The sequence below is a fragment of the Embiotoca jacksoni genome, unplaced genomic scaffold, assembly GCF_022577435.1.
Source record: "Embiotoca jacksoni isolate LCO1_2020_lvr unplaced genomic scaffold, fEmbJac1.0.p SCAF_59, whole genome shotgun sequence".
Taxonomy (NCBI): domain Eukaryota; kingdom Metazoa; phylum Chordata; class Actinopteri; family Embiotocidae; genus Embiotoca; species Embiotoca jacksoni.
Window position 1 is genome coordinate 451,529 of NW_027185413.1, and position 65,000 is coordinate 516,528.

Below are 65,000 nucleotides of genomic sequence, written 5' to 3' on the forward strand. Positions count from 1 at the left end.
TATATATATATATATATATATTTACATAAAATACATTAATTATGTAAAAGCAATGTAAGATTTAAAAAAAAAAAAGGATTTATGTACAAATTAGAAATAATCAAATAAAAAATTAAAAGACTTTACAATTACAAGACTGAAAGTTACAGTAAAATGTAAAAATTAGTAATAATTTGTTTGAACAAAATGCAGCGGAGCAGATTTAAAAAAAAAAAAAAAAAAACAGTGTTCGAGCACAACTGAAGTTCTCAGTTTGTTCCAGATATCTGAAGCATCAAACCTGAATGCTTCTTCTCCATGTTTAGTTTTGATCTTTGACCTTTGACCTTCACCTATTTAAATGTAAATCTTTACGTCTGCTCCACTGTTGGGTTTACTGGGTTTTTGTGTTGTGTCACTAAGAATCATCCGTGAGCACGAACAATGACAAGTCTGTTGAACCTACATCAACTTTGCAAAGTGCTTTATGATAAAAGACAACATGATGAACACAGTAATGTCGCATTTTCAGGGGTTTTGGACTCAAGTGCACGACAAACAAAAAGTAATGTTTTGACTACTTTACTGGTTTCCACAAATTAAACTGCAAAAGTTCACAAATATTAAGTCCTTGATCCCAAAAACAGTGAAAGGAAAACAGTCCAGAAAGGGAAAAAACTTGGGTCAAACATCAAAACTTACAAAACACTAGGAAGAGCACCTCGGACGTAACCATGACAACGATCTGACAAAGGAGGCGGGAAGCACACAGACTTTATACTCAGGAGGAGTTAATTACACACAGCTGGAAACTATCAGGGCGGGAAGACAATCAAATACAGCTGGAAAGACTAGAGGACAGGAAGTTAAAGGAGAGTTACCAAAATAAAACAGGAAGTTAACATGAAACCCTCAAAGGAAAGACAGACATAACCGAATGAAAGGAAGACACAGAGAGACAAATAAACAACGAGAACAGACTACAGCGACAGAAGGAATATGAATATGATAAAACTAAACCACCAGGATTCACTGTGACAAGTGATGAATTAAAACATACTTATGAACAAGTCTGTGATGGATTTTAAAGATTTCTTTAAGGAGCTAATTTTCCACACAGCTGATCTAGACATATGAAGCCAGGGGCTTTAAGTTGTACACAACTATAAATGCTCATTTTGTGGGTCTTTTTATCTTTTATTTCTGTACGAAAAGTAATACACAAATATTGAAAAATTAATACAAAAATAGTCGGCACAAATAACACAAAAATAGGTAACAAATATGGCACGCATACGTGTCACCAATACGGCCGTGGCACCTCTACTGCTGTACAACACTTGTGCTAAGTATTAAACTCAAAGGCTATTTCATCTAAAATAGGAAGCAAATTGTGTCCACAAGGCAAAATACATTGGCCAAGTTAAATATAAACTATTATACTACAAGTGTCTTAAGCTGCAATACCAGCGAGTGCCACTAGAGGTCGGCTCCAAAAAGCCTCCGGCTCCATAGACTCCCATTCAACTTCTCTCATCAAATCCAAAGTGAATACAATGTGTCCATCAGTTATCTCGGTGTTGTTAGCTAAAGTCACTCCTTCTTATTAGTTTTCTGGAGGTCCATCTGAAAATAATCCCTCATTCATTAGAAAAGAAGATTCAAGAAGACCTGTTTTTGGGGGCGTGTCTGTTTGATTGACAGGCCTGCGGTGCAGTCAGGTTACAGCTATCGGTGGGCGGGACGTAGTATCGTCAGGTTTCCAATCAGATCGGTCAGATCCACCGCTGGCTCCTCCCCCAGCTCGTCCAAATATGGTCACTTCCTGCTCCAAACCGCTCCGAACTCGCAAGATGGTGACGGACAGAATCTGAACTGGAGGATTCATAACGTTCACAAACCAACGATGACGTCACTGATGGTTGCTGATTGGTCAAAACATCGTGTAGCAGTCTTTGCTCTGGTTTCACAGACAGATACTTATCTTCCCATGTGACTTTGGATCCTGAACGTTGAGTGTTTCTGTGTTCCTCCTGTCATGTTGCTCTGAAGTTAAACGCAGTGTTTCTATCTGCTGCAGGTATGACAGCAGCAGCCTCCCTCATCTCTCTGGCCTGGGCCCTCGCCTCCTACCACAAGGCCCTGCGAGAGTCTCGGGACGACAAGAAGCCCATCAGCTATCTGGCCGTCATCATCCAGTTCTGCTGGCACTTCTTCACAATAGCAGCCCGAGTCATCACCTTCGCGCTGTTCGCCTCCGTGTTCCAGCTCTACTTTGGTATCTTCATCGTGCTGCACTGGTGCATCATGACTTTCTGGATTGTCCACTGTGAAACAGACTTCTGCATCAGCAAGTGGGAGGAGATTGTGTTCGACATGGTGGTGGGCATAATCTACATATTTTCCTGGTTCAACGTCAAGGAGGGACGGACAAGGTGAAAACACACAACTCCACTCCGTGTAACGCACACCTGAAGAGAAACAGCTGAGCTTCAGGGACTGAACTTTCTTTAATTCAGGGGTTTCGAAAACTTTTCAAGCCATTTAACAAGACAACAAATGTCCCACGTCACACTTCCCACAGCAGAAACTAACACTTTTTTTTTTTAAATTATAAAATTAAATTCACTGATTTAACCACCCAAAATACTCAGAAAAGCAAAATATCAGCGATATAAAGCTACTGCTTCAAAATCAAACAATACATTAAATATTCAGACTGGATGGATAGACACAAGCCTATTTTTACTGGTGATTTAAATTTGTCATAGGTATTTTATTTAATTGTAGGTTAATTTGGGTTAATTGACCCTTTAAATAACTAAATAACGGGGTAGTAATAGTAATAATAGTAGTAGTAGTAGTAGTAGTAGTAATATTAATAGTAGTAGTAGTAGTAGTAGTAGTAATAGTAATATTAGTAGTGGTGGTAGTAGTAGTAGTAGTAGTAATAGTAGTAATAGTAGTAGTAGTAGTAATATTAATAGTGGTAGTAGTAGTAGTAATAGTAATATTAATAGTGGTAAAAGTAGTAATAGTAGTAGTCGTAATAGTAATAGTAATAGTGGTAGTAGTAGTAGTAGTAGTAGTAGTATTAATAGTGGTAGAAGTAGTAGTAGTAATAGTAATAGTAATAGTGGTAGTAATAGTAGTAATAATAGTAATAGTAGTAGTAGTAGTAACATTAATAGTGGTCGTAGTAGTATTAGTAATAGTAATATTAATAGTGGTAGTAGTAGTAGTAGTAGTAGTAGCAGTAGTAATATTAATAGTGGTAGTAGTAGTAGTAGTAGTAATAGTGGCAGTAATAGTGGTAGTAGTAGTAGTAGTAGTAATATTAATAGTGGTAGTAGTAGTAATAGTAGTAGTAATATTAATAGTGGTGGTAGTAGTAGTAGTAGTAGTAATAGTGGTAGTAATAATGGTAGTAGTAGTAGTAGTAGTAATAGTGGTAATAGTAGTAGTACACCAGCTTGTCAACAAAATACTGTGTTTTTGCATGATATTGTCAAACAGTACATGTGATCCATGTCTCTTGTGTCCTCTCAGGTGTCGTCTGTTCATCTACTACCTGGTGATCCTGGTGGAGAACGCTGCTCTCAGTGCGCTGTGGTATCTCTACCGGTCGCCTCACACCACCGACGCCTTCGCAGTGCCGGCACTCTGCGTCATCTTCAGCAGCTTCTTCACCGGCGTGGTGTTCATGCTCATGTACTATGCCTTTTTCCATCCCAACGGGCCCCGCTTTGGCCGCTCTCCGAGCGGCCAGGGCCTCGACCTGGACCCCACGGCTCAGTTCTCCACGCTACCGTCCGACGGTGCCACCAACTCGCTGCGCTCCAACCGAGGTGCCACCGCGACTCTGGAGCGCGACACGGGAAAGTATTCGGACCGGGACGGCTGCATGCCCGTGTTTCAGGTCCGATCCACAGTGCCATCCACGCCATCGTCACGCGCTCCACGCCTAGAAGAGACCGTCATCAAGATCGACCTCTGCAGGAACCGCTACCCGGCGTGGGAGCGTCACGTCCTCGACCGCAGCATACGCAAAGCCATCCTGGCCGTAGACTGCTCCGTGACTCCTCCCCGGCTGCAGTACAAGGACGACGCTCTGGTGCAGGAGCGGCTGGAATATGAAACCACGTTATAGTTCCAGCCGGCTCTCAGAACACACGCAGGGCTGCAGCGTTCGAAGGTCATCACGTAAAACAGCAACACGGACAGTGGCAATAAGAATTTGTTACTACGAACAACTTAACTCTCCATCTCCCACTCCCCCTTTTCCTTTTCTAGTCCCCAGCATCACCTGGGAGCGTTCAGGACTGTCGGCAGCGATCGGAGGAGCGACGTGGGACCAGTTCCGCTGATGTCACTGGATGTGTTTGGGTTGTTTGTAGGACTGTTGCTGTTATTTTTACTTCGACTCATCAGGGAAATCCTGTCTGGTGTGGACTGAATACGAACAGCAGTGATCTTCGACACTCTGCTCGAGCCCGACGAGAGGACGATGCAGTGCGTAGTTGAAGTTGGAAGAGTTGAGGGTGAAATAAGAATATGTCCATCAAGACTAGTGTAAGTCACTGGGTATTCCACTTTAACCTAAATAACACCAGAATTACACACAAATGGCTCTAATGTGACGAGGTGAGGAAATAAGCACTCATTCAGCTTTAGTAAAAACTTGAAACTGTCTGTCTTAACGTGTTGGTGTCCCTGTTTGGAAGTTCTGATGTTGTGATCCCATCGCAGCCACAACCGGAAGAGACGTCCATCAACATCTCCATGATAATACGCATCGCTCCCATTTTCTTAGTGCCAAAATAAAGTTCCTTGGAAATGTCCTCGAGCTTCTGAAGAACAACTTGGAGATGGCTGGGTCGTCCAAAAACGTCCTCCTCTGACCGGGGCCTTTCGTCCCTCTTGGACGGTTCTGTTGGACGCCGACAGACAGGAAGTAAACTACAAGGAGACAGTGGTCAACGTAGCATCTACACTCAGTCACTGTTCTGTTCGGATGACATCAATCACACCTGGCTGGATGGAAACAAAGGGAGCAGGGAAGGAGGAGGTCGAAGTTGGACAGACACAAGCTCACCATCTTTCTCCTGGAAGGAAATAAGTCACGCTCACACCATGCCAAGAAAAAATATCTTCCTGGCAGCTCAAATCAACTATTTGCGGTTTAGCCTCACACACTTGGCTGAGCATGCAAACGATGCCAATCGTTGCCTGTCTGTGGAGGAGAGTATGGAGCAAAAGAAACGAAGAGAGGAGAGGACGACGCAGGAAAGGAGAAGAGAAAACACAGACAAGCAGCCATCAGCCAAACTAACCAAGCACCAGGATGTACAGTACTCTGACACTACATGCAGCATTTTTTACTTTAGAGATAAAGTAGAAGGTACTGAAGTAATTGTGAGTTTTTTGTGGTTAAGTATGCATGTGCTGGCAATACGTTGTGTGTGTGTGTGTGTGTGTGTGTGTGTGTGTGTGTGTGTGTGTGTGTGTGTGTGTGTGTGTGTGTGTGTGTGTGTGTGTGTGGTGTCTGAACGAGAGAAGCAGCTCAGGAGGACTCGTTGTAGGATGCTTGAATTGGGTCTTTGCCGTCGCTGATCAGTGAAAGCACATGTGACACACATCACCATCTAAAGATGTTCCTCGTCATCCAGCTGATTCAGCATTTTCACATTTAACAGCACATTTAAACAAGCGAGCAACACAACACAACTGGTGTCCACGGGCTTCAGTGAGGAAGTGCCACGATGAAAGCCCGAATCAGGATGACGTGAATATTAGTTTGCAAGATTCTTTAAGTTAAACATGTTTTGAGGGGACATTTATGATGGCAAGGCGGTATTAAATATGGAGTCTGCAATTCTGTGCATGTGTTGAAAGAAAATCCCACATGTTGCGTTCAAATGTCGTATTCACCTTGTACACGAGAAGAGTCCACATGAACGGCACCCTCTTGTGGTATTCACGACATCAGAACTCTACATTTTCTAAAAGCCTCGAGTTGTGATGTGTTTGCTTGCGTTTACAGAAAGGTCAGAGGTCGTGGAAGTTCATGTTTGGTTGGACGTTCAGCTGATATGTTGTAGTTTTAGTCAAGTAGAGTTTGTCTTCATAACTTAGATAACAGCCTACATCTGAGGGAAATGTGGATCTTCCCAACGGCCTGCGCTTCACTTGCGTAAACAGTCCACAGCGAGCTTAATATAGAATAATATGGTTACTCAAGACCTGGTGAAGGTGGGATGTGATGAGGCATCAGCGGAAAACCAGGTGAGGTCCGGTGGTCACAGAGCGGGACGGTTCAAGGCAGCAGAGGAGTCACGCAGCGGTCCGGTCCGTACAGCTGAAGTCCTCTCAGAGAAGCATGAAACTGGTCCAGGATGTTCTGCTAGTCCCCAACTTTCAATCTATAAGACCTGATATCAGTAGATCAGACCGGCCGTTCGTCATCCAGGGTGGGCTCTCATGACCACGCCCCTTTCTGGGGGGAAACAAACCCTCATCAACAACAACAGAGAATCGGAGGAAGTTGAGACTTTTCTCCAAACTTCTGCTTTAAACTAACCAGTTTAAATAATAACGCCATGATGAAGAGTTGCTGTGTGGTTAGTTGCACCGACAATGACGTGAGAAACTCGTATTTGTTTCCCTGTCATGTCCTAAAAAAGATCCTGGTTGAAGGCTCTGTGGCTCCACTCTATACAAGGGAAGACTGAAGTGGCTAAGGAGGCTTCAAATTCAACTTTTCCATCTATCCAGCGTGTTCTCTGGAAGGTAGAGTGGACATATAACTCCTAGACATGGTGCCACCGTGCCGTTTTTAAAGTCATTTTGATCCGGTGGTTTACAACAGATCGGTTTTCAAACGCAATTTTACACTGAAGTTTACAGAGTCGTTAGTTTTCCCCCAAAAGGGGGCGGCGACGTTTCTGAAAGCCAAAGTTCCCGGATGTGCCGGTCTGATCTCTGCAGCCAGCACCCACTTAAATAAGTCATTTGTAATAACTACGGTTGCAGTTTATAAAACACAAAGAGGGCGTTTACCTTTACAAACTTCCTACAGGTCCGAACATTTGGACATAACAGTCCGTCATCTCCAGTAAGGACACTTTAGAAGATGCCTCTGCAGACAGTTCTTCCCTCTACCGACGGCTCCACCTGGCTGACGTCACGTCTCTCAGAGACCCGCCTCCTTTACGTCCTGATTGGTTGTTACAAGTCATCCACCAATAGTTTATTAGATTTCACTGCATCAGGTCACTGAGTTACACTGTATTTGAAACCATGAACAACAGATTTCATATCAGCCTTACAGCCACATTATGTTCTTTCTCAAAGAAGGAAAAAAGACATTTATCAACCTTATTATTTGCTGAATTAAATCCACACTGACTACATAAGTATGGTTAACTTCAATCGAAACAACGAACTCTTACTAGTTTGAACGTCCACACCCTGTGGGGCTGGAAGTCCAGTTGTTAGTGTTGTTGCCTCGGCAACGCGCGTCTATGAATTTGGGGAGCCGAGCGTCTACATTTATTCTATTTATTTGGTTGTTGAGTTTAAATATCCACAATTATCTTTCTCCAGAATCGCAGACTCCACCGTAGCAAAGGAGGTGACGACTAGTCCTCTAACAGCAGAAGGATATTCAGATCACAGGATGCAGGAGGAACAGTCATCATGGTCAGTCTTCGTGGGTCCCACTGATATCACTATTATTATTAACATATGCAGATGTGCAGATGTAATCCCAACCCTCAAAAATCCCTGGGGATCTGCCGGTCCAATCCACCGTGTTGAGGATTTTCCTCTCTGGCAGTGTGTTCACAGTCAGTCTGCACAAAAAGAAACGTGCAGGTTCTCTTTTGTGTTTCGTTACATCACGAGTGAAATGTCTTTTGTCTCTTTTGGCACGAGGAGAGAAACGCACAAAAGCCTGGACAGGACGATCAGGAGCCTCCGGGCGTCGAGCTGCTCCGACCTCGCCTCCTCTTTTCTGTCTCTGTTTGAAACGTTTCATACCACAGAGACCCGTGAGGGTGTTTTTCCACGATCCACCAACCTGGCAGATTCTAGGATATTCCCACTCCCTCTGTGGTTTCTATTAGATTCATCTTTAAATACATTTTTTTCCAATAATTATGTTTTGTCAGTGGTGACAAATCAGAAATGTCAAATGTGAACTGCAGTATGTGTCTGTGAGTAGAAACAGACCTGCTGTATTTTGTCGAACACACTTGTGGTTTTGCATGTTGATTGCAAACCATGTTGCTGAATTTTCCAATTTCCAATTTACTTTATCTTCTCTTCCACGAGGAAGATTGTTTTCCAGCAGTTACAATCTCGGATAAAAGTTGTTTCTTCAGTTGTGTTATTGTTAAAATTACACTTGTTGTAAAGTAATTCAGTGCTGACTTCTTAAACTGTAACACTTAAAGCTTCATGTCATTCAGACATGAATGGAAACCAGCGGAGGCTGTGATGCATCGGTCAAATGCACCCAAAACTCTGAACACTGAAAATGGTTGCAGAAATGTAAACTGAACATAATGTGCAGTTGAAATGTGCGAACACGGTGTCAAGGTTTTTTAAGTATACTTTAACATCAGCTGCTCTTTTTCTCCCAGTTTTGAATGTGGTTCATCAAACAATAGAACAATATCTCACCTCATTTACATACATAGTTTTAAGATGAATTCACCTGTTTTGTTGCCACGACACAACTATGTGTGTGTGTGTGTGTGTGTGTGTGTGTGTGTGTGTGTGTGTGTGTGTGTGTGTGTGTGTGTGTGTGTGTGTGTGTTCTCGTGTGTGCAGTGTGTTACTGTACTGAGGAATTTAAGGAGGAATTCATTGTTTTGCTGCTTCAGCAATTCTGCCTTTAGCTTTTATTTCATTTTGTTCTATTTCTTTGCCTTTTACTTAATATTGAGATTTTGGTGTTCTTAAAAGGGAACTTTTATTTGAGAAGATCATATTCATAAAGCCTTTTTATGGCTTCAGAGCTGTGTAACTCTGGATAAATGTCCTGAAGTGATGTCATTTGAGTCAGAGACTCAAAGACTGAAAGTTTAAAAAAATGACAAGATGGAGGGAAATTGACAGAAGTGATTTTTCCAGACCTCGGTAGCCTGTTCATCTCCGCTGCAGGCTACGTTAGCCACTATCAGCATAACACCTGAAGTTCCCGCTGAACTGTTGGTGGTTAGTTTCACTGTGCGTAATGTAGACGGCAGGAGTTGTTGTTGCTTGTCAGGTTTGTTTGTTTGTTTGGTTGCGTTCGAGCAGAAGAAGCACAGGTTTCAGGACGGCACAATACTGTTAGTTAGAGTTTGGCACACACTGTACGAGTCTGCATTCACACAATCTGCAGGATGCAAGAATCCAACAAACCAAGTTTACACCTGAAAACAAATCTACTCATTCTCACTCACGCCCAGTAAACTATTTAATTCATGTTGTCAGGATTATCTGGTAAGGACAGCTGAAAGTTTTAAGGTCAGAGGTGTCACACTGGACGAGACTTTCCTTTGGAGGAATACCTAAAGCACATCGTTATTCTCTGCCCACACTTGCTTTTGTGAAACTAAACATTCAAAAATATCCTCAAATCTGGCAAGAAATTCAAGAAATAAGGTAGAAGGGCACTCGGAGAGCGCAGACCTCTGTACAACATGCTAAATGCAACAATGCAACCACTGTATATGTCTTGATAAGGTCAAAATACATTCAAGTTTGACAGCGTGAATCCCAGAACATTTCTGGTCTGTAATGTGGATCATGATGTTATTGACATAACGACCAACTACTGTACTATAAGGAAAGAAAACAATGATAGATTCACTGAAAGATTTCTGCTAAATTGCTCACTCTTCTACCAGATTCATGAAAATCAGGCTGGTAGCTTCAGCAAATACACAAACCGCACTGAAAATATAACCAGTAATACAAGCATCGTTATTATTTTATACAATACTTGACTTATATGTATTAACTCAGATCAGTCTGTATATCAATGAATGCACAAATGTATATCAGGATTTTAATATTCATAACTTTCTCCTCAAAACTAGTTTTTACTGCACACAACAAATATTCACCATTGTATGTAAATGTAAACAAATCCAAATTATGAAAATGTATTTCTGATGCATAAACAAACATCTATTGGTTTAATTCGATGCAATTCAATTAAATGTTCTTTATATAGGGAGTCATCTCAGGGCACTTTACATTTTAAGGTCATGGCAGTATGATGAAGAGAAACCCAAGAAATCCTCCTAAAGAAAGCACACGGTGACGGTGAGAAGGGAAAACTAAGAGGCCACATCAGGAACATGAAGTTCGAGAGCTGATATCTGCAGTAGTTTACAAGGAGAAAGGACAGAGAGGAAAAACAAATGAAAGATGTGTGCATCAGAAATTATATTTATGAACCATGTTATTTTTGTGAATTTTTTTTTACCTATTTCTACAATGATAACTATTTTTGTGTCTATTAAAAACATTGTTTTAGAAGGAGTAATTGACATTTAAATCCCATAACACATTAGTGAATTTGTCTGTGTGCATTCATTGATATCGATATCTGACTCCATACATTTGACCCATTCGTTGCTGAATTGTGTGACTGGATGTCGACCGCTGACTAAGAAAACGATTTGTTGTGTGACGCCTCCTCTGAGTAAATGCAGTCTTATAATGTTTAAGATCCAGCAAAGCATTTTCTATGAGTTTATTTTCAGTGTCTGTGAAATCCAGTGTAGCCTTTGTTTCCTCATCACCATCCCATGAAATACACATATATGATACATGAGATATGATGTATGCTAAGGTGTACTGAGCATAAAGCTACCTCAGTTTGTTTTATGAACAGATACCCTCCATCTTTTCACTGACAATATCTATTAAAATCAGGAAACTGTAACACTTATGCCATATCACGATATTGTAATATTCAAAATGTGGGACAATAACTAATCTGATATCATTAAGATTGATATAATATCAGTATATTAATGATGAATTATGATACCGGTCATTCATTTCCATTTTGGCAGTTATTTTTAAACTCGTAGAAAAAAAACATGGATTTCTTTGTTGTGATATGTCACACATCGTGCACAAGGCAGCAGTGGACTACCACACAGTTTCATTGCTTTCGGTCTTTGGAGTTAATATTTGATGAACTCAACTTTATTGATTTTTAATGTCACTGATGAGGTTCTGTCTCAAAAGGAGATCCTCCATTGATTTGCAACAGGTGCTGTAGTTCTCTAATGTCAGACTGGTGGTGGGTTTCCCTCTCGCTGGAGAAGGTGAATCAGAAATAGGATATGACACTTCAACAGACCTCCCTCGCTCTGGTCATAACTTTTATAAGCTGCTTTCAGTGTTTTGTTTGCCTTAAACTGAATATATTTCTATTTTTGTCTTTATTTGAACCTCATCACCTTGGACATCGTTTGAGGCTGTACTGAAATCACAGCTTGGTTCCCTGGTTAACCTGATGTGTGTGTGTGTGTGTGTGTGTGTGTGTGTGTGTGTGTGTGTGTGTGTGTGTGTGTGTGTGTGTTGTTTTTACACTATTCAATAGCATTATGAATCTATAGCTGTTACTGTGCTTATACTAGGAGTAGGTCCAACAGGGAGGTTGTATCAACTCAGTCGTGTGTTTTCTGATCCGGATGAGAAGCTGTAGAAATCATTGTTAATTGAGAGACTGTGGTTTTAACACAAGAGGCTTTTCGTCAATTTAGGCGCGGCACAAACGCAGGTCTAGATTCTGTAGATCTGTGGTTAACCCGAGCTGCCTTTATTATTATATGACTGATATTAGCTAATGTGTTGTGAAGTGTGCCAACAATACGCAAGAGTCAGTTTAATGTTTTATATAGTCAACCGAATCAGAAGGTTGCATTCAAAAAAATCGTATTTGATTATTTATGTAAGTGGGATAAAATCCATAAGTATAAATTCACATAAAAAATGACACCAAAATTTTACTGCATGAGAGCATCTTGACCGACACCCCCCCAGCCGACGCGGTATCACGGCAAAGCGTGAAATAGACACGCCGATCCACTACTGCAAAACGTGACAGCCACGCTTCGGCCTGCGTGAAAGTTACACGTTTTGAAAGCCTTAAACTTACACGCACCTAAATGTCATGTGATGCGGGATCATGTGACCAAGGTCCCACAATACAGCAACAAAGGGCATTAGGTGTTAGGAGGCTGGAGGGGGGTTTGGTGGCATTAGTCACAGACTGTAACAACGTTTGTGTGGAGTTGTTTTTTGTTTCCTAACATATACCATCTTTTTATTTTTTCCCAAACCATGTTTTTTTCCCCGTAACCTCATCCATGTTCTTTCTACTAACCCTGTGTAATAAGTTCATTTTCTTCTAAATCACATGACTACGTGTGCAGTAGGTTTAGTTTTCGTCCACTACAGGAAAGCGTGTAACTGTCACGCATAGACATAGACATATGACATATGACATAGACACGTTTTGCCATGATACCGGGTCGCCCCATCTCAGCGTAGCTGGGTTCATGATTAGCCATGAAAACAGCAACAAGAGACAAGCACAGAAAAAAGCCCCTTGCGCTGTACCAAATTGTATATTTCGTGCCAGCTTTGCGCTGTTATGAAAATAGGACTCAAGGTGGTGCGTTTTATATTGCAGAGAGAAAAAAAGCAATGTAGAGAATCACAAAGTACAAAAAAAACTGCATTTACAGTTGTGTTGCCTTTGTTTCGCAGTCGCAGTTCTCATTGACCCTCAGCTTGTTTTTGCTGCACTTCTTCATGTCTCTGATATTAATTAGTCTCCAAACTGAGCTGTTACTGTATGAACAAGACCGTCACAGTAAAGATTTTTCACTAAGTCATTAATTCCTTCATTGTTTTGGGGCTGTTTAATTCCTGTAGTGAGACACACATAAACACCATCTACAAACATCAGGGATATAAAAATACATGTTTGATATCATATTTTAAAAATCATTGATTGATTGATTAGTGTTGTAAGCCACACTCAATAGCTGCTGTGAAAAACAATACAGAAAAACACATGTTTAGAATGTGTTACATCCAACAAAACTGCACAGCGCCCGTGTTTGGTGGTGGGAAGCCAGTGAGGGATCATGACCTCTCTTCACGGGTCAGTGGAGTCGCCCATCTGAGGAGGGGGGGAGGGGGGGCCTACAGGTATAGTGTTAACGAAGAAGTGGAAGTGGTTTCTTCAAACGTGCACAATCTGTCCTCCACCAAATAGTTGTAGTTTCCTAAATGTATCCAAAGTTGATCAGAAAACTGTTTTATGTGTCGTTTAAAAAGCTCTGAACTCCGCCTACTCTGTCGTTTAGTTCGAAATGACTTGTTGGAGGCGGCACGCGTCCGTCTACACCTTACACAGGACACCGGAAGGAGCTAGCAGGGCAAAACATTCAAACTATTGCTCAGAAAGCCAGCACACAGCTGGAGCATATCGGGTTTCTATGTAGCTCTCAGATGTGAGAACGATGAGTTTCTTGTGAGTATCTTAGCCCTCGAGCTGTAAAGAATAAAAGCTCTGCTACTGGACACACCCGACAGACACAGCAGAGAAGTTGACTTTTTAAAATCTTAGATGTCCTAATGGTTTGGATGGTCAGGAGCAGGTGTGTGCAGCATTAGGTTCATCCAGCATTAGTACAAGCACAGTAACCAGCAGGTGAATCGCAGGATTCCAGTCCCACTTGTATGATTCTGTACAGATGTCTGTTTAGAGAGTCGGTTGAACATGGAGTTACCACAGATAGTGAACTGATCAACTTAAATGCTTATCTGTAAATAAATGTATGCAAAGTGTACATGTTAAAAAGAACATTCCTCTCTTTGAGTTCTGACTGTGAAGGGTGTCTTTAGAGGTTCGATGCCACCGTGATGGCTGTAACTATGACAATATACTACAGAGAAAAAAAGATAAATGTGGTGTATGTGGTGTATTTAAAAAAAAAAGATACAAATGTATAAGACAAAAAAATATTGGTCTTTTCATTAAGTTGCATTGTGTGATGAAAGTTTGAAGTGCTAAAAATGCGTTCAATGGGGAAAAAGTACATTTTATTGTAAAAAATAAATCGAGTGATAAAAATGATCAAAATGACTTTTTGTATATATGGGATTTTTGTAAATTTTTATTTGAATCTAATGCAACACAAACTACCAAAATTCATTTAATAAAGTACACTGTGGTCATTTTTCGGGCCTCGAGTTTGTTCATTTCGTCTTTCATCTACAACTCTGTTTCCAAAAAAGTTGGGACACTGAAAAATGTAAATAAAAACACAATGTGATGATTTGCAAAACATGTAAACCCAATCTGAGAAATGCATTTGTTTTATGAAAAATATCTGCTCAGCAACAGGTTTCAAAAAAGTTGGGACAGGGTCAACAAAAGACTGAAAAAGTTGTGGAAAGATAAAAAATAAAAAAAAACACCTGGTGGAACATCTGACAACTAATTATCAGTAACAGATCAACAACATGATTCGGTATAAAACAGCATCCCAGACAAGCAGAGTCTCTCAGCAGTGAAGATGGGGAGAAAACCAATATTGGATGGTGGTGATCTTTGGGCCCTCAGGCAGCACTGCTTTAAAAACAGACACGAATCTGTGGTGGAAATCATTGTCTGGGCTCAGGAACACTTGTGAAAAGCATCGTCTGTGAACACGGTTCATCGCTGCGTCCACAAATGCAGGTTAAAACTCTAACGTGTGTAACCCTTGTTGTTGTGGCCCGACTATCTGTTTAATATCAATATCTAAGGTTCTTCAAACAGTTCACGAGATTCTGTAACGAGATCGGTGGTAGCAACTCTACGTAAGAGCAATAAGACCTCCAGCCCACAAAGCACATACAACCAATGACTTAGGAGAAGTTAACAAAGAAATATATTTACAAACATTCACAAAGACACCGATGAACAGCAGCCCGGTCTGAAGCTACTTCACCCGGATCAGGGAAACCGGGGAACTCTCCCGGAGCCAGACCCAGGAGGGGAGCTCGCCGGCGAGCATCTGGTGGCCAAGCCTTCGCCCATGGGACAAGCATCGGGTCAGGTGCATTGCATACCGGGCGACAGGCCGGGCCGGGGGCCCGGGCGAACCGGTCGCAGGCAGCACAGACTAGCTCCAGGGACGTGGAACGTCACCTCGCTAGCGGGGAAAGTGTAGGAGCTCTGGTGCAGGAGCTGGTGCAGGAGCTCTGGTGCAGGAGCTCTGGTGCAGGAGCTGGTGCAGGAGCTCTGGTGCAGGAGCTCTGGTGCAGGAGCTGGTGCAGGAGCTCTGGTGCAGGAGCTCTGGTGCAGGAGCTCTGGTGCAGGAGCTGGTGCAGGAGCTCTGGTGCAGGAGCTATGGTGCAGGAGCTCTGGTGCAGGAGCTGGAGCGGTACCAGCTAGATATAGTTGGGCTCAACTCCACACACAGCACCAGATGTGGAACCAAGCTCCTGGAGAGGGGCTGGACTTTATCCTTTTCTGGAGTTGCCCAAGGTGAGAGGCGCCGGGCGGGAGTGAGGAGACTCACGAGCCCCCAGCTGAGCGCCGATGTGTTGGAGTTCTCCCCAGAGAACGAGAGGGTCGCCTCCATGCACCTCCGGGTTGCAGGGAGGGAGACTCTGACTGTTGTTTGTGCTTATGCACCGAACGGCAGCTCAGACTATCCGGCCTTCTTGGAGGTGGTGGGGGGAGTCCTAGAAAGGGCGCCGCCTGCTGACTCCATAGTTCTCCTGGGGGACTTCAACACTCAGGGAAACCTGGCGGGGTGATTGGGAGGAACGGCCTGCCCGATCTGAACCCGAGCGGTGTTTTGTTACTGGACTTCTGTGCTAGTCACGGTTTGGACATAACAAACACAAGTGTGCAGAACAGTCATTATATAATCAGTTTTCCTTTTTTTTCCTTCCATCATATTAGATTTACACAAAACGTTAACAACTTTAAAATACTTCTAACTAAATTATCTAATTTTGCCTCAATTTCAAACAATACATTTGACATTCAAAGTCATTTTACCACACAGTAATTTTAACAAAAATTCAACACACTTCAGCTCTTTCCTCGCACTCCGTCAGCAGCTTCATGGCTGCAGTTGAGCTGACAGGTGGGTGTTTTAAACAAACTTTATTAACAAACATGAGGTTTAATAACAAACAAGTTACAGTAAAATAAAAAAAAAATTATACATGCCAGGGTCATAATTAAGAAATTAAATATGTAATTTTTAAAATTCTAAAACGCTTTGTTTTTTTTTCAAATTCTAGTAGGTTTCCCAGGATGATTAATAGTTGCACAATATCGTTCACATTATCTAAATCATGAAATACAAAATACATCACATCAAATCCATCAATCTGTACGTTTGTATTGTTTGTAGTTCAGCACTAATCATGCTACAATACCGTACTACAGACATCATCTGATAAAACCTCTGTGCTGTCTTTAAACAGCAGTGATTAGTTTCACTTGAGTAAAAACCTGCTATGTAGAATTCATTCCTTCCAGCTACGATCAACTTTCCACCAAAGTCTGAATGTTTTTCTTTTCATCTTGTGCGAAGGCATTAAATGTATTTATGTTAAAAGGAAGTAGCCTGTCTCGATATGTTTTTAATTTCACTGCAAGATTACCCTCCAAACACCGAGCCTGTGTGGACTGTGTTGAAGAACGTAACGTTAAAGACAGACCAAGACCAGATGAGAGAGCTGATGTCAGTCAGAGACACATTTTCACATTCATTTGATTTTAATTGAATTTCAACCTTCATTTTTTGTCACTTTTGGGTGACCCCCCCTGTTTGAACTGTTGTTCCCCCCGCACCTCCCCACCTGAACATAATCTGGATCTGCCACGGTATAACCCCAGTGACACACTGCACGCTCTCACCGTGATGCTCAGGCTTTGTACTTGGCAGCGTCTTACTTTGTTGCATGAGCAGAGCATGTGTAGTCTTATTTGAGCATCCTGTGGATTATTGAAGTGAAGACCAATCAGCAGCCATCAGTGATGTCATCAATCATCAGTGACGTCATCAACCAGCAGTGATGTCATCGTTGGTTTGTGAACGTTATGAATCCTCCAGTTCAGATTCTGTCCGTCACCATCTTGTTAGTTCGGAGTGGTTTGGAGCAGGAAGTGACCATATTTGGACGAGCTGGGGGAGGAGCCAGCGGTGGATCTGACCGATCTGATTGGAAACCTGACGATACTACGTCCCGCCCACCGATAGCTGTAACCTGACTGCACCACAGGCCTGTCAATCAAACAGACACGCCCCCAAAAACAGGTCTTCTTGAATCTTCTTTTCTAATGAATGAGGGATTATTTTCAGATGGACCTCCAGAAAACTAATAAGAAGGAGTGACTTTAGCTAACAACACCGAGATAACTGATGGACACATTTTATTCACTTTGGATTTGATGAGAGAAGTTGAATGGGAGTCTATGGAGCCGGAGGCTTTTTGGAGCCGACCTCTAGTGGCACTCGCTGGTATTGCAGCTGAAGACACTTCTGGATCAGAACCATTTTACAGACCTGAAGCTACGAACACTTTTATGTAGTCAATGAGCTATGCATGCAAAGAAGAAACCATACATAAACATGATCCAGAACCACCGTCCTCATCCGTCTTGTCCTGCGGTCTAAGACGAGAGGGACCATCCAGCTCATTCACTCATCTTCATCAAGCCAAACTTTAAATTGACTGGACGCATTAGCAGCACATCCAGCTGCAATAAGGCCGGTTAAAAAGAAAAACAGCAGAAAGTAATGGACATGAAACATCTTAATAAAATAAATTTATTAACAGGTTGAAGTGGGTCTCAATATTTAAAAGTGCAACATTGATATTATATCATAATTTAAAAATACACCTTAGAGCATCTAAAAACTAACAACATAAATATGGAAAAAGGCAACCAATCCCCGAACGTAAAGTCTCCAGTTAGACATCACTCGGTCTCACAAAGGCTTCGTTAAAAATGAAAAAGTTGGAGTTGGCAGTGACACTTTGATGACGGCGTGTACAAAAACATTTCTGAATCACAATATATACACTCATTCATGCAAATATAAACACACACTAAGACTGTTACACACCTTTAAACCACCGCAAAAATGAAACTGTACGTGACAAATGATAAAAACACTGCTGATAAAGGAATGAAGCCAAACTGATCGTATTACATCATTATTAATATACAGTACACATGCAGCGTATGTAGTAATAGTATTTTCACTGATATGATGAATACTACTGTGAGTGGATGGAGGAGTTTTGTGAGGGGACACCTGCAGTTTTATGAGCAGTCACTGAAGTATCTGTCAAGGGTTCAAGGTTTTTTAAGTCTTTTCCTCCAAGGCTGCACACACAAACACAAACACGCACACACACACAAACACATGCACACACACGCACGCACAAACAAACACGCACACACAAACAAACAAACAAGCACACAAACATGCACACACAAGCAAACACAAACACGCACACACAGACAAACACAAACACGCACACACAGACATACTCTCACAAACAAACTCACACAAACAAACACGCACGCACACAAACACTCACAGAAACACACCAGACGGATGTTAATATCAAGTTTTTCCACATTTAAACTCATCTAATTTCCTGAATTCAGCTCGAGACTCTTTTGCAGATCATTCTATTGGCTTTCTCTTATTTGTAGTTTATCTTCGGTGTTATGACCTCCCCATAAAAAACTGATAATATGCATGATGAAGATTTCTGTGAGAATAATCAACACATAAATACTGCGATTCAACAGTTTTTTTTTTCAGTAATAATCTTTAAGATTTCATTTAAATAAATTTCTACTAAGTCACTATCAAGCACCAAACGAGATAACACAATGGTGATCGAGCTTGTGGTGCCCTGATAACAGCCCTGACGTTTGTAGTGTCATAACCTGAACGAGCCAGCTGTCTGTAGCAATATTCTCAGGAAAAATCACAGTTAGAGACGTGTTTTTCCATCAACCAGCTGTGGTTGTTCCACCAGAGAGGTAAACGGGCTTCAGCTGCAAAACGCACTGAAGTCAAACAGCCGAAACCGTTTGGATCTCTGAGAAGTCTAAAAACATGGCTGTAATTACTGCTTATCACCACAGGTGTCGCCAGAGGGACTGAACTTTAGTTACTTTATTCCTGCCTGCTTGGACTGCTGTTAATGAACAAACATCAGATGTGTTTCAAAGCTCTAATCTCAGAAACAGCCAAAGAGGGTGAGCATGCAGCAGATATCTTCACACTACACACCTTCCTCTTTCATCTGGCTTCTGATTAACAGCTGAAATTGTCAGTCATGTCTTTTATCTATCTAATTGTTTTCCTTCATTTAAAAACAAAAAAATGTATAAAATGTTACATCAAGTTTTTCTGCATATTTGTGGGTGTGAATACTTGCCTGTTTTGGGGGGGTTGTTTGTCAGCCACCTGTGAAGTTTGATTGACTGATAAAAGGCACATACTGTATCAGCTCTCACAAACAACCTCTTATCAGCTAACTTTGGCATTTCCAAAGGTATAGCACAACAAAGCCCACTGCTATGTGAAGGACTACTCCTCATCACTACTTCTGTTTTTCATTAATCAAATCAGTTTTTTTTCACTTGTTTAATATGCTAAATATCAAAAGTAGAGTAAAATGCACGTTGTAGGCAAAATAATCAATTTCAAAAATCTTCAGTTAATGCACTTGTTGATTATTTTTGTGTAATCAACTAATGGTTTTAAAACAACTTGCTGGCTCACAAAAAAAACTAAATACTAAAATGTGTCAGTTAGGAGTAAGCACCGTAAGATGTTCTGACATGTACAACCTCAAACGAGTTCAGAGTCCCTCGGGTTGTTGAGTCTGGATTTGCCTTTTGATTTAAGGTACACCTGAACATTTCAGTAACAATCCCTCCAACCAGCAGACAGTTCACAGACTATAAAAAACATTTAAACACTTTCCATGTATCATATCACAGATTTAAAATTTAAAGAATCATGAATTATCTACCAATATTGTCTGGTTAAGTTTTAAACTCAATTATATTGAAAATATCTAGTGATCGCCTTACTGTGACCTGACCTCAGAAACACAGGAGAACGTTTGAGACTATTTAACTGCTCGTTACTGAGGAAATGAACAGTGTTCGCTTGGTAAATACCCGATTGTTTAGGAAACGATGCAGCAGGCGTTAGTATCCAAGGAAATACATTTCTCCTTGTTCTCATAATCCGGTTCTCCTTTTCCTTATATTTATACAACCAAATGGGGTTCTTCAGCCTCACGCAGTGGGAAAATAGGAGGAGTAGATAATTAGATGGTGTGTCACAACAGACTTCAATCAAGCACAATTAAACCAGCATCACAGAGCAAGACAGCCCAACAGCTTGAACAGTATGTGAGCGTTGAGATCAGCATATCAGGGCATGTGCTATGTGGATAATTTAACTCTAAACTTTAATTGTTATTTCATCATTAATTAAATGTCAAAGTGAAAAAAGAACACTCATCCAATCTAATGAAATCAGATGATGAGGAGTGAGCAGAAGTAAATTACACATGCTCAGAGCTCCCGATGCGATTCATTCATTAACACTGATAAAGAGTTCAACATGCCACTGATGTGCTGCTAATAAATGAATTGCATTGGGAGCTTTGAGTGTGAACAATCTATTCATTGCTTCAATGACCGAAGCTGCTGCGTATAAATTCCTCTGATCGTGACTGTGTAAATCAGTGTCACTCTGGTCTGATCAGTTTACTAAACCAGATGAGTAGAGAAAAAGGCTTTATCTGCAATCTAATTGCAATTTATTTGTAGTTAACCAAAGTTAACTTCTATATTATATGGCTGAGAATGGTTACTGCGTCTTGACGACCGCCAACTGCCTGATTTACATCTAATTTAATAGACAAGAGTCAGCTAAATTTTAATATGATTAACTGAATCAGAAGGTTTCATACAAAAAATAATAATAATTATTATTATTAATGTAAATGGGATTAAATACGTTGGACATCCACCAAACCTGACTGTGGGATTTAGGCCAGGTCTGATTATGGGCACTTTTTCCACTGAACCCAGGATAACAGCCCTCTGTCAGCAAACAAAACGTAATTTCACCTAAAAAATGTCACTGCACCATCACATCTTTACCGGCAAACCCCTTGTCACCACAGCCATGTTCACATTGAGCCATGAAAATAGCAACTCAAGGCAGGCATGGACATAAGTACCAAACTGCACTATTGTGACTGAAAACTGGGCCCTTTGAATCTCCTGCTGACGTAAATGTGCTTGTAATAGTTTATTATGAAACAAAATTCCTGTATCCCAAATATTGCTTAGAAACAGCTACAATAATAAATTACAATTAATGTCAAGAGGAAATTGTGCATGTGAGTAAAGAGGAAATAATTATTTTTCCATTCCTTTAGTTTTGAGGTATAAATATTAAGTCCACCATCATTTTCAGGAAATCTAGTTTTAAGTGGGAATAAGAGGATGAAAAATGGAGTCCAAGTACACAAAAATAAATTTTAGAGATGTGCAATAGAAAATGTGTAAATAGTCCAACAAGTTAGGCCATCAAACCTGTGCACACAGCAGTCATGTCGTTTTGGTCACAAAGTGTTGGTGTGTGTTTTTAACCTGCTGTTGTTAATGGTCTTTGTGTTTGGTGTAGAATCGCTCCAACAAGGCTCTGAGGATGTTCCCTGGGATCTGCTGGTGCTCGTCTATCAGAGACTGGACTGCCTGCTGCACCTGCAGAGGAAGAAAAGATAGTAGGCAGATTCACATATGAATGACTTGTGTTTTATGCAATAGATTGCATCAGTGCAAACATCAAGGAAAACCCTCAAAAAGAATCACAACTGTTGAGCACTTCATGAGGAAAACGTGCTTAATTACACAGATAGAAGTCAAGAGCTTCAGTTAATGTTTCAGGGTGGAGGCTCTATTGGCAGAAATGGCAAATAACAATCATAATTATGTTTTCATTTATGGATAATCACCTGAAAGTAGGAATGGGTGTGATGCCTTCAATTGAACCCAACATGTTGCACCGCCATGCTTCAGTAGCCTTGAACAGGCAGACTGTTACACCAGTTCTAACTATTAGACCGTTACACACACTGGTTCTAACATTCAGACCGTTACACTGGTTCTAACATTCAGACTGTTACACCAGTTCTAACTATTAGACCGTTACACACACTGGTTCTAACATTCAGACCGTTACACTGGTTCTAACATTTAGACCGTTACACTGGTTCTAACATTCAGACTGTTACACCAGTTCTAACTATTAGACCGTTACACACACTGGTTCTAACATTCAGACCGTTACACTGGTTCTAACATTCAGACCGTTACAACAATCGGTAACGATTGTTGAAGACAGATGGGCTGATTTGAGTATTTGTGGAAGAGCTTGTCTCCTGGACTTTCCACACAACAGCTATGAGGGTTTACTTAGAATCGCAAACAAACTAAAACATTTGGTGATCAGCAATTTAGTGGAAGAGCAGCTTGAAGATCAGAGTAGAAGTGGTTGGATCGGATACCAACCCTCACTCCGATAACCTTTCTTTTAAACTGTGCTGCAGCTCACACTCACAACACGTCCAAATTTGAGCTGCACTGGGCCACAACAGCTGGAGACTGACTGCTTCCACCAGTCTCAGATGGGCAACCAAAATTTGTGTCACCAGTTTAGTGTCCAACCAAATGGGAAATGCAGAACGATTTGATTTAAAAAAAAAAAAAAGAAAGAAAGAAAGAAAGAAACTAACTAACCAACTAACTAAGAAACAAAGAAAGAAATAAGCAAACAAAGAAATGGAAATGTAGCTGCCAGCAGAAGAACAGCTTTTTTTCCACTCACTTTCTCTGCCAGCTCTGCAGCACTAACGTTGGGGTTATACGGGATGGGATCACCGAGGAAGGTTCGAAACTTCACAGGAAATCCTCCATAAACCGGCGCCACGGGAAGACGAAACCTCTCATACAGCCAGCGGAAAAATCCTGGACCAAAGGAGACGGAGAGATTGTGTCAGGTGGAGAAATATAAAGAAAAGGTTCAGATTCAACTGCAGACAATGACAGCTGTGCAGATTGAGCCCAGTCCTCTCACTGCCACTCTGTTCTGAGGATACAGGATGTTCTCTGGGTTGGTGGAGGGCTCAGCTGCTGTGGTAACGGTTGTCAGCAGGTATTTGACTAAAAACGTCACATCTTCACTATCATCATCTCTATATTCATTTAAAAATGCTCTGTCTGCCATAAAGGTAATAACCACCAAACACTGGTAAAGCCAAGCTTACAGCGGGTGCTGCATGTACGTTTTCTAATGGAAGGGAAAACCCTGAGGCAGGTGATGGTTTTTAATTCACTTCTTGTCAGTAAATAAATGCAGTAAAGTAAGAGTCAAACCAACATTGAATGTATTCACACAAGGATTATGCATGTACATCTTATTCCTCTGGGCCAAAGAGCACCGTTGTTCTACAGCAACTATTGGTTGACATGTTCCTTCATTACCATGACCACAAACTTCAGTTTATCTTGAATCAACGTCCTGCTGCCCCAAATACTCCAAACTAAGAGATTATTTACCACAACCACATTTCCATATGTCACCCTAATACATTAATAAGCAATGTGTCTGAAATAACCCGTTCTGTGTGAGTATCAGTGAAGCCGTCAGCTTGGTGATGTTTTCTTTGTGATGTGAACTTACTGAGAGTTCCCAGTGATCTGAAGCCTTCCCGCACATTTTGAGTAAACATTGGAATTACTGGCTGGAAGAAAGAAGAGAGGAAGATGAAGAGGTTAGAGATGAAGGCTTTCTACCACAGAAACATTGAAAACAACAATAGTAGATTTGGGTTTCAGTAGAATTACAGTAAATCTGAATCCAGTATCAAATTCACTTATCAAATACAAATCCTCTAAAATCCCTGATCAAATCTCAGTCTTAGCTTTTATCATTTGACGGTATCTGAAATTACAAATATGCACCAGTCTAAGATTTAGGTCAGATCTGTGATCATTTCAGTGGTAGCTTGTAAATTAATAAACGCTAACATTAGTGGAACCAAATGTCCTTAAACTGTAGCTCCAACCTGAAAATGAGCTGAGCAGCAGCAGATCTGAACTGTTGATTAATATTATACATAAAAAACAGATAAAGGTTATCTATACAATGCTGGTTAACAATCCCTTTTAACACTGAGAAACTATCCTGTATGTCAGATAACTACCAATTATTACAAAGTAGGCTTTCACATACAAGGAATCTTCATGGCATTGCATAACAATAGAAAAATAAAATATCAGACAAAAAAATAAACCAGGCAAAGTGAGAAAAATACAACAACCAGAAACCACAGAAATTCAATTTCACGATGACAAATAATTACAAAAATATACATACAAAACAATGATGTAATGGTTTGTAACACACTAAATTATTGTTGTAAAATGTAAGGATTTTAAAATGCTATTAAATGATTTATTATAAAACAATTAAATAGTTATATGTCCTCATAACTTAACAAGTATAGCAGTTGTATTAAAAGTAAATATAAGACAGATTACGACATATAGCATATAAAATTCGTACACGTGAATAACCACTTCTGTTTATTACACACGATATAATTGTAATTATATATCTGGATAATATATCAGGCTAGCTAAACCTGGTACAAAGCATCTTTCCTCTTGAGTAATTTGCTTAGAGACATGACAATTATTGTGAATAATAATTGCAGGGAGTTACCACCGGTGAGGAGGGGTGGCGGGGAGCAGTGAAAATGAGCTGCAAGCAGGTGTGTTGTCATGTTGGAGAACCATCGCATCACAGTTCAGGTGGTTCACGGTGAATGTTTCCCTTCAGACGCATCAGAAGGTCCCAGGAGAACTCTGTGTTGACAGTCTGACTCTGGGGGACGGATTCACGGTTGCACAACCCCACCAACAGCAAAGAAAACCCACCCGGTGTTTCCTTCTTCGGTCTCAGACATTGACGTTGTGCCTTCAGACACGTGAATGTCTTTCAGACCATCTCTTCAGGCTCATTGCTTCTTGTCATAGACTTTTTAAAACATTTCAAGGGTCTCTGTTGCTGATTTTCCTGAGTTTGACACAGAACTTAAAGGGCAGCCTCGGCCCATGTCCACAGAGAAATCACACTCATGCTACTAAGAGGTGTGTAACTCAGGTGCTCCTGTTGATCAAGTGACAAAACTTAGAATACTTGCTCATGATGGTCAGAGCTTCTCCCTGCATGTCTCGGTGCTGCACTGCATTCACGCGTTAAAAGCAGAGCTGGTAAACAGAAGCTTTGGGCCGATAGTTTCAGCCAGGACTATCCAAAGTGCGGGAGAAAATCGTTTTGATTTGGTGAGAACAGTAAATCTCTACCACAAACAGTCAGTTTGACTTTAAACGTGACTACAGATGTGTATTTTTGCCTTAAAGGAAATCTTAGATACTTGGATAAAGTGCTGGTTGTCAACAGTGACTGAGAGGCAGGTCACAATGTCATGTGGCTTTTGACATAATGGAAACAAGTTTAACGTTAAAATTGTTAAATAAGACAGAAAGCTGGTGTTTCTGAGTTCTTCCTGTCTGGTGCTGCCTTCAACGCGTGTAATGAGATTAAATATTTAAGCTATTACATAACAGTCATCTTTCAGATGATAAGGCTATTTATAGTGTCGCAGGTTAAAAGCAAATATGTTGGCTTGTAAATGAAGAATGAGGACAGACTTGCAGACCTGTCTGTACCCTGTGAACCCTGAACACTGCCCACTAGTGCCACAGAGACAACAAACAAACTCACCAGCTCTGCTGTAATTTAGAATATTTAACTAATGCAGTGCTGCCTGAGGGCCCGAAGATCACCACCATCCAATATTGGTTTCCAGCCTTGTCCCTTGTGTTCAGAGATTTCTCCAGATTCTCTGAATCTTTTAATGATATTATGAACCGTAGACGATGAAATCCACTAATTCTTTGTAGTTTTACGTTGAGGAACATTATTCTTAGATTGTTGAACTATTTTCCAACACAGTCTTTCAGAGTGGTGAACCTCTCCCCATCTTCACTGCTGAGAGACTCTGCCTCTCGGAAATCATCTTTTTATACCCAATCATGTTACTGATCTGTTGCCATGGTAACCTAATTAGTTGTCAGATGTTCCACCAGATGTTTTTAGTGTTACACAACTTTTCCAGTCTTTTGCTGAACCTGTCCCAACTTTTTGGAGATGTGTTGCTGCCATCCAATTCAAAATGAGCACATATTTTCATAAAACAATAACATTTCTCAGTTTCAACATTTAACATGTTGCCTTTGTTCCATTTTCAATTAAATATGGGTTTACAGGATTTCCAAATCATCACATTTTGTATTTATTAAAAAAAATTCAGTGTCCCAACTTCTTTAGTGACGGGGTTGTAAAGTCTGAGCCAATAATGTTGAGTTTAGTAATAAGTTTCACATATACAGGATGGGATAAACTGCATATGTGGAATAATACCGCAGCAGCCTGTTGATGCATCAAAACATTTTAAACATATATAAACTTCAACTACATTGTATCTGCAGGTATCAAGAGAAACACTGTAATGCATGTTTGAATAATATTAAACATTCAGTGTGTATAATTTACGAGGATCTATTGGCAGAAATTAAATACAAGAAGTATAATTATGTTTCAGTTAAGTATGTTTTCATTACTTTAGAATGAGCCCTTTATATCTCCATAGGGAGCCGGTCCTCCTCCACGGAGGCCACCATGAAGGGAAAAACCCAACACGGACTGAAGGGAGGGCCTTATGTGTTTTATGTGAGTTTCGTGACCACTATAGATTCCCCTACATGTTTGGAAGGGGAGGGTAATAGGGGGCATGTTCAGATGTTATCTGCCACTGTATACTGCACACTGCTCCTTTAAGAGAAGCTGAAACTCACCACTTGGGAGTCGATGGCGACCTGGGCGAAGCCTTTGCGTTTACCCCAGAGGAGAGGGTAGGTCTCATCGCTGAACAGAGCTTCCCGCACTCCTCCTGGAGAAATCCCCAGCAGGTCACCGTTCCTCAGAGCCCGCACACACTCCTCCTGGGGACCGTGGATCACACTGAACACCTCCAGCAGCAGTTTGAAACCTGGAGGAACGGGACAGGAGAAGACGCATTAAAGATACGGTGGGTGTTTTGTAGGACTTTACTAGTCATTATACGGACTAAAAGAATCAGCCAATCAGAGCCCTTGTTGTGGGCGTGCCTGTAACACGTGCTGGTTGTGGTTAAGTTGTTGCTGCAGCAGTAGGTGGGTGAGAGAGAGTCGGCAGGCAGGACAGAGTCACCAGAGTTTCACTGTCAATCATACATGTGCCTTCAGAGACTAAACCACAAACACTTATTCACACACATCTAAACACACATTATTACACAACCACACCCATCATAATATTCAATAAAGAAGATTGGAATCACATCTGCCTCCTCTAACTGATGCACCACTGTGGTCACACCCCCCCAACCAGCTACAGTTACAGTCCGATAGCTATCAAATCATCATTACAAATTTGGTCCTTCGAGCCGGATGAGAGTGATCAACGTGGAGTGTGAAGATGTTTCCATATGACAGAAGTGAAGCTACGTTACCAGCCCATACCTGCTGTAGAAGACAGATACGTCCCCCAGTCTGGTTTGCTGACTATGATGTCTCCCTGCCTGCAATGGAGGGAGTCCGCCCTGCTGCAGCATTCTCAGACCAGCGCCCCCTACAGACGGAGGAGCCTCACTACAGTTCTGAGGAGCACAGAGACACCGCCTTTCTCTTCTCTACCCCCAGATCAGTAGAACCCAGCTTCTGGAGCCTGTCTGAAGTATCCCAGAGAGTCAGTGTACTCGGGACCTCAGGACCATAGACCAGAGCAAGAGGCTTCACCTGCAGTATTAGAGGCGCTGCGACAGATTAGGGAAGACAACCAAAGGCTTCAGCTCACCGTACTGCAGATGCAAAGGCAGTTTAATGCAAGTAGAGTGCCAGACTCAGCCCCTCGTCCACCTAATACCACGCTGCCTACAAACATATTGATGGAGCTTACAGCCTGCCTCAAAAGATTGGGTTTAGATGATCAATCTAGAGCAGCAACACATGATCCCAACGTCCGAATACTGTGAGCCTTATACATTTCCAGTTGGATCAGGTCCTGCTCGCCAAACCAGCAGCCAAAGCCCCCTGTTTGTCCACGTAGAGCCCCTTCTTCACCGCCTCCGCTCCGATGACCAGAAACGTGAGGAGCCCCACTCCCACCGACGTACAGAAAGCGTATATCTGGGCCCTACACCCACAACCTCTAACTTCACTAAAGGAGACCCCCATGAGTTTACCAGATTAAAGACTTCCCTTGAGAACCTCCCTCCTGAGGATGCTAGAGACGTTCAAATATAAAATCCTGGTAGACTCGTACACAAACTCTTCCCAGCCCTTTACAGACACCATGGCCTCTTTAACAGGACATTGTGGGCAGCCCCACCAGCTGGCTTTAAAGCGTATTGCAGACCTGATGGAGGTCCCCACCATCCATAGCCACAACACAGCTGCCTTTAAAAAGATTTGCCCTTCAGAGTTAGAGCCCTGGTTGGCATGCTAGACCAGCTGGGAGAGGAAGGTCATAAGGAGCTTAAGTACAGGTCCCATGTCACCAGGTTGATGTCTAAACTGCCCCAAGATATACGCGCTGAGTTCATGAGATACCTGCACCCCCCTTCGTGTCCGCACCCCCACTCTGCTCGACTTTGCAGACTGGCTGGAGTTCGAGCTGAAGATCCAAGAGTACGGTTGCGAGTCTCTTCACCGAGAGGGCAAAGACAACACAGAGTTGAAAAGACAAAGAAGGAGGGACTCAAAGTCTGGTAGACCAACCTCAGCCCTCCATGGGACAGCGCAGACATCAAGCACCTCGACCGTCTCAGAACCCCCATACTGTACCAACGCCCAGCAGTACCTCAACCAGTGCACTAATTTCAGCCAGCCTACCACTGAGCAGCGCAGTGCCTGGATGAAGAGCAACCGACGCTGCGGTCGTTCTCATCAAGTTGCCCAGTGCAGACTGAAGACCAGGTGTAAGAAATGTGATGTGATGGCAGACACCTAGAGGCTCTCCGTGATCTCAACACAAAGCCAGCCTCAGAAAACTTTTCCTGCCTAGTGAGTACGGCCAACGAAGTGCTTTACCTGGATAGGAAAACCGGCTGCAGTCAGGCGCTCCTAAAGGTGATTAAAGTCGTTCTACATAATGGAGATCACACTATGGAGACCTACGCCATACTAGATGATGGATCTGAGCTGACGATGCTCCTTCAAGCACTGCTAAGGAGCTGAAGCTTCGAGGAGAACCAGAGCACAATATGTCTGTCTCCTTCTCTATTTCTCCTGCCAGTGACCCCCAAAAGACCTTTAAGATCCAGAGAGCCTTCACTGCTGACCAGCTGGGGCTAGCAGAGCACTCACAGCCTATCAAGACATTTCAATGCAAATACAAGCACTTGAAAGGCCTCTCCCTTCAAACGATGGACTGTGTCCGTCCCATGGTCTTCGTCGGTTCAGACTACCCCCACCTTATCACCCCAGTAGCACCGGTCCGTCTGGGACTCCCTGGAGGACCAGCTGCTGTGAAAACCCAACTGGGCTGGACCATCCAGGGCCCTACCAGGGTTGTCCACCAGAACCTCCAGCCACAGCAATGGCTGCATATAGCCACACACTCACACCCTCCGGAGCTCCTTCATCATGTGGAGTAGCTATGGCAACTGGATGTACTGCCTTACAGGAGCGAAAGGATGGTGACTAGATCAAGGCAGGACCATGAAGCTGTTCACCTGCTGGAAGCCACAACAGTGAGAGTGGATATAGATGGAGTGCAGTTCTATGCCACACCCCTGCTCCGTGTGCAGGACATGCCCTGTCTCCATACACCCAAAGAAGCTGTATTACCAAATCTGCAGAGTACTGAAAGATGCCTGATGAAGGACCCTGCATGAGCAGCAGCCTACAGGGCCGAGGTTGTGAAACTGGAGCAGGCTGGGTATGTAGCAAAGATAGGAGAACAGGAATTGAGCTAGTCAAAAGAGTCCTGGTTTATCCCTCACCATATGGTTAGCCACAATGGGGAAAAAACAGATTGTATTCAACTGCTCCTTCACCTATAAGGGCCATAACTTGAATGAGCTGCTACTATCAGGCCCGACTCTGACCTCCAGCCTGCTGGGTGTCCTGCTGAGATTCAGGGAGCATGCTGTTGCCATCAGCAGCAACATCAAAGGCATGTTCCATCAGGTCAGGTTACTGCCAGAAGGTAGGCCATTGCTCCGGTTCATGTGGAGGGACCTGAACAGAGAAGTGCCACCCATCATCTACGAATGGCAGGTTCTGCCCTTTGGAACCACATGCAGCCCCTGCTGTGCAACATTTGCACTACAGAAGCATGTGGCCAATCACAGCCAGCCAGAGGAGGACGTTCGAGTGGCTGTTGAGCAGTACTTCTACGTGGATAACCACTTACAAAGTCTCTCCTCTTCCATAGCCGCCAGGCAGCTGGTGGACAGGTTAAAGACACAGTTAGCTGCAGCTGGGTTCGAGCTTCGCCAGTGGGCTAGCCCAGAAGTAATCAGCCACCTGCCGAAAGAGGCAAGATCAGAGAGTACTGAGTTATGGCTCACAGAGTCCATGGCAGAGCCACACGAGCTCGCACTTGGACTTAGACGGTTGTGTGCCACTGACACCCTATCGGCTACAAATGTCACCTCACTGAACGTCCCACCTCGACAATGTGGAACATCTACAGCACCCTGGCAAGGCTGTACATCCCCCTAGGCTTCCTCATCCCCTTCACTAGATGGGCAGAGGTCATTGTGCAGCACTTATGGGACAGAGAGAGAGCGGGATGACCCGTCCCTGCCAGACGACACCTTCAAAGCATGGCTTACCTGGGAAGATGAGCCGCAACACCTTCCTGAGGTCATACTGCCTCTCGACCAACCCAGCAACCAAGATGTTGTGTCTTTGGATGACACTGAGCTGTGTAAAGCTACCTTCTGCGGCTCCATCACCACGGCTCCTTCTCTTGTCTACCTGATGCCAGCCAGTACACACGTTTCAGGGACATGGTGGAGGATGTTGTGCAGTCAGGTCATGGGGCGGCAGCCTACACCATCCGCTGAAGACTACCAGAAGCTGAAAGAGGCCTGCTAAGGCAAGCTCAGGTCGACTGCTTCGCTGAGGACCTCCAGAGCCTCTCAAACGACAAACCTGTGCCCTCCAACAGCCGTCTGATCATCTTATTCCCTGAATACGATGACCAACTGAAGCTGATTCGGGTTGGAGGTAGACTACGCCGCAGTGACTTACTGGACCCAGACACTGTCCACCCCATAGTTCTGGACCCTGCCCACCAGGTGACGAAACTCATCATTGAGGAGGTCGACAGAGAGCTTCGTCATCCGGGATCAGAGCGGCTCTTCGCAGAGCTTCGTTGGAAGTACTGGATCCTCCGCGGGAGAGAGGCTGTAAAGCGGCAGCAGCACTCCTGTCCTGACTGTCAGAGATGGCGTGCACGGCCTGCAGTACCACAGATGGCAGACCTTCCCCTTGCCCATCTCCGTCTACTGAAGCCACCTTTCTTCTCTACAGGCATGGACTGCTTTGGCCCCTTCACATTCAAGGTTGGGCGGCGCTCAGAGAAGCGTTGGGGCATACCCTTTCAGTGCCTCACAAACCGGTCTGTTCACATAGCTATACTGAGCAGTATATCTTCCCCAGCGCTTCATCTCGCACAGGGGAAAACCAGCCGAGCTTTTATCCGACCAGGGCACAAACTTTAAAAGGTGAGAGGGAGCTCCACAATTCGTTCAAGGCTATACACCCTACCCTACAGTCGGAACTAGCCAACCACACCCATCATAATATTCAATATAGAAGATTGGAATCACATCTGCCTCCTCTGACTGATGCACCACTGTGGTCACACATCCCCAAACAGCTAAAGTTACAGTCCTATAGCTATCAACCCTTCATTACAGTGGGATAGAAAAAAAGGATGGGAAAAGATGTAAGTTAAAGATGGCACTGAAAAAAAGTGAGGAATGATTACCGACACAAATACCGAAACCTAAATGAATTTCACTGGTTTGAAAAGGTCACATAAAATTATTAACAAGACAAACTTGTTGTTCAGGAAATTCTGAGAGTCCGTTCCAAAGACAAGGTCACAAACTCGATGTACTGATATAGTTGTTTTAAAGTATTGTGCAGAAATTAATACGAGGCCTCCACGCAATGCAGATCAGCACAAAACCAACAGAGGCACCATTAGAAAGCATCAGGTTGAGGAGAGACTCTACTTTATGGAGACGTCCTTGATTCACCAGCCTGACACACCATCTACAAGGTGGTTGCTGTTATGAGTACATTAATATGCCACATCTTTATAGTGGTGCTTAATATAGTCATTATAAAGTATGCATTAAAATTACTTTAAAAAAAAAAAAAAAAAAAACGTACAACAACTGCAGTACCTTTAAGCACAACTTACTTATTTTAAATACAAGTCTGCTATAAGTACACTGGAAGTGACAATTATGGAATGCATGTGAATACATTGATGTACACAGCCGTCTTTAAGTAACGTGGACAGACAACTGTGTGAGATACAGATAGCTTTTTTACTGCAATATGAAAGAATGCAACAGTAGTGACCTGTGAATTTATTGTACTACACTCTTAAGGAATAACTTAAAGAGAATGCTCATCGAGCAGTGTTTACTTATGTACAAAATAAATCAATATGCAGTAGGGTGTTATTTGTAAAGGCAGTTTTGTGTCTTTTTTTATACAAATATAAAATACAGTTTTGAGAGCAAAGTCAAGTTTCTAAGTGAAAACATATGAACTGAGAATAAAATGATGTGGATTGCAAACATATCATTGCTTAAAATGTATATAGTTTTGGTCACAGACTTCAGATTTAAACTTTTTTTCTCATCGATATCACACATCGTCTTCCCCCTCACTGTTTTGAATGAGTTTATCTAAGTGTACTTCCTTCCTCTGCTGTAATGTAATGGAGAATTAGTGGAGAATTAGCACCAACATAGTATATTGTTTGTATTATTGGTATGTCAGTGATTTCTTTGTATATTTAAGCGGTCATTTGTATACAAATGCCAACAAATGGTTATTTTTCTTCATGAGGCACGTTTCATTGTGAAAGCCCTAAAAAAAACTTTGAAATAAGCATTCGTTGTTGAAGTTGTACATAGTCATCATAGCTATTTGTATTTACAGACAAGAAAGTAAAGGGAGGGTTTGCACTTCTAAACCCTGAAAAGTGAAAAAACTGAAATAATATTAACATCAACACCGACTGATTTGGACAAACTGTTTATGTATTATTTAGCATTTGATGGTTTTACACAGAGTTCATCTGATTCACCAAAATTTGTTGAAAGTGATGTTGTGTTCCTTTACTTTCATGACTAAGAACATGAAACACTTCAAATGAAGAATATTTTACATTTAAGTCTAAAGAGTAGACTTGTACATTAAAGATAATGGATTTCGTGTAAAATAAACTATTCAAAATTTTAAAAATGAAAAGAAAAACACTGCATATATGATGAGCAATATTCATGGAGAATGTAAGTGTGAGCATTTATGTAAGTGTGCATGTGTCAAACAGAGTGAGTACCTGGGACCTTGAAGAGGAAGTGGTCAGCGACAGAGTGGCAGGTCCGTCCTTTCTGAAGGATGATGTTGGCCAGGAAGTAGTAGTAGTCGATGGGAATGGCTCCGTGATAGTAGACAATCAGAGCTGGTCCTTTGTCAGGGATCTTGTCCATCCCATGGATCTCATAGCCTGTGACACAAAGCACATGATGCATTAGTACAAGTGTCTTCAGCTGCGATACCAGCGAGTGCCACTAGAGGTCGGCTCCAAAAAGCCTCCGGCTCCATAGACTCCTATTCAACTTCTCTCATCAAATCCAAAGTGAATAAAATGTGTCCATCAGTTATCTCGGTGTTGTTAGCTAAAGTCACTCCTTCTTATTAGTTTTCTGGAGGTCCATCTGAAAATAATCCCTCATTCATTAGAAAAGAAGATTCAAGAAGACCTGTTTTTGGGGGCGTGTCTGTTTGATTGACAGGCCTGTGGTGCAGTCAGGTTACAGCTATCAGTGGGCGGGACATAGTATCGTCAGGTTTCCAATCAGATCGGTCAGATCCACCGCTGGCTCCTCCCCCAGCTCGTCCAAATATGGTCACTTCCTGCTCCAAACTGCTCCGAACTGGCAAGATGGTGACGGACAGAATCTGAACTGGAGGATTCATAACGTTCACAAACCAACGATGACATCACTGATGATTGATGACATCACTGATGGCTGCTGATTGGTCTTCACTTCAATAATCCACAGGATGCTCAAATAAGACTACACATGCTCTGCTCATGCAACAAAGTAAGACGCTGCCAAGTACAAAGCCTGAGCATCACGGTGAGAGCGTGCAGTGTGTCACTGGGGTTATACCGTGGCAGATCCAGATTATGTTCAGGTGGGGAGGTGCGGGGGGAACAACAGTTCAAACAGGGGGGGTCACCCAAAAGTGACAAAAAATGAAGGTTGAAATTCAATTAAAATCAAATGAATGTGAAAATGTGTCTCTGACTGACATCAGCTCTCTCATCTGGTCTTGGTCTGTCTTTAACGTTACGTTCTTCAACACAGTCCACACAGGCTCGGTGTTTGGAGGGTAATCTTGCAGTGAAATTAAAAACATATCGAGACAGGCTACTTCCTTTTAACATAAATACATTTAATGCCTTCGCACAAGATGAAAAGAAAAACATTCAGACTTTGGTGGAAAGTTGATCGTAGCTGGAAGGAATGAATTCTACATAGCAGGTTTTTACTCAAGTGAAACTAATCACTGCTGTTTAAAGACAGCACAGAGGTTTTATCAGATGATGTCTGTAGTACGGTATTGTAGCATGATTAGTGCTGAACTACAAACTGTCAGATACTAAACTTCTCTCGTCACCTGTGTCAGGTTTCAGCTGACTCAGCGCCTGTCGTAATCAAAGAAACAACGTGTTGAGTCAACGACAAGATCCTTCACTCCCCTCACAGTAAAACAAGGACGCCAGTGATCTGTGGGGGACTCAATTATCTTGGCTTTGTGTATCTTTGCAGAACCAGAGCAGAGTGATTTCTGTCAATTAGATCAAGGGGACATTGATAATGGGTATGGTTATGTAGCTTAAATGAAAATATAGCCTCAGAAGACTTATCTCACTGCACTTGTTCAAAAGCTGGCTGTTCTTTCCAAGCACACATTGATTGACATCACTCAGAGCCAATGAAAATTGGAAACTGAAAATGTAATAGTGTTTCCTCAAAACCCTGTTTTGTCGGACCACTTCTTATTAACATCTGAAGTTACAATAATGGACTACACAGCATGTGGGAATAAATCCCACTACAGTAGATGTCTGTCAGATGATGCCGTGGCCAAGTTTAAGGAAGCAGTTACATGTTTATCCTCTTCGATGCCGTGTGTTAAAGCAGTGGAAGACATCTACGTTGATCTTAGTCCCACACTAGTGGATCATCTGGTAGAAACACTGCAGTATCTCTGCTACAACTCTAGATGATGTCGCCCCTCTGAAGAAGAGAGTCATGAACCAGAGGAAGTTGTCTCCATGGTACAACTCAGAACTACGCTCTGCTAGGCAGCGACTAGAAAGATGGAAAGGAAATGGAGTTCCACTAATTTAGAAGAGTTTCACCTGCCTGGAAGGATAGTCTAATATTATATAAGAAAGCTCTTGGTAAGGCCAGAACTTTATATTATTCATCATTAATAGAGGACAACAAGAACAACCCCAGGTTTCTTTTCATCACTGTAGCAGGCTGACAAAGAGTCCCAGTTCTGTTGAGTCCTCTATTCCTTCAGCTCTCAGCAGTAATGACTTCATTAACTTCTTTACTAATAAAATTCTTACTATCAGGGAGAGAATCGGGCCGACCCTTCCTGACACCATCACTGATGTGTTGCTAAGCAACAGCAGCCCTGAAAGCAACTGTAGGACCAGATGTAAACTTGGAACATTTCTCTCCTGTTGAGCTCTCTGAGTTAACTAGAATTATTTCTTCATCTGGATCCTCTAGCTGTCTGTTAGATCTCATCCCAACTAAACTTTTTAAGGAAGTCTTCCCTTTAATTAATACTTCCATATTAGATCAGATCAACCTATCTATTGTAACCAGCTATGTACCGCAGGCTTTTAAGGTGGCTGTAATTAAACCTTTACTTAAAAAGCCAACTCTTGATCAGCTGTTTTAGGAAACTACAGACCAATTTACAACCTGACGTTTATTTCTGAAATCCTTGAAAAAGTTGTTTCAAATCAACTTTGTGATCATTTCCAAAGGAATGATCTGTTTGAAGATGTTCAGTCTTTAGAGTTCATCATAGCACAGAAACAGCTCTGGTGAAAGTTACTAACGACCTTTTGTTAGCCTCAGATAATGGACTCGTCTCTGTACTTGTTCTTCTGGACCTCAGTGCTGCTTTTGATACGATTGATCATACGATCTTATTACAGAGATTAGAAGATGTTACGAGGATTAAAGGAACTGCATCAGACTGGTTCAAATCCTACTTATCAGATAGATTCCAGTTTGTCCATGTCAACAATGAGTCTTCCAGACAAACAAGAGTTAGTTATGGAGTTCCACAAGGCTCAGTGTTAGGCCCAATACATTTTACTTTGTACATGCTTCCATTAGGAGATGTCATCAGGAAGCACTGCATCAACTTCCATTGTTATGCAGATGACACTCAGCTATATCTTTCTATAAAACCAGATGAAACTAATCAGTTAGTAAAACTTGAAGCCTGTCTAAAAGACATAAAGGCCTGGATGACCAAAAACTTCCTGCTTTGAAATTCAGACAAAACAGAAGTTCTTGTACTTGGTCCTAAACACCTCAGAAACTCTTTCTGTAATCACTTAGTTACTCTAGATGACGTTGTCTTGGCCTCCAGCAAAACTGTGAGGAACCTTGGAGTCACCTTTGATGAGGATTTGTCCTTTAGACACTGTATAAAGCAAATCTCCAGAACTGCCTTCTTTCATCTACGTAATATTAATAAAATCAGAAAAATCCTTCCTCAGCGTGACGCAGAAAAACTCATTCATGCGTTTGTTACTTCTAGACTAGATTATTATAATTCCTTGTTGTTAGGATGTCCAAATTACTCATTAAAAACCTGCAGCTGATCCAAACTACTGCAGCAAGAGTACTGACAGGATTTATCAAGAGAGATCATATTTCTCCAGTTTTATCTTCTCTTCACTGGCTTCCTGTGAAATCAAGAATAGAATTTAAAATTCTCTTGATGACTTACAAAGCTCTACATGACCAGGCTCCATCATATCTTAGAGATCTTATAGAACCATATAATCCTAGCAGAGCACTTCACTCTCAGTACGCTGGTCTACTTGTGGTTCCTAGAGTTTACAGAAGTAGAATGGGAGGCGGAGCTTCAGTTTTCAGGCTCCTCCCCTGTGGAACCAGCTCCCAGTTTGTGTTGGAGGGGCAGAAACCCTCTCTAGCTTTAAGATTAGACTCAAAACGTTCCTTTTTGATAAAGCCTATAGTTAGGGCTGGCTCAGGTAGACCTGAACCAACCCTTAGTTATGCTGTTATAGGCCGAGGCTGCTGGAGGACCTCGTTACATGCTGATCTTCTTTTCTTTCCTCCTACTCTTTAACTGACTCATACCTCACCATCCTTTTCTCTCCCATAGTTTCTTCTTTTTATCTGTTGTCTCCATTCAGTTCCTTCGCTCGTGTAGTTTCTGTTCTTTCTTTTCCAGATGTCCCGTCATGGAGCTGCATGTCTCTGCTCTGTGATTGTCGTCTCCACCAACAGTTCTCCTCTTCTATCTCTATGCTGTCCTTTTCTCTCTCTGCTCTCCTCTCACCCCAACCGGTCGAGGCAGATGCTCCGCCCACCTCTGATCCTGGTTCTGTTAGCAGATGCTCCGCCCACCTCTGATCCTGGTTCTGTTAACAGAAGCTCCGCCCACCTCTGAGCCTGGTTCTGTTAACAGATGCTCCGCCCACCTCTGAGCCTGGTTCTGTTAACAGATGCTCCGCCCACCTCTGATCCTGGTTCTGTTAACAGATGCTCCTCCCACCTCTGATCCTGGTTCTGTTAACAGATGCTCCGCCCACCTCTGATCCTGGTTCTGTTGGAGGTTTCTTCCTGTTAAAGGGAGTTTTTCTTCCCTCTGTTGGAGGTTTTTCTCCCTTAAAGAGGAGTTTTTACCTCCTAGTTTATGTAGGAATTGTTGAATTATTGAGTTTCTCTGTATAATGTTGTAAAGTCTTGCTGTAAAGACTTTAATGTGTTAAGTGCCATGAAATAACCTTTGTTGTGATTTGGCGCTATATAAATAAAATTTAATTTAATTTAATTGAAATAGGAGGGTGGGTGCCACCTCAGTAGATCCGTCCCTGGGGTTATAAATTGAGCCCCCCCTTCACCAGTGTTTGGTGGAGTTCGGCCCATGACACCTCGGGAAGACTCAACAGCAGTCCTGACGTCCCACAACTACTTCCATCAAGAGTATGATTTGTGCATTTTGTACTCTGGCAACGTTGTCAAACTTCAACATTGTACAAAAGACATGAAGGCCTGGATGAGCAGTAATTGTACCGTATTCTTCTAAATTCAGACAAATCTGAAGTTATTCTAGTCGAAAACTGTTCATCCAATCACGTCGTCAGCCGTCTTTGCCTGCAGCACCACTGTGAGGAACCGTGGAGTTGTCCAAGATCAGGATGAATCTTTCAACACACGCATGAAGCAAATCTCCAGGACTGTATTTTTCATCTGCACAATGTTCCACAGATCAGGAACATCCCGTCTCAGCACAATACAGAGAAATTAACTCATCATTTATAACTTGGAGGCGAGACTACTGCAAGTGTTTGTTGTCAGGATGTCCCGGTGGTTCTGAGAAGCCTCGTGATCCAGAACACTGCTGCAAAAGTGATGAGGGGAGTTAATAAGAGAAAGCATGCTTCCCCCATTTCGGCTTCTCTACACTGGCTTCGTTTAAAATAGAGACTTGAATTTCAAATTCCTGATATACAAAAGACTGAGGATGAGTTGGACCGCAGAGTGAATGAAACGCAGCCAATAAGTGATCAGTGTTTGTGGGAACTCCTTCAAGACTGTTGGAAAGTTTTCCAGAGGACAACTTCTTAAAACTGCTGGAGAATTAAGAGTGTGAAGAATCGAAGATCTAAACCTTATTTTTAATAAACTGTGTTTTTGTGCTTGCTACATAAATCCCAGTTTCATTTTAAAGTTCTGATGTCTTCAGTATTTTTCTACACAACAGAAAATAGTAAGAAACAATAACAAACACTTGAGTAGCGGTGCCCAAACGTCTGACTTCTCAAGGTATTTTTGAAATTGTGAAAAAGCTGTTGACTCAACTTGATGTTTATTGTTGAGGTCATAGTGGGTGATGGTGCGTTGGACCCTCATCATATCATATATGTTGTCCACCCAATTAACATGCATGTGGACGGAGGCGTCCTACCGTGCCATATGGCTCCGTGTCCGTCCCACAGAGTCGCCAGAGTCTTCCTGGCTCCGTCCCACAGGTTGTTGCAGTAAGCTTCCCTCAGCTGATTCTTCCTCTGGGAGAACAAAGCATCATGGGAGATTTCAGAGAGGCTCATAGGTCAGTGCTAATACTTATCATATCCAGTTATGACTTCACATGGATCCAAATTCACATGTTGTACTGAATTAAAATTAGAGGTGAACATTTTATTCCATCCATCCATCCATCCATCCATACCCACTTTATCCTGAACAGGGTCACGGGGGGGCGGAGCCTATCGCAGCTCACTTTGGGTGAAGGCAGGGTTCACCTGGCCAGGTCACCAGTCCATCACAGGGCCGACACTTCCAGAGAAACAAAGACCATTCACGCTCTCATTCACACCTCAGGGACATTTGTAGAACCACCAATTAACCGGAGACGCAGAGACGCATTGTTTTTGGACGGTGGGAGGAAGCCGGAGTACCGAGAGAACCCACGCAGGCACACGGAGAACATGCAGACTCCACACAGAAAGGCCCGGAATGGAACCCGGAACCTTTTGGCTGAGGCGATAATGCTAACCACTGCACCACTGTCTGTCTGTGTACATAACCGTCATTCATTAAGCAGCGTGTCGACTCTTTCTTGCTGGATATGTGTGCTTGTCATCACTGATCCATCTTATTCGTCTCTATGAGCTTATTTAATGTGTATCGGAGGCGTGAGGGACGCTGACCTCTGATTCTCAACGTTTAACCAACAAAATGCTTCAACAAATGTCATAAAAAAAAACCTCCTTATCAGTGTTGGAAAGTAATAGATTACCGAGTAACATGTTATAATAATATGAGGAATGTTTTTTCCAGCACTGAGAAGTGTGAGTCAATTTGAAATCCAGTCATTAAACAGCAGTTTCTAATTTGAATAAAAGCCCATAATTTGAGTTGTGACTGGCTGGTGGGGCGTCGCAGGCTTTTAACCTCTTGGAGGGTCGTCAACACATCGAGAGTCATCGAGGTCACACGTCAGTCGGTGGTCACATGACTCAGACGGTCCATTTCAGAACTAATCCTGTGGACAAGTAGACAATCTAAACAACAGTCTGAATGAGGGCGGAGCTCATTCTGCTCCAATCACAGAACTCCATTCATGTCTGCTGACTCGGTCACGTTACTCTGTCACTTCTATTCAAAACTGAAATGTCTGTAAATATAAAAGTTGACTGTGATGAAGATGAAGAGAAGAAACAGGTTTGATTGTTAAGATTCACTGATAATAGATGGAATCTGGGTTTTATGTTGCTTCCAGCTGTTTTTAATCTTTCTTCTGAATTAATGAAATACTTGAATCTTTAAACAGCAGCAGGATCAAAATGAACATCGAGCACATTTAAGCACAACAGTGGGACCGTCAGGAGGCAGGAGGCAGGAGGCAGGAGACAGGAGGCAGGAGGCAGGAGACAGGAGACAAGAGGCAGGAGGCAGGAGGCAAGAGGCAGGAGACAGGAGGCAGGAGACAGGAGGCAGGAGACAGGAGGCAGGAGGCAGGAGGCAGGAGACAGGAGGCAGGAGACAGGAGGCAGGAGACAGGAGACAGGAGGCAGGAGGCAAGAGGCAGGAGACAGGAGGCAGGAGACAGGAGGCAGGAGACAGGAGACAGGAGCAGGAGGCAGGAGGCAGGAGACAGGAGGCAGGAGGCAGGAGGCAGGAGACAGGAGGCAGGAGGCAGGAGGCAGGAGGCAGGAGACAGGAGACAGGAGGCAGGAGACAGGAGACAAGAGGCAGGAGACAAGAGGCAGGAGGCAGGAGACAAGAGGCAGGAGACAGGAGGCAGGAGACAGGAGGCAGGAGGCAGGAGACAGGAGACCGGAGCAGGAGGCAGGAGGCAGGAGACAGGAGGCAGGAGACAGGAGACAGGAGGCAGGAGACAGGAGGCAGGAGACAGGAGACAGGAGCAGGAGGCAGGAGGCAGGAGACAGGAGGCAGGAGGCAGGAGACAGGAGGCAGGAGGCAGGAGACAGGAGGCAGGAGACAGGAGGCAGGAGACAAGAGGCAGGAGGCAGGAGGGAGGAGACAGGAGCAGGAGGCAGGAGACAGGAGACAGGAGACAGGAGGCAGGAGGTAGGAGACAGGAGGCAGGAGGCAGGAGGCAGGAGGCAGGAGACAGGAGGCAGGAGGGAGGAGACAGGAGCAGGAGGCAGGAGACAGGAGGCAGGAGACAAGAGGCAGGAGACAAGAGGCAGGAGGCAGGAGGGAGGAGACAGGAGCAGGAGGCAGGAGACAGGAGCAGGAGGCAGGAGGCAGGAGACAAGAGGCAGGAGACAAGAGGCAGGAGGCAGGAGGGAGGAGACAGGAGACAGGAGACAGGAGGCAGGAGACAGGAGACAGGAGGCAGGAGGCAGGAGACAGGAGACAGGAGACAGGAACCAGTCAGGACCTCTGACTGGTGTAACCTCCTCTTCACTTCAGACAGGTGAGCTGTCACTCACTCAGTTTATTATGCAGGTCAGTTGTTGCTACACAGCAGCCGTCCTGCTACCTCCTCTCCTCACCTCCTCCTCTCCTCCTCTCCTCCTCTCCTCACCTTCCCCCCTCGCCCCTCCTCCCTCCCCCCTCACCCCTCACCTCCACACCCCCTCAGCTCCCCCCTCACCTCTTCATCACCTCACCCCATCACCTCCTCACTCCCCCCCCTCACCTCTTCATCACCTAACCCCATCACCTCCTCACTTCCCCCCCTCACCCCATCACCTCCTCACTCCCCCCCCTCACCTCTTCATCACCTAACCCCATCACCTCCTCACTCCCCCCTCTCACCTCTTCACCCCCTCACCTCAGAGAGACAGAGAGACTGTTGTCGTACCTTGTAGACGTGAAGGAAGAGTATGGAGAGGTAGAGGAGGATCACGATGAGGAAGGGCAAGATGAAGACGATGGCGAGAGGTGTGAAGACCCAGAACAGGTACTGCAGAACACTCAGGTAGTCCTCCATCTGGCCGAGGCCCGCCCAGTCCTCCCAGGCATGAAACACACACACCTGACGACCAGAACCAACAGGTCACAACTGAGATCCACTTCTTTGGTCCAAAATCTTAACAGCGAGCCGACTAGACGGACTGACAGGAAACGATACACCGAGATTACACCGAGACTACACCGAGACTACACCGAGATTAGACGAACGGTTCTCCGAAGATCTCAGCAGACACACGACTGCATCGAATACCTTACTGATGTTTAAGAACTGATCAGATTGGTTCCAGGTCCAAGTTGTGAGTGATGAATGGATTCGTACCAGGAAGGAGACCGTGTCCTCTGCTCCCATCAGACAGGACTGGTTGCCACCGTCTGACATCCTGCTCTCCAGCCGCCGATGGCAGGATCAGGTCGGACAGCCTCAGGAGGAGCGAGCCGGCTGCATGGAGGACGTCTGCTGCTGCCAACACCTGCGGGACAACTCACGTCATTCACAGGTGAACAGCAGGTTTCATTGGGAACAGGTGAGAAGTAACACGGTTCAGGACAACGAGGATTCTCTTTAAAAAAGCACTTCAGTCCGAGTCACGACGCGAAACCCGCAGACAGCGTCCAGCGTGACGTCAGTGTTTGAGTTGACGTCAAAATCTGAACTAACGTGAAACAATCATAACAAACAAACGGAGCTGCGGAATCTGACACCTGTCAGTCAGAAACACTTCGATGTCAACGTCTCAACTAAAGACAGAGCTAAGAGACAACGTCCTCACCGCCGCACGGGATCAGTCTGTGAGCGGAACCATTTCCACCCGAACACCGAAACACGTCCGCAGCTAACCAGTTTGATCACGACACCGGAACGCTTTAAGTGTCACACGGTCCGGTGTCAGGCAGATTCAGTGTCCCTGGAAACACCCATGGACTGATAGTTCCGCTCACTGGCGAAACCCTTCAAAATAAAGGCGGAAATCAACCTTATAGGTTCAGTGTGTGTGTGTGTGTGTGTGTGTGTGTGTGTGTGTGGTGGGGGTATATTTGCAGGAATAGAATATAATATTCTTCATTTTGTCTTCATTATTGGTAATGAGGGATTTTCCCACCTTAGATTGGTTCCAACAGAAAACTAAAAAAAAACGAATAGAGGCTGATTTTTTTTTTTCTCTCGTTTTAATCAACAAACGAAAAAACAAGAAAACTGACCCATAATCAGTTTTAGTTATGTTTGAAATTCACATGGTGAGAGCAACACAGTACATGTGAGTTTAGAGCAGATCGATCTACATCAGCGCTCATTCTGGTGGACCTCTGCCAAACCACCATTAAACGTTAGCTTTAGCCCTTTTAGTTGGATGGTCCCTCTCCTCTTTAGCTCAGAGGACGCAGCATCCATGATTTCCAAAAATAATTTGAAAGTTTGATTCATTACACCATCAGGACTTTTACAGCCTCAGTCCATCTTACATGAGATCAGGCCCAAAGAAGGTGGCGGATCATGTTTATGTATCGTTTCCTACATTTTACAGCAATGGTTTTCAGAAGTGTTTCTGAGCCCATGCAGTGACTTCCATTACAGAATTGTGTTTTTTTTTTAGCCTTGTCCCATTTCCCTGAATTCTCAGAATCTTTTAATTATTTAATGTTCCATAGAAATCCAGAAATTCTTTGTAATTTTACGTTGAGGAACATTATTGTTAATTGTTGCGTTTTGTGCCCATGCAGTCTTCCAGAGTGGTGAACCTCTCCCCAACATCACTGCTGACACTTTGCCTCTTCGGGATGCTCTTTTATGTATATACAATCATGTTTCCTACTGTTACCAATTAATTAGTTGTGAGATGTTCCATCAGTTGTCGTTTTATTTATTTTGCTTTATCCAATTTTTCCAGTCTTTTGTTGCCCCTTGCCACAACTTTTTTGAGATGTGTTGCCGTCATAAAAATCCAACTGAGCATACATTTTTCATAAAACAATAACATTTATCAATTCCAGTATCTGATATGATGCCTTTCTTTTAATTTCAATTAACTGTGGTTTTACATGATTTGTTATTATTTATCTTTTACACAGCATCCCAACTTTTTTGGAAAGGGAGTTGAATCAACAATAACTGATTCAGCAATTAACTCAACCACTGATTATTATATTTTTGTCACAAGCCAATCACTCGGTCATTTTCTTGTTTCTTGTTTTTACAGTCATTTCCTGTTTTATGGTGGATACACGCCTCCCTTGTCCTTCCAATATTTCTTGTCTTTGTAATTGCCTGCCCTGATGTGTTTCATCCGTGTCTCCGTCCCTCCTCTCCTCATGTATTTAGTCTGCTTCCCGTCTCAGTTCGTCCGTGCTCGGCATATCAGCCTCTACTTGTCAGTTTAGTTGTCCCTGGTCTTGGTCTTTGCCTGGTTCTCCTGTGGATTATCAGCCTATCCCTGCCTGCTCTGAATAGCATTTCATGTTTGACATAGTTTTTCTAATAAAATAAAATTACCTGTAAAAAAAAAATATCTCGACTTTATACGAGCAAATACGTTTCATTTCTAATGTTTACGCCATACAAAGTGTCTCCTACATCACTGAGTCACTTCTCGGGCGTGTGTGCAGAGCTGGTGTCAAGTCTGAACAAATTAAACACGAACGGTTCTCGAGGGTCAAACTATGAACAGAAAGTCCGAAACACGTTTTTGTGATGTGACCCATCTGAAACTAAATACTGTAATGAAATATTGACCTTATTAAGTGAAGATGATATCAACAACAGCATCCTGAAAAAGCATTTATTGAAGCCAAAATGTACAATAAAAAGTATAAAATATAAATTGTGATAAAACTCCAGTAACTTCAGTCGTTCTAAAGTGTGACCATCATTTCCTTTAAAAAAAAAAAACGTGTGCATGGTGGTCGATGACAGCAGAAAAATGACCAAAAAAAGAAAGCTTGTAGTAGTTTGTACTTGAATGGCCTGGATCACCGGGATCGATCACCGGGATCGATCACCTGGAGGGAATCAAACGTGATGTGAGAACAGAACAGACATACAGAACTAACTGGTATTTGGTCCATTCTGATTCAGTGGAAGAGGAGATCCTCATCGGTGGATGCGCCTCTTCCGGGTTCACTAACTGTCAGACTTCACCAAGCTGCCGAAGTAAGCGGTCACAGTCTTCAGCTTGTTGTTGAGGACGTTCTGCTCCACCTCCACTTTCCCTCCTCGACCTGCCAGAGAGGCGATCTGTGGAAACGGAGACACGTGTATGAACAGATGAGCTCAAAAAACAAACCAAATCTGTTGATAATTACTGATAAACAGCTTTTAAGGAGGAATTTTATAAGAATCCTTCATTACATTATCAAAATATTATCATCATACAAAAGCTAATTAACAAAAAGCTCATTGAGATTCTCCTTCGGACTAACTAAACCAAATTAAAGACAAATAAAGATCATGACAGAGTATTTTTATAATCAGCTCCCCAATAAGCAAGTTCGAGATAAACATTCTCTTTCATACAACATTTTGCAGAATATTATATTAAATACATAAATAGTATTTCTGTAGGAGACGGATGCTCCTTGATTGTCCAGGTTTTCACGTCATCTTCAGCTCACATGGACCCGGTTTTATGAAATGTAATGCTCTGATGCTCCAAACTGTCTTAAAGCACTTTAGAGCTCGGTGAGCAGGCACATGTTATAAAGTACGTTACTATTGTTCTGGTCTGTGGATCCCTCATGATGAACATACGGACCTGATCCATGTCGGCGTTGCGAGGCAGGAAGTACACGATGTCGTCTGATATCTGTTTGGCCAAGTCGAAAATCTTAAATGTGTCAACGTTAAGGAATAAAACCCATATCATGTATAAATACAATCCACTTATTAAAAAACTTTTTTTACTTTTAGCAGGAATATAGAACAAAACATTCGATAAAAAGTCTCTGAACTTTGAGGTTAAATAACGTAGTCAGGAACAGGAACTGAATCCTTTTGATTTATGGGCGTTTATGTATAAAGTTGCCTGAAAATATGACCACATGATGCAAATTTAAAAATTTTAATTGATGTGTATCATCACAGTTTATGGCATAATCCTTGACATTATTCACACTCATGACCAGACACGTATTTTAAAAAATAGATGCCTATGGGAGCGTAAACTGACAGAAATGATAGACAAAGCTAAGCTGTAATAAATAATCTCCTTCAGTCCTCCTCCAGCGTCAGTAGCGCTCTAACACCCGTCCTGCTGTACATGAAAGGATATCCATCCGGCTCCATCATGGTCCTGATGTTGAACACTTCAGCTGTCAGGTAGTCGGGTCCTCCCCAGGGAGGAGACAGGAACACTACATCGCCACGGAGACAAGGCGCCAGCTGGAGGAAGTCCCCCTGCACGAAGTCGATTCTGTCGGCTACGCCGTAAACCGCAGCGTTGTGCCGGGCCATGTCCAACCGCACCGCATCGATGTCCACGGCCAGGACTGAGGAGGACACGGAGCAGGACAACGACACGCTGACGACTTTTACAGGATTCAAAAAGACACATTCAAACACTTTGAAATTCACCTTCATTTTGTCAGGAAAATGACCCCCAGCTGCATCAAATATTTATAGTTTTGTCTGACAGCAGCTGATGTTCTCAAATTTACACACCAAACAAAGACAGATTTATTTTAGTTTCCCCACAACTCTGTTTCTGCGGCACAGCAAAGGTCCCGATGATTTGAATTAAAGGAGTGCATGTGTGGAAGAAGTTATAAGTTTATTATTTAAAGACATGCATGTGTGTGTGTGTGTGTGTGTGTGTGTGTGTGTGTGTGTCCCTCTGTGTAGGTGGATGTGTGTGTGCAGGGGTTTTGCTGCTTCCCACCTCTGTTCCCGGTGAGGGCGAACTGGATAGCGTTTCCTCCGACACCACAGAAGGCGTCAACGACCAGCTGAGCATCGGAGCAGCTGTGCTTCACCCTGAGGGCGATGTGCTCGGCGATCCTCTCCGGTGTGACGGAGAACCAGCCCTCTGAAACACAGCGGCGCCAATATGAGACAGAATCCAGAAGGTGAAACACTTCCTGCACGGTCACACTGGATCTGTGAAGTCTCTGCTCTTTCATGTAGATACCACATGTTGAATGGACAGAGAATCTACAGTCGGGCATGTCAATCAAACCCGACACGCCCCCAAACATACTGCCCCCTTTGAGGTGTTCACATAATTCATTATTTAAGTTGGACTGTCAGAAAACTCATCAGAGACTGAATTTTGTTAATAACTTGACTTCTGGAAAAAAATAAACTATTTATTGAGAAGTATAATGGGAGTAGTGGCCCTCAGTGATACTGCACTCAAAATCACTAACGCATTAGTTTCATTTCTCAGATCCAGAGGACAAAAAGAGGAGAAAAAAAACAAACACTGTTTCTGTAATCAGTCAGACAGTCACGAGTTAAAACTACAGACTGGATATAAAAGAGTTCGTAGCTTCAGGTCTGTAAAATGGTTCTGATCCAGAAGTGTCTTCAGCTGCAATACCAGCGAGTGCCACTAGAGGTCGGCTCCAAAAAGCCTCCGGCTCCATAGACTCCCATTCAACTTCTCTCATCAAATCCAAAGTGAATAAAATGTGTCCATCAGTTATCTCGGTGTTGTTAGCTAAAGTCACTCCTTCTTCTTAGTTTTCTGGAGGTCCATCTGAAAATAATCCCTCATTCATTAGAAAAGAAGATTCAAGAAGACCTGTTTTTGGGGGCGTGTCTGTTTGATTGACAGGTCTGTGGTGCTCCGAACTAGCAAGATGGTGACGGATGGAATCTGAACCTGAGGCTTCATAACGTTCCCAAACCAACATGTGACGTCATCGATGGTTGATGCTTCGTTCAGACACCAAGTTATGTTGCACACAGCCCTCAGCAGATCAACCTATTACATATATTGTGTACACTTTTTTTTATATAATTGTGTGAAAAAGGAAAACCTTTCAAACATTCTTTTGAAATGAACATAGCAGAACGTCATTTAGCGAACAAATAATTTGAGGACTCTTAAGTTTGAATGAGCGAGGGTGTAATAAGGTGAGCTGACCTCGGTCCAGCCGGATCCCCTCATCAAAGCGAGAGAACAGTCGGTAGCGCTGAGCCCAGTATTTAGCCAGGTCCGGTTCTGCTGCCATCTCTGCTGGGACCTGCTGCTGTCTTCCTCGCTTACTCTTCTTCTTCTTCCTCTTCTTCACGTCTTTCACACTCAGCTCTACGCAGACACACACATGAACCATGATATTCATCAGGACAGTCTTACTCCGATGCAAACAAATCAGAATCATATCTCCGTTACCTTCAGGCAGCAGGAAGTCGGGGATCTGTGGACATGTTAACTGCCTCCCAGGCGCCTCCTCTTCCTCCTCCTCCTCTGCCTCACTGTCTGATTTGAAGGAGGTGTTGGGCTGAGTTTCCTTCCTGGACACACAATCAGAACTCTCTTCTTCCTCAGTAGTCTTCCTGTCCTCTCTCCTCCTCTCTTCTTCCTCAGTCACTCCTCCCAGAAATGAAGGCGTGTCCTCAGACGTGCTTCCTCCTTCCTCCCGCCGGTGAGCCGGAGTCATCTGTTTCTCCGTCTGGACCTTTTTCAGGAAGTCTTGGACCTGCATGACAAACAGTCTTCATGTAATTTGTCTTTTTGTTTCCATTGTTACTGATAAAGTCTTTTCTGCTTCTTTCTGTGTCTGGATCTACATGGATGTATACGGCAGGATGCCATTTAAATTCACGCACTTTGGGAAAAGTTCAACTTTAGGGTTTAGGGGGTTGTGGTGAAATTTGGTGTGTAATGATTGTGTGATCGTGTGTGTGTGTGTGTGTGTGTGTGTGTGTGTGTGTGTGTGTGTGTGTGTGTGTGTGTGTGTGTGTGTGTGTGTGTGTGTGTGTTACACCCACCCGGACTTTGTTTGTTAATTGACCATTGCCATAGTTCATAGCGAAGTTGTTGACACATAAACATGGTTGTGCCGCCCCCCAAAAATGTAAACAAACCAATCACAGATGGCGTAGAGAAGAAAGGTGTTCACACTGCCTGTGAGAGGGAAGCGTTTCTAGGTACCTTGTGAAGGGAGGAGCTGATCTGAGGCGGTGAGTCATCTCCACCCGTCTCGGAGAACCTGGTGTGCTTGTTGACGGATCTTTTAGTCCGTCGCTGCTTCTGATGCTTTGGAGTCGCGCTGCCTTTAAAACTGACCACGCTGTCGAACCTGAGACGTGAACACAAATTCAACAACGGCTTCAACATGCCACACACGTTACACAGGACTCTCCGTGAGCCTGGTTAATGTGAAGATGATGTTTTTTTTACATTGTACACTCAGGCAGCAGCACGTTTGTCCACCTGGTTAAAATTAATGCAGGTGAAGACAAATCCAAGAATTCATCACTGAAACATGGAGAAGAGGAATCTGATGTTCAGTTTGTTCTGGAGATGTCACAGATATTTAAATATCTGTTAAGAGGAAGTAGTTTCTGCTGTTGACTTGAAGGGTGTGATGTTGAGAGATGTTCCTGATATTTTATCCTTATCTATTAAGTCCCACCAGTAAGTATTTTAGTCCCTTCACTTTTGTCACACTTAATTGTGTTGTAGATTTAAGTTTAAATTGATAAAAATTTGCATTTTTCCCATTAATCTCCATCGAATAACCTACAAAGGTGCTTGAAAATGTATGAACCCTTCAATATTAAATGTGTTGAGCCCTAAAGACACCAAATGGTAGACAGTGGACCAATCATCATCCATCAGTGATGTCATCAACCATCAGTGATGTCATCATCCATCAGTGATGTCATCGTTGGTTTGTGAACGTTATGAATCCTCCAGTTCAGATTCTGTCCGTCACCATCTTTACTAGTTCAGAGCGGTTTGGAGCAGGAAGTGACCATATTTGGACGAGCTGGGGGAGGAGCCAGAGGTGGATCTGACCGATCTGATTGGAAACCTGACGATACTACGTCCCGCCCACCGATAGCTGTAACCTGACTGCACCACAGACCTGTCAATCAAACAGACACGCCCCCAAAAACAGGTCTTGTTGAATCTTCTTTTCTAATGAATGAGGGATTATTTTCAGATGGACCTCCAGAAAACTAAGAAGAAGGAGTGACTTTAGCTAACAACACCGAGATAACTGATGGACACATTTTATTCACTTTGGATTTGATGAGAGAAGTTGAATGGGAGTCTATGGAGCCGGAGGCTTTTTGGAGCCGACCTCTAGTGGCACTCGCTGGTATTGCAGCTGAAGACACTTCTGGATCAGAACCATTTTACAGACCTGAAGCGACGAACACTTTTATATCCAGTCTGTAGTTTTATATCCAGTCTGTAGTTTTATATCCAGTCTGTAGTTTTATATCCAGTCTGTATTTTATATCCAGTCTGTGTTTTATATCCAGTCTGTGTTTTATATCCAGTCTGTGTTTTATATCCAGTCTGTAGTTTTATATCCAGTCTGTGTTTTATATCCAGTCTGTAGTTTTATATCCAGTCTGTAGTTTTATATCTAGTCTGTAGTTTTATATCCAGTCTGTAGTTTTATATCCAGTCTGTGTTTTATATCCAGTCTGTAGTTTTATATCCAGTCTGTAGTTTTATATCTAGTCTGTAGTTTTATATCCAGTCTGTAGTTTTATATCCAGTCTGTGTTTTATATCCAGTCTGTAGTTTTATATCCAGTCTGTATTTTATATCCAGTCTGTGTTTTATATCCAGTCTGTAGTTTTATATCCAGTCTGTAGTTTTATATCCAGTCTGTAGTTTTATATCCAGTCTGTAGTTTTATATCCAGTCTGTGTTTTATATCCAGTCTGTAGTTTTATATCCAGTCTGTGTTTTATATCCAGTCTGTGTTTTATATCCAGTCTGTGTTTTATATCCAGTCTGTAGTTTTATATCCAGTCTGTAGTTTTATATCCAGTCTGTAGTTTTATATCCAGTCTGTAGTTTTATATCCAGTCACTGCTCCCGATCGGCTTTCCAACAATAAAACCTGCAGCAGGAACGGAGCAGACTTACTGAGGCTCTGGGTTGTGTTTCAGTCCTAGTTTCCTCCAAGCTTCCTCCGGTGTGAGATGAGGACACTCCTCCACATCAAGTTCATGACTGCAGAAAAACACAAAGATTTAAATATGACTATTATTTACACATCTACACTGCTTTCTTTTTTTAAGCCATTAATAAACATTCTAATTTCTTATTGACGTCTACTTTGTCTATTTCTTTTCGTGTGTAAAGAATAGAGCCTTTAAACGTAATTTCTGCACCAGAAAAATGTTTTAGGTTAGGTTCAGATTTAGTTTAGCAGTGGAGGTTTTCCAGCACTGCGGCGCAGCACAGGATCTCTGTGGAGTTACATCACTTCACGTATTTATTGTTTCATATTAGGAAAATTCACAATGTGCTATAAAGTACAGGTAAAAGTCTAAAATGAAACTACTGCAACATTGAAAACGAGTTGAAGCCCTCAGCTGAGCGAGGAACCAAAACTTTACTGGATATTAGAATTCAGAGTTTTATAGCAAATGAGATGAAAACAAAACTGGTGTCAGCTAATTTACAGAAGCCTGAATTTCACCAAAGGGAAGTAAAAATATGAAAGAGAAGATGGTCTTTAAACTGACTTGTTATTAAAGGGAGAACTTCTTGAAATTGAATACACATACAGAACAAACTCACCTACGTTTGACTTTAGCACGTCCTCCTTCTGGGGCTTTGTCTTCATCATCGTCATCATCATCTCTGTTTGACATCTTCTTCCTTGAGCCGTACTGTCCGTCAGAGCTGCCGGCAACCTGCCGCGAATCTGAGTGGAAACATCAAACATGTGAACCAGCACAGTTCACACCGAATACACACCGAATACACACACACACACACACACACACACACACACACACACACACACACACACACACACACACACACACACACACACACACACCGAGTACACACACACACACACCGAGTACACACCGAGTTACCACCGAGTACACACACACACACACACACACACCGAGTACACACACACACACACACACACACACACACACACACCGAGTACACACACACATGCACCGGGTACAGACCGAGTACACACACACACACACACACAGAGTTATTATTACCGGTTTGTTCAGTGGTGTTCTGCTGGGAGGAGGCAGCAGGTCTCTTGCGATCGTTCCCTCCATCAGAAGGATCATCGGCGCCGCACTGACATCTGACGTCAGTCTCACTCACACACTCTCTGACGTCAGTCTCACTCACACACTCTCTGACGTCAGTCTCACACACACACTCTCTGACATCAGTCTCACACACACACTCTCTGACATCAGTCTCACTCACACACTGACTGTCAGTCTCACTCACACACTCTCTGACGTCAGTCTCACACACACACTGACTGTCTGTCTCACTCACACACTCTCTGACGTCAGTCTCACACACACACTCTCTGACGTCAGTCTCACTCACACACTGACTGTCTGTCTCACTCACACACTCTCTGACATCAGTCTCACACACACACTCTCTGACATCAGTCTCACTCACACACTGACTGTCTGTCTCACTCACACACTCTCTGACGTCAGTCTCACACACACACTCTCTGACATCAGTCTCACTCACACACTCTCTGACGTCAGTCTCACACACACACTCTCTGACATCAGTCTCACTCACACACTCTCTGACATCAGTCTCACTCACACACTCTCTGACATCAGTCTCACTCACACACTCTCTGACATCAGTCTCACACACACGCTCTCTGACATCAGTCTCACACACACGCTCTCTGACATCAGTCTCACACACACGCTCTCTGACATCAGTCTCACTCACACACTCTCTGACGTCAGTCTCACTCACACACTGACTGTCTGTCTCACTCACACACTCTCTGACATCAGTCTCACACACACGCTCTCTGACATCAGTCTCACACACACACTCTCTGACATCAGTCTCACTCACACACTCTCTGACGTCAGTCTCACTCACACACTGACTGTCTGTCTCACTCACACACTCTCTGACGTCAGTCTCACACACACACTCTCTGACATCAGTCTCACTCACACACTCTCTGACATCAGTCTCACTCACACACTCTCTGACGTCAGTCTCACTCACACACTCTCTGACATCAGTCTCACTCACACACTCTCTGACATCAGTCTCACACACACACTCTCTGACATCAGTCTCACACACACACTCTCTGACATCAGTCTCACACACACACTCTCTGACATCAGTCTCACTCACACACTCTCTGACATCAGTCTCACTCACACACTCTCTGACATCAGTCTCACACACACACTCTCTGACATCAGTCTCACTCACACACTCTCTGACATCAGTCTCACTCACACACTCTCTGACATCAGTCTCACTCACACACTCTCTGACATCAGTCTCACTCACACACTCTCTGACATCAGTCTCACTCACACACTCTCTGACATCAGTCTCACTCACACACTCTCTGACATCAGTCTCACACACACACTCTCTGACATCAGTCTCACTCACACACTCTCTGACATCAGTCTCACTCACACACTGACTGTCTGTCTCACTCACACACTCTCTGACATCAGTCTCACTCACACACTCTCTGACATCAGTCTCACTCACACACTCTCTGACATCAGTCTCACTCACACACTCTCTGACATCAGTCTCACACACACACTCTCTGACATCAGTCTCACTCACACACTGACTGTCTGTCTCTGAGCTCCCTCCTTCCTGTAAAGTGCAGCTCTGTCCAAAAAGATCCCTGACAGCCGTGATGCCGTCTTCTATCTGTCGTCTGTTAGTCTGTCCTTCAGAGCGGGTGTGTGTCCCTCCGTCCATCTCCGCTGCTTCTCCTCCACCAGTGTTGTAGCCGGCCTGCTCAGCGGTCCAGCCCTGTGCTGCCCAGTAGGAGTACTGCTCCCAGTAGGAGTAGTAGGTCTCTGCAGCATGTTGGTCCCACTCAGACTTTGTTTCTGGGTTGTCCCATGGACTCATCTCTGTTCCTGGATCGTCTGATGCCTGCAGTTCAGCCTCTGGATGTTTCTGCAGCCAGCTGCTCCACAGCAGAGATGATTCCTGTTGAGCTTCAGAGGACACAGAAGAAAAGTTTGAATATTAACGGGCAGTATTTAAGGTGAGGTGTTGAAGGGTTTGTTCCACATACAGTAGGACGTCCCACATGATGTCCACCGATCATCATCCAGGACAACTAAAACTACCTCTGCTCCACTGGATGCTCTGGAAAAAACTGAGATTATTTGATCAAAGTACTGTTTGAAAGTTTAAAAAGTTCTGGTTTATTAAACGTATTACTTAGTTTGACTGGTTTACTAAAAGCGTCAGTAAGGAAACAATAAGGACTTCACCTGGACTACTCAAAGACTGCAGCGGCTACACGTATCTTTTACAATTGATTTCAAATGTCTTTTACTCCTTTATAAAGCTTTAATTAATCTTGCTCCTCCCTACATCAGAGACCTGGTCTCATTTTATGTTCCTGCAGCATCACTGAGGTCCTCCTCCGCTTTTCTTTTAAATGTCCCTCATGTGTCCCACAAAAGGTCTTTTTATGAACTCACTGACATCAGAATCAGAAACTCTGAGTGTTTCTAAAAGAAAACTAAAGACTTCTCTTTCTAATCTGGCTTTCTAGTGATATTTCTCATCCTGATTTTTAAACTTTTAATTATTGTTTTTATCCCTGATGTTTTTTTTATGTTTCTGAGTTTCTGAATTATAACGTTATTTCATTGTTGCAATTTTAAGTCCTTCATTTTATTTAACCTAAATGTTTTACTATCTGTTTGATGGCTTGTTTAGTCATTTGGTTCTCTGTGTGTGTGTGTGTGTGTGTGTGTGTGTGTGTGTGTGTGTGTGTGTGTGTGTGTGTGTGTGTGCGTGCGTGCGCATGTGCGTGTGTGTGTGTGTGTGTGCGTGCGTGTGTGTGTGCGCACGCGCCTCTGTGATGTGATGTGATGGCTTGTATGAAAGGTGTTAATAAATAAGTTACCCTCTGATAATAATAGATGACCTCGGTTGAGGAGTTTGTTTTCGTTGCGGTTTGTTTGTTTGTTTGTTTGTCTGTCTGTCTGTTAGGAGGATTACGTCATGAAACTTAGTTAAAGGTTGGAGCACAGTTAAAGGAAGAACCCATTCAATTTTGAAGTGAATAAAAAACACTAAGTGGATCTACAAATTTACATAAAATTATTTTTTTCCTAAACATTGTGAAATAGGACATTTGGCCAACTAAATGTCAAACATCTTCAAATCCAGAGACATGTCTTTTTTCATAGTTTGTGCTTGTCAGGTAAATTTAGACCGACATGACGTATTTTTATTGGGCTTTAAGTTTCTATCATTCAGTCTGAAACATGTCTCAAATCTGATGTGGGCCAATGTCAGAAAACTACATATGTCATTGTGTTAATCTGTGTAACAGTAGCGTGTCCATCTGTACATGTGTGCACTTCAGTATAATCCTCATGCCCCCCCCTCCCCCTCCTCCTCCTCCTCTCCCTCCTCCTGCTCCTCCTCCTCCTCCTCCTCCTCACCCCAGTAGGTCTCCCAGCCAGGATTCGGAGTCCCTCCTGTTTCCTCCACCGGTTGATCCTCATCTAAAATCACATAGTGGTGTCAAATGTGAATATATAACAATAATATAATAAAACCAGATATATGTCAATGTCCTTATAGAGTGTTAAGAGGCAGTTTCAAGGATTTATCTGATATAAATACAACAGCAGAAAGTTACAGAGCAGCCCGGACAGCTGCTGGTTCACCTGCTCTATAAACATTTGTAATTAATAATAATTATGATAAAAAGTTGACTGTGTCACCTTTGTTGTCACCCTGTGCATCTTCTTCATCAGCTGGTTCTTCATAAAACGAGACAGGATTCCTGTTTGTCCTCCGTCTCTGTCACATGACCAACAGTTCAGTTCATTATTTCATAAAGGTGATTGATCACACAGACATGAACAGCAGCCGCTCGGACTCACCGCTCTCCTCTGGTCAGACGAGGTGACGAAGGCCAGAGGCAGACCCATGCTGGCCATCAGCTGAGACTCTTCATCCAGAACCACCTCCTCCTCCTCTTCCTCCTCCTCCTCTTCTGCTTCTGAGAGTTGAGGAAAAATGTATTTCAGAAGAATCATCTTTTCTGTTGATTTCATGCTCTCTGTGCCCTTCATTCAATATAACCAGCTGAGGAATGTGAACAACATGCCCCCCCCCCCCCCACCCCCCGTGTGATTAAAACATAATGAATGAGTACCTTGAACTTCAGAGGAGAGCAGCCGGTTATCAGAGCGATACAGCTCTCGGTCACTGCAGAGAGGAGAACAGAGAGAAACAGCTGATGAAGACAGTTTCATCCATCCAGACTTTCTCAGGGTTTAAAGGTCTCACTGCAGATCCAAGTCAACAAGTCCTGTTGGAAACTTAGACAACTCAACTGCAAACTTAAAGTCACCAGACATTGAACATGCAGGTTAAGTTAAATTACTCTATTTTATCTTGTCAACCAGTATTTATAACAAAAAACATAAATAGCATGTAGTTAAAGGTCCTGTGAAGCGAAACACTTTCCCTGCAGGATTTAGCCGAAACATTCATATTTGGAAGCGGATGAGTCCGAGTCGGTCAACACAGAGGAGAGAGAACAACGTTGTAGGAGATGTAGTTGAAGCTGCCACTGAACTGGATTTTTAATACAAATGATCAGATATAGCAGATTTCACAACTAGATTCAGTTCTGATTCACAGGGTCCTGATTTGATTCGATATCGATTCAGTTTGGGATAAACAGAATCTCAGAAAACGTTTTTCTCATTTGAACAAAGAACCCTCTAACATAGTGCATCATAAAAAAATATTCATGTTTATAGTAAGAAAAGACCCCAAAGCAGTTACATTAATGCACTTTTCATTACACAACAACAACAACAACAACAACAACAAGATACTCTTTGTTTCCAGATTAAACCCACAAAATCTGGTGGGTCACAGATTTCAGTATAAAACAGAACTGAGGTCAGACTGTCTGCATGTTAACAGACCCAAAACAAACCGGAAGGTAATAACACAACACGCACACACACACACACACACACACACACACACACACACACGCACACACACGCACGCACACACACACACACGCACACACACACGCACACACGCACACACACACGCACACACACACACACACACACACACACACTATTTACACAAATAAATGAATCCATAATAATACAAAATAATTCCTCAGTGCTTTTGGTTCCTGTTTTTTTGCAACATATTTTAAATGGCTCTGTACTGTACGACATGCTGATTAAAATATGAAGATATAAAACTGAAGACAGTAAATCTCCGAGATGCTCACTGTACGAAGGCGCGTGAGCAGCGGCAGTGGACCGTCTCGTGGCCCCCCGCGGGCCGTCTCCTGCTCAGGACGATGTCCGCCACCACCGTCACCCTGCTCCTCTCCAGCAGCATGGCGGGCTCCTCGCTGATGGTGAAACACGCAGAAACACGAGCAGCAGTCTGCGGCCACACGTGGGCCGCTCCCAGGGACAGCACGCGATCACTTCCGCAGCATACCCACTTCCTGTGTTCCACCGGAAGTCGACAACACCGTCGGTGCGATCGCTGAGTCTGAATAATCACCTCCCAATTCAGCTCGAACGACTTTTCGTTGGCGGCTGTATTTAAAATACCAGAAGGACAATGAATAAGGACTTCGGGGAAAAGACAGTCCGGCGAGGCAACGTCATTATGCGACGGCTGATGTTCATGACGTATTATTCCAGGTGAAACTACAAATGTAAGAAGATGGACGACAAGAAGCACCTTCGTGTTGTCTCGTGCAGGCTGTAAACACGTCAACAACCTCAACAACAACAACGTCTCAAAACACAACAACCTCAACAACAACAACGTCTCAAAACACAACAACCTCAACAACAACGTCTCAAAACACAAGAACGGGCTCCTAATAAACACAGTTATCTTAGTCAGGGCAAATCTGATGTATGTGTAGCTGATAAAAATAGTTTATTTATAATTTCCTGAACAATAATATATATAATATAATATAATATATATATATATATATATTAGTAAAAAGATCTACGGAAGTGCATTGCCTTCACAGAAGAAAAAATATCGAGTTTATCTCCTAATTACGAGATCCGGATCTCGTAATTACAGCATCTTTTCTCGTAATTATGAGATGTGGATCTCATATTTATAACATTTTGTCTCGTGATTACAGGATAAGATGATTAATTGTGTTTTTCTTACTGAATGCAATGCACTTCAGCAGCATTGAAACCTGTGACATTTAAACTGAGCGTTAAAAAAACGGTCAATGAAAAAAGACAAACATGAAGAAAAAAATCTGAAGATTGACATTAAAAAACATCATAATGCAAAAAATATCATCATCAAATAAACTAGTGAGATTATAAGATTATAATTATTTAAAGAGTGTGTTTTATTTTTCAGAGAAAGTCTTTCAAATGCCAATACTACTTTTTTCTATGTAGTTGTTTCAATGGTTCCTTTTCAGTTTTGTGGTTAAATATAAAATCTTACTTCCAGAGCCAAACTATACTGTTACTGTTCTGGCCCAATAAATGGTCAGCTTTTTATCCCGTTGAGGTATTTTTGCTGCAGGTTTCTGTGCTTGCTTTCTTATCATCTCCATGTACCGTATCTGCATGCACCTTTTCTGAAGTATACGGTGTTTCCTTCTGTCCAATCCGGTGAGCAGACCTGTGGTTCGTTTCCTTCCAGCACCTCCATCCAGACGTTTTGTCACAAATTAAATACTAGCCTTTGTAAGATTTGAACTCATATTTTACTGGTCTTACCGAGAAGAAGCATTCAAATTTTTCAAGACAATGAGAAAAACACAAAAGAAGAAGAAATCTGCTATAAAAAGAACAGTTAGGCAAAGTTCTATACATACAGTATAAGATGAAGAAAAGCAATGTGACGCTCGTGGCTCATCAGACAGAAACGTGTATCATTCAGTGTCAAACAGCATGCCATTGTACACCACAGTGCAGTCAAATGAATACAAATGCATACAATCAAATGTCAGAATGTAAGCCGTAGTTCAGTAGGTAGGTAACAAACATTCTTCTGCAGAAACATTATCTTCATAAAAATCAAAGACACAGCTCAGGCTGGGAAACCACAGACGTTCGAAGAGTCCTGAACGGAGAGTCCTTTCAGTCCATCTGTGAAGACGCGACTAACTCGAATCTCTCTCAACCAAAAAGGACACGTATGAGAAAACAGTAATATTTATGAATCTCTCTGAAATAGCATGTTAAATGGAAATAAGAAAAACCTTTGAATCGGAAGGGGAAATTGTCGTTTCTATACAGTGACGAGTTTGTTGTGGTCGGTTCTTCTCGCCATCCTGGATAGAAGCAGTTCAGATGATCAGCATCCGTTTCATCATTCATTCACCACAGAGATGAGTCCATAACTGAGCCCGAACACTGGAGGTGGGGGACCAGTGGAAAATACTGTTTCCAGTTCAGGCTGAAGTACTGAAGCTGTCTGTGTCAGCAGCAGTTAAATCCCTGCAGACACACATACTGGTCTTCACTGTAGAACCAGAGGGCACCACGTCCATAGCTTCTAACACAGGGGTGTCAAACTCATTCTAGTTAAGGGGCCACAAACGGCCCACTTTGATCTCAAGTGGGCCAGACCAGTAAAATCATAGCATAATAACGCATACATAACGACAATATTTCTCTGTTTAAATCATTGGTGAAGGTTTTTGGATGATAAACCCTGTTTTAAGGTCTTTCTACAATAAACTAGAAACATAAAGACCAAAAACTCAGACATCAGCCGACTGTTTCTCTGCCCCGGCTCTCCTCTGCAGATTCCCTCGCTTTGTGACGCGTTTGACGCCAAACGCGTCACAAAGCGAGCAGCGAGCGCTGCTGCCTCCGGAGCAGACGTCGCATTTACGCTGTTTTTGAAGCAATTACTGGATCGATTAAAAAAAAACAAAAAAAAAAACGTTTGTACTCATAAACCTCCATATTCTCATAGAAATGCAATTTATGTCTTTCTGTAATTTTCACACTTAGCAAAGTCATCCGGCGGGCCGAGCTGGACCCCCTGGCGGGCCGGATCCGGCCCGCGGCCCGTATGTTTGACACCCCTGTTCTAACACAATGGATTGTTTCCAAAATTAGATTTTTGTTGTTGTTCCACTGCTGTTTCCTGTTTTTATACTTTTAACTTTTTCTAAAGTCAAAGAAGTGATTTCGCAGTTGACTTTCCCTATAAAACAGCAGGATGTCAGCAGTGCTTGTTTTTTCCTTCTTTAAGTCGGTCTCAGATGAACTGAATTAAAACTCACTGATGAGTGCTGGTCTCAGACCGGCCTGCAGCTCTGCTTCCCAACAACTCCAAGCTGCTACACACTTTATCTTGCATAGAAAAAGAAAAAGAAAACACACAGAACGGTTGGCTGAGTTCAGATGGTTGTGGACAGGTCGGTGGTCCAGTCTGCATGTCAGGATTCAACAGAGAACACTAGTCAGCCGGGGAGTTGTTGGAAGGTGTTTTGTTGTGATGGAACCAGGTCAGCTGCTAAACTCATCCCTCTCCTGTCTGTACACAGATAAACGGACTGACTCTGGGTCAGACGGTGTGAGACGCTTCTTAAATAACCGTGATGTTAAGAATTCAAAGGTTATTACTTTTAGACAAATGATAAAAACAGACAACCTGAGTGAACCTGTTGAGGACCGTCAGGACTCCGTTCAGCCTTCGAACGCTGAACTCCGCCCTGAACACATTTGGCAGCAGATCAGTGAAATTAAAACACAATCATTAAAACATTAATGCACAAAAAGTCATTGAGACACTGTCAGTTACATCGATGCAAAAATAGAAGTACGATGTTCCCCTTTTCTTCTTGAATCCAAATAACGCAAACAAAGTCGTGGCTCCGTCTCCGTCAGACAAGCAAGCCAGTCAGTGCGCACAAACACAAACGTCTCCAGTCTTAAGGCTCAAATCAAACTGGAGCGAATACAAATATAAGGCAAATGATGAAAGATGACACTTAATATAAAAAAAAAAAAAAAACATTCGAAATTATGAGCATTGCTACACATGGAGGGTTATTGGGGTTCATGGATCGTTATTTTCTAGGCGGAAATATAACACAAAGCAATACAAATAATAATGTACAAAAAAAGCAAATATGTAAACAATAAATAAAATAAATGTTTATGAAAAATATATGAATTTAGTATGAATAAATTAATTACATGAATTAACTTCCAAAAGAAATGTAAATGAAATGATATGTAAATGCTAATGAACACGTCCACTCATCCGAGGCCTGTAACGTTATGGCACTGTCCTCTGCAGCCGTCCTTCTGTCCCGCCGTCCTTCTGTCCCACCGTCCGTTGTACATACATGTAACACGGACACACGCTCCGCCGGGCGTCGCTGTGCTTTAACATCCACGCTGTGACGCCACGCCACCCGTCCTCCACGAAGTCTGTAAATAACCCTCCTCCAGGCCCCTCCGGTGATCGCCTCGCTCACTACTCCCTATGCTTAGAAAACTACCCCCACCCTAATGTCTCTGCGGCGGAGGGCTCAGATGAACCACTCCTTCTTGCTCTCGTCGATGGTCTCGGTGAACGCCGGGTCGTTGACGATGATCGCCGCGTCGGCGCAGTCCGCCGACTCGGCTCCTTTGGCCTCGTTCGTGTGGTAGGAGCCTTTGTGGCGGAACATGTGGCGGATCACGAACACCATGATGCAGAGGACGGTGAAGATCACCATGGAGATGATGCCTGGAAACAGAAAAGAGGAGCACCTGGTTTAAATTTAAATACAAATATTTTCTATTTTTACTTCACGTGCTCCTTTATGGTTTAAATAAAAAGTACGTCGCTGGAGTCAGTTTGTATGAAGGGTTTGGTCTCCGTGGGGTCATTTGAAGGCTCTGCTCTAACACTACCGTCAAACCAGATTTACCTCCAACGATGGCAGAGTTGCGATCCACACCGTCACTGCTGGCCTTGTCCTCATTGAAGGGGAAAACTGCTCCAACTGCGGACAGAGGAAACATCTGTTGTATATCTGACTTTGATATTCCTTAATGTTCCTCGTGTGTGTGTGTGTGTGTGTGTGTGTGTGTGTGTGTGTGTGTGTGTCTCTACCAGCTTCCATGTGCCAGGGGTCACTAGCTGCTGCCATGGGGGAGATGGTGAGAGGCGAGGCTCCACAGTTGGAGGGAACCAGGATCCCGAGAGTGCTGACCGGCGCCGCCATCCCCGAACGAAGTGCAGCTTTCAGAGGCGCCACGCTGTTGAACTGAACTCTGGACAGACAGCCCACGAAACCCGGCGTGTTGTAGCGCTCGATCAGGATCGGGTCGATCTGTCCTGTTTCTACAGACACACACAGGAAGGTTTTATTCAAGTTGTCAGGTCATCGTCAGGATCCAACACACTCAGCTCTGTTTTTGTTCATCTCTCTGCAGTCTGGACCTCATTTTCCTGCTGACTCAGATCTCACAAAATAAGAGAGAAGCAAGTTCGATTTTTTTTTCTTGCTCTGACTTAATGCTGCCACATGATGTTAGAAATAGTTCAAAAGGTAAACATAACATTTTATTAGGTTTTTTTTATTTAACATAAACACAAAAACACGTAGGTGTGTTTGGTTTCTTCAAATTCCCCAAACAAAAGTGTGATGAGATGAAGTTCATGTCTCCACCAGCAGAGGGTGCCCAAAGCACACAGAGTACAAAGCTGTGGTTGACATGGATTCATACAATAAAACTTCTACTGTCCTGAAACAGATGAAACATGGACATAAACGTAAGAATAATGACCTCATACCAGGAATAATTACAGATGTTAGCTCCCTCACACACTAACTATCAGTGTTAAAACGGTATCTACGTAGCATGTTAGCTCACATCTCTGTATTATTACTCACCTATATACAGAATAGTACCACGGTAAAATGTGGACACAGCTTTCCAATGGGTTTCTTTATATTTAAATTTTTTCACTATAAAAAAAAACTGAGGCATTTCAGAGGAGCCACTAATACTGTAAGAGCCACAGTGGTTGAATATAAGTTCATTTGAATGTTATGCATATTCATAATTTAATTTATTTTATAGTCAGTATACAGGACACAGTCCATTACAAATGTGTTGAAAGAAAAGTTCATGTACATTTGATGTTGATAATATTAATATTGTGGATTAATGACATCACAGAGCTGCATCAGATGCAGGAGGACATCGTTTATCTACCATGTGACAATGTGAATTTATACAACATCATTACTTCAAGACATGAAGGTCAGTCAGTCTGGAAACATGATAAAAACAGTGAAAGTTGGAAAGTGCAGCCTCAAAAAGCATCAAAGTGTTTGTTCAGGAGGGAATACTGTGTGAAGCACCCTGAGATCAGTAACAACAGTGAAACCACAAAACATGACATCACACATGACATCACACGTGACATCACACGTGACATCACACATGACATCACATCACATCACACATGACATCACACGTGACATCACACGTGACATCACACATGACATCACATGACATCACACGTGACATCACACGTGACATCACACGTGACATCACACATGACATCACACGTGACATCACACATGACATCACACGTGACATCACGTGACATCACACGTGACATCACACGTGACGTGAACAACAGGGACAATCAGGCAGTCAGTGAACCGTCAGCTCTGAAAAATCATGTCAGAGAATTTAATCTTATGAGTACACACACACACACACACACACACACACACACACACACACACACACACACACACACACACACACACACACTCATCTACACACTTACCAAAAACTTTTCCAAGAAAGATACTTTTGACAGAGTTGAACTGGGTGTCGGAGTTTTTGGGCAGATTGTAGGTAGCCACTGGGTAGTGGTCCAGCTGGAGACAGAGACAGAGGACAGACAGAGAGACAGACAGACGGATAGACAGACAGAGAGACAGACAGAGAGAGATAGAGACAGAGAGACAGACAGAGATAGAGACTCAGTTTAATGTGTACCTTAGAAATAAGCTACAAAACCATTTATATTTCCTGAAAATGA

The 65,000-nt window shown here is 43.0% G+C and overlaps 4 protein-coding genes across 6 annotated transcripts in view; 1 reads left to right on the top strand and 3 right to left on the bottom strand.

Annotated features, from left to right (window-relative positions):
- Window positions 1-14,248, top strand: part of xkr4 (XK related 4) — a 27,309-nt gene extending 13,061 nt beyond the window's left edge. For both annotated transcript variants that reach the window (XM_069173248.1, XM_069173250.1), the window contains 2 exons: window positions 2,060-2,414; window positions 3,529-14,248. In XM_069173248.1, the coding sequence (XP_069029349.1) occupies window positions 2,060-2,414; window positions 3,529-4,129 (956 nt within the window). In that variant the 3' untranslated portion in view covers window positions 4,130-14,248. The remainder of the gene's footprint in view (window positions 1-2,059; window positions 2,415-3,528) is intronic.
- Window positions 14,249-17,832: 3,584 nt separating this feature from the next.
- On the bottom strand, window positions 17,833-43,613 carry tmem68 (transmembrane protein 68). Of its 2 annotated transcripts, XM_069173251.1 has the most exons (9): window positions 43,530-43,613; window positions 43,079-43,229; window positions 42,647-42,820; window positions 39,776-39,875; window positions 33,843-34,010; window positions 27,059-27,252; window positions 23,817-23,877; window positions 22,962-23,101; window positions 17,833-21,838 (listed from the first exon to the last, which is right to left on the bottom strand). In XM_069173251.1, exons 2-9 carry the CDS (start codon window positions 43,136-43,138, stop codon window positions 21,734-21,736), a joined length of 1,002 nt encoding a protein of 333 aa, XP_069029352.1. In that variant the 5' UTR covers window positions 43,139-43,229; window positions 43,530-43,613; the 3' UTR covers window positions 17,833-21,733. The 2 variants fall into 2 exon arrangements, with proteins under 2 accessions (XP_069029352.1, XP_069029353.1); XM_069173252.1 differs by lacking the exon at window positions 42,647-42,820.
- A 1,906-nt stretch (window positions 43,614-45,519) lies between these two features.
- On the bottom strand, window positions 45,520-58,532 carry tgs1 (trimethylguanosine synthase 1). Its single transcript, XM_069173258.1, has 15 exons — window positions 58,210-58,532; window positions 57,100-57,152; window positions 56,825-56,943; window positions 56,663-56,741; window positions 56,378-56,440; window positions 52,919-54,907; window positions 52,470-52,596; window positions 51,810-51,896; window positions 49,848-49,995; window positions 49,086-49,392; window positions 48,837-49,001; window positions 47,628-47,774; window positions 47,020-47,238; window positions 46,506-46,582; window positions 45,520-45,988 (listed from the first exon to the last, which is right to left on the bottom strand). Exons 1-15 carry the CDS (start codon window positions 58,320-58,322, stop codon window positions 45,875-45,877), a joined length of 3,807 nt encoding a protein of 1,268 aa, XP_069029359.1. The 5' UTR covers window positions 58,323-58,532; the 3' UTR covers window positions 45,520-45,874.
- Window positions 58,533-59,665: 1,133 nt separating this feature from the next.
- Window positions 59,666-65,000, bottom strand: part of cntnap2b (contactin associated protein 2b) — a 32,090-nt gene continuing 26,755 nt past the window's right edge. The window contains exons 22-25 of the mRNA XM_069173234.1: window positions 64,743-64,836; window positions 63,048-63,278; window positions 62,863-62,937; window positions 59,666-62,678 (exon numbers count right to left, since the gene is read on the bottom strand). Coding sequence (XP_069029335.1) covers window positions 62,479-62,678; window positions 62,863-62,937; window positions 63,048-63,278; window positions 64,743-64,836 — 600 coding nt within the window. The 3' untranslated portion in view covers window positions 59,666-62,478. The remainder of the gene's footprint in view (window positions 62,679-62,862; window positions 62,938-63,047; window positions 63,279-64,742; window positions 64,837-65,000) is intronic.

What these genes read in the sequence shown, in the direction of transcription:
- tmem68 (XM_069173251.1), bottom strand. Translation starts at nt 43,138, where the DNA reads ATGTCAGACGGTGGCAACCAGTCCTGTCTGATGGGAGCAGAGGACACG. An exon ending in CTTCCTCTTCAAGGTCCCAG is followed by an intron (nt 27,253 to 33,842) that starts GTACTCACTCTG and finishes CCGTTCCTCCAG; the next exon opens with GTTTCAAACTGCTGCTGGAG. An exon ending in CAGATCACTGGGAACTCTCA is followed by an intron (nt 23,102 to 23,816) that starts GTAAGTTCACAT and finishes CCTTTGGTCCAG; the next exon opens with GATTTTTCCGCTGGCTGTAT.
- tgs1 (XM_069173258.1), bottom strand. Translation starts at nt 58,322, where the DNA reads ATGCTGCTGGAGAGGAGCAGGGTGACGGTGGTGGCGGACATCGTCCTG. An exon ending in TGGCTGGGAGACCTACTGGG is followed by an intron (nt 54,908 to 56,377) that starts GTGAGGAGGAGG and finishes TGTCCTCTGAAG; the next exon opens with CTCAACAGGAATCATCTCTG. An exon ending in CATGATGGAGCCGGATGGAT is followed by an intron (nt 46,583 to 47,019) that starts ATCCTTTCATGT and finishes ACGTTGACACAT; the next exon opens with TTAAGATTTTCGACTTGGCC.